This window comes from Trichomycterus rosablanca, chromosome 4, assembly GCF_030014385.1.
Source record: "Trichomycterus rosablanca isolate fTriRos1 chromosome 4, fTriRos1.hap1, whole genome shotgun sequence".
Classification (NCBI taxonomy): domain Eukaryota; kingdom Metazoa; phylum Chordata; class Actinopteri; order Siluriformes; family Trichomycteridae; genus Trichomycterus; species Trichomycterus rosablanca.
The window spans coordinates 52,857,930-52,930,018 of NC_085991.1; the positions used below are offsets into that span (position 1 = coordinate 52,857,930).

At 40.9% G+C, this 72,089-nt stretch overlaps 2 protein-coding genes across 3 annotated transcripts in view; both read right to left on the reverse strand.

Moving 5' to 3' along the window:
- Window positions 1–5,343: 5,343 nt before the first annotated feature.
- Window positions 5,344–37,530, reverse strand: dnajb6b (DnaJ heat shock protein family (Hsp40) member B6b). 2 transcript variants are annotated; one of them, XM_062993428.1, is made up of 10 exons: window positions 37,340–37,530; window positions 33,100–33,203; window positions 30,264–30,373; window positions 25,822–25,881; window positions 25,620–25,724; window positions 22,932–23,069; window positions 21,503–21,659; window positions 19,860–19,930; window positions 6,263–6,367; window positions 5,344–5,834 (listed from the first exon to the last, which is right to left on the reverse strand). In XM_062993428.1, the coding sequence occupies exons 2-10, from the start codon at window positions 33,162–33,164 to the stop codon at window positions 5,734–5,736; spliced, it is 912 nt and encodes a 303-aa protein (XP_062849498.1). In that variant the 5' UTR covers window positions 33,165–33,203; window positions 37,340–37,530; the 3' UTR covers window positions 5,344–5,733. The 2 variants fall into 2 exon arrangements, with proteins under 2 accessions (XP_062849498.1, XP_062849499.1); XM_062993429.1 differs by lacking the exons at window positions 5,344–5,834; window positions 6,263–6,367 and having other exon boundaries at window positions 18,101–19,930.
- A 32,279-nt stretch (window positions 37,531–69,809) lies between these two features.
- Window positions 69,810–72,089, reverse strand: part of LOC134311767 (E3 ubiquitin-protein ligase TRIM39-like) — a 9,424-nt gene continuing 7,144 nt past the window's right edge. The window contains exon 6 of the mRNA XM_062993430.1: window positions 69,810–70,360. Coding sequence (XP_062849500.1) covers window positions 69,810–70,360 — 551 coding nt within the window. The remainder of the gene's footprint in view (window positions 70,361–72,089) is intronic.

Genomic DNA, 72,089 nt, shown 5'->3' on the forward strand with positions numbered 1-72,089 from the left:
GTCAATGATCTGAAGGGAGCTTGGAGCACAGTCACCAAGAAAACCATTAGTAACACACTTCGCCGTAATGGATTGAGATCCTGCAGTGCCCGCAAAGTCCCTCTGCTCAAGAAGGCTCATGTACAGGCCCATCTGAAGTTTGCCAACGAACACCTAAATGATTCCGAGAAAGCTTGGGAGAATGTGATATGGTCAGATGAGACCAAAATTGAGCTCTTTGGCATCAACTCCACTCGCCGTGTTTGGAGGCAGAGAAATGCCCAGTGGGGATGGTGTTCTTGGGGTCATATCCAGCATTTCTCTGCTCCCAGCTCCCTTGAGATCATTGACAAGCTCCTCCCGTGTAATTCTGGACTGACCTCACCTTTCTCAGAATCATTCTTACCCCACCAGGTGAGATCTTGCATGGAGCTCCAGAGTGAGGGTGATTGACTGTGATCTTGTATTTCTTCCAATTTTGAATGATCGTGCCAACAGTGGTCTCTTTCTCACCAAGCTTCTTGCTGATGGTCTTGTAGCCCATTCCAGCCTTGTGCAGGTCTACAATCTTGTCCCTGACGTCCTTTGATAGCTCTTTGGTCTTGCCCATGGTGGTGGAGAGATTTGAACGGAAGAAACTGATTCTGTGACAGGAGTCTTTTATACAGGGACAGGACTAATTTGTAGCCTCATGGGCACATAACCGGTCTGTGGGGGTCAGAATTCTTGCTGGTTGGTAGGGGATCAAATACTTATTTCCCTTAATTAAATACAAATTAATTTATAACTTTTATTTAATGTTTTTTTTCTGGACTTTTTGTTGATATTCTGTCTCTCTCTGTTAAAATAAACCTTCCATAAAAATTATAGACTGTAAGGGGGTAAACTTACAAAATCAGCAGGGGATCAAATACTTATTTTCCCCACTGTATCAGAAATACCTACATCTGGTTCACACAGTTGCTGACTATTTTACAAGCTACACCTGCCATATGGATGAGGTTCTGAGTATACAATCACTGACTGAAGATTGTCTGTATCTCTTTACACTGACCAGGTGATGTCTGGATAGTGGATAGTTCCATGTGTTGCTCTGATTCGAGTGTATCAGGTGCAGCAGTGTTGTTGGGATTCTGAAATCCTCTAGTGTCGATACTAGGAGCCACCAGCGTTCTGTGATAAAAGATCAGCAGAAGATGAACAGCTCAAAATCCTCCACACGTTCTCTATTGGAGACAGGTCAGGACTGCAGGCAGGCCAGTCCAGTACCTGTACCCTCTTCTTCCGCAGCCACGCCTTTGTAATGTTTGCAGCAGGTGGTTTTGCATCGTCTTGTTGAAAAATGCTGGACGTCCCTGGAAAAGACAACGTCTTGAAGGCAGCACATGTTGCTCTAAGATCTCAATGTACTTTACTGCATTAATGCTGCATCACAGAAGTGTTAATGACCTTTACCAAGGGCACTGACATGCCCCCATACCATGACAGACCCTGGCACTGACACACCCCCATACCATGACAGACCCTGGTACTGACACACCCCATACCATGACAGACCCTGGTACTGACACACCCCATACCATGACAGACCCTGGTACTGACACACCCCCATACCATGACAGACCCTGGTACTGACACACCCCATACCATGACAGACCCTGGTACTGACACACCCCCATACCATGACAGACCCTGTCTTTTGGACTTGTTGCTGATAACAGTCTGGATGGTCCTTTTCGTCTAGACCTGGAATGCTGATTCATCTGACCATAATACACGTTTCCACTGTGTGATGGTCCATCCTAGATGCCTCTGAGCCCAGATAAGTCGACGCCGCTTCTGGACATGGTTAACATGAGGCTTCTTTTTTGCACAGTAAAGTGTTAAGTATCATTTGTGCAGTAACTCTGTATTGTAGAGCTTGATATAGGTTTGATAAACTAATCCCTCACCCATGTCCACACCGCCTTTAATAAACACAAACACGATTTAATATTTAGCAGAACAGAATCAGAGTGAACACTGAACAGTATCTGGTGAACGTTACTCTTTACTGCTGAGCAGATTTGATCTTCCTGCTTCAGCTGCCCACGTTCTCTCAGCCTCTATAATAAAACAGTATCAGACTAAAAGGTTCCTAAAAGGTTCCTCGTTGCTCATTTAAACTAAGTCTATATAAATCGTGTTCTGTTGTATAATGTAATCATGCCTCACATTAAGCTCATGGACAGATGACCTTACATTCTCCTCTGAAAACTCCACATCATCACACATTAGACTTGATTCTGCAACTGCCCAACATGACAAATTCTTTTCTACACTATATGGCCAAAAGTATTCATACACTTGAGTATGAGCTTGCTGGACGGCCCAAATAGTGACCTTTCATCTAGAACAACAACTGCTCTACTGAGAAGCTTCTCACAAGACCTTCAAGTGTGTCTGTGTATGGGAATTTGTGCAATGTTTGCAAAGAAGCAGCTGCATATCATAATGCTCCCACCATCATACTACACTGTGAGGTTTGTGTTCCTGGAATCGTACACACACGCCTTCTCTATCTAAACACCACAAGCTGAATTATTGCTGAACAGTTGTGATTTTGTTTCATATAAACAGACACGGGAAGAACATGCAAACTCCACACAGAAAGGACCCGGACCGCTCCACCTGGGAATCGAACCCAGGTGGTTCGGATAGCAACAGCCCTGCACTGTACATTCAGAGAGCTTTTTATTTACTTTATTGGTGAACTGGACTATAGTGATATAAAAACATGCTGTTATTGGTTTATAAAAAATATTTGGGTTCAGTTTGGAAGTATAATTGTATTGGTGGTGTTAGAATCACATTATAAATATTATAAAGTTATTAATATTATGTGATTAATATTATGTGACAAAAAGTTAAGTTTAAATAAAATAATATAGAATAATTATAATTCCATTACTAATATTTTAAAACAGTTAAATGTAAATAAAAGAGATCAACGATTTTTATTAAGGATTAAAAATGTGGGTTGCAATAGTTAAATACAGAACTACAGGGATAAACACTGACCTGTATTTATTATCACTACGTTATTAAATAAAAAAAAAATAAAAAAAACCTAAACAACAGCGCCACCTAGTGTTTAACTTTAACATGACAATCTCCACCTTTCACTGCTGCGTTTACAGGGAAAAACTGATAATAATAATAATGATAATGATAATAATAACAAAAATAATATTGTTAATACTTATAATAATAATAATATTAATAATTATAATAATGATGATTTTAATAATAATAATATCAATTATGCTAATAATAATATTAATATTAATGTTATTATTATTAATAATAACAATAGTAATAATAATAATAATAATAATAATAATTATTATTATTATTATTATTATTATTATTATTATCATAATGGGGATATTAATAATATTAATATTGATAATAAAAATAATAATAATACTAGTAATAATAATAATTATAATTATAATACTAATGATAATGATTGTAAAAATAATAATATAAATCTTTAATAATATAATAAAAGTAATAATGTTAATACTACTACTACTACTACTACTACTACTAATAATAATAATAATAATAATTATTATTATTATTATTATTATTTTCCTCATATTGAGGATAATCATAATATTAATATTGATAAAAAAATTAATAATAATAATAAAATAATAATACATTTATAAAACACCTTTCTTAGACCGAGGGTCACTTTAAAAAATTTTCATGTAAATGTAGCCATTATTTCAACAAGTGCAAAAAGAACCTTTGAAATTATTTGATGTCCAGTTAAATACATTTGAATTTACACAGAATAATTAATAAGAAATAGAATTTCTCACTATTCAAAACACTAAACACTACTTTGCTGTAGGTGTATTATATATATGTTTATTCATATATACACATATACACTGTACTGATCTTTCCCAACCTAAGAAACCACACGGCATTCATCATTAAAAAATATCTACAAGTAAAAGTTGATATTATAAATGAAGTATATAGAGGGATGTTACAGAAATGTACATTTATTTTTATGATTGATCATGTGAAACAGATGCTAAACATACTCGGCTCATTTATTTACCCCCCTTCTGCCCAGGTAATTTTTCAGGACTTGGCCTGAATTGATCCTGAATAAATCAGAAATACTACAGTAGCTAGTAGCTACTACAGTAACAATCAAAATGATTCAACCTCCTTTATTATTATTAGCAAGAAAACTAATTAAACAAGAACAATTTAAATAGTTCAACACCACTATTATAACAAAACAGCACTCAGAATTATTCAACCCCCTTAAGAGAATCATCACTGGACCTTCCAGGACAGAACAGCATACCTCAAAATCCACCAAGACTCGATTTCCTGGAAGATTCCAGAATGATCTGCCGTGGCCGCCACAGTCGCCTGACTTGAACCCCGTAGAAAAACCTTTGGTGGGATTTGAAGAAGGCGGTCGCCGCACTCAACCCAAGAACACTGAACTGGACCGAACTGGACACCAGTGGCCATGAGGAATGAGTGATCCTGGTGTTTGGCTGTGCATCACTTTTAAAGCCATAAAGGTCATAACGGCTAGAGGTCGCTCTACTAAGTGCTAAAGATGCTCGTCGTGATGGTGTTGAATAATGGTGGTGCTATCTCCGAGAGACAAGGATCCCGGGTTTGAATCTCAGCTGTGCTATCGGCCAGTCAGACGTCTGCACAGACATGAGTGGGTAAAACAGCCTAATCAGTGGAAGGTGCACTTGTCCAGACGCTCACAGTGCAGGTTTCAAGCCAGGATAGAAATAGAATGGTTGCGTCAGACAGACAGATAGATAGACCGACAGACAGACAGATAGATACAATCAGACAGACAGATAGATAGACAGACAGATAGACATACAGACAGACAGACAGACAGACAGACAGACAGACAGACAGACAGACAGACAGACAGATAGATAGATAGATAGATAGATAGATAGATAGACAGACAGATAGATTTACAGAGAGACAGATAGACAGACAGATAGACAGAGACAGAAAGATTGTTAGCTAGATAGATAGATAGATAGATAGATAGATAGATAGATAGATAGATAGATAGATAGATAGATAGATAGATAGACAGACAGACAGACAGACAGACAGACAGACAGACAGACAGACAGACAGACAGGCAGGCAGGCAGGCAGGCGGATAGACAGAATGCCAACCTGTAAGCAATGTGTCAGACCAAAACACCTGAGGTCAGGACGTCTACATACTTTTGGTCATGAAGTACAAAAAAGCAAAAAAAAACACCAGATTATATTTGATTTTAGTTTTATTGACTGTTTCACCAATCACGTCCTGCTATGGGTGGGAAACGGATATGTCAAACTCCCCCGATCATAAAGTGCTTATAAAAATCCCCACAGTAACAAAACGAATCAGAGGAATAAATATACACTGCATGTCCAAAAGTTTGTGGACACCTGATCATGAGCAGCCGCTCTTCTAAGAAGCTACATCTGTGTATGGGAATTTGTGCCCGTCCAGTCGTACGGCATCTGTTGAGCGAGAGAGCCCCCGTCGTCGTTCCAGTTCATTCCAAAGCTGTTCGGTGAGGCCGAGGTCGTGCTGGATCTAAACTGTTTGCGATTGTTGTGTTTAGAAGGGGTGTCCCAATACTTTTGTCCACACTTTCTTGTGGAAACATCATTGAAGGAGCTGAAGTGCAGGAGTGAGAGATTAAAACCAGGAGCCCATGTGAGGCACCAGACGAGGGATCAGCTTCCTCGTGCTGTCTGGATCCGGCAAGCAGAACTTTTGGTGTCTGTCCTCGAAAAAACCTGCACACAGACAAAAGAGGTTCAACCATAAACCATAAACAAAAAACACAACTATTAACTATGATAATATATGGCCAAAAGTATTGGGACGCCCCTTCTAATGACTGAATTCATGTCTTTCAAAGCCTGTGAGAAGCTTCTCAGTTGAGCGGCTGCTGTTCTAGCTGAAGAGATCACACAGAGGTCACTCTGTTTTAAAGACACTCTAAACTATACTCAAGGCAGCAGGAGCAACAGCTGAATAAGAGGGAAGCCTCGACTTCCGATCAATAATCCAGGCACAAGGGCTGTTCTGATTGGCTGGTGCAGCAAGGGGTTAAAATGTTCCACACCGTCGACTTTTGGGTTTCGTCTGTGGAACCAAATTCAGACCAAACAAAAAAGTCGCGGACGCTTCTCATCATCAATTCCTCATCATCAATACAAACCTCTGGTGAGTCTGACGCCTCTCTCTGCAGCATCCTCTTCCGCTGTGTTACTAAGGTAACGGATGTGAGAGGCAGGACCGGCGAGGATGCTCGGAGTGATGAAATCTGTAAGGATGAGACGAGACAGATGAGTATCAGTGATATAACCTGTAATAAATCCACACCAGCGTTGCATAACTCTTTTTTCACCCAATCCAGTCGTGTCCAGTCAGAGCTTATCTCTCTTTCATCGCTGCCGTCCCACTCGAGGAGGGCCGAGGCCGTCCCGCTCACCTCTGGGGGCGGAGTCTCGTGAATAATAATGGATCCCGGAAATAATCCACTAAGATGACCTCCAAACATACTTCCAACTTTGCAGGTTTAGCTAAGTGCAATACACTCCACTGCTCTCCATTATTTATGTATTATATATGATCTCCTCAACCGATTTGGGTATGAATCCATACACGCTGATTATCTTCCCTGGACTGGATGGGATCCTCCAGTGAGACGATGCGACACATCACATTGGTTGGAAGAGCATGACCAAGACTTCCAAGTACCACCCTGACCCCCTAATTCCCCAGACTTGGAGCACCTTGATGGTGGTGTTGGCTCTGTGGATCCTCACCCACGCCTCCTCCAGCAGCTGTGGGGTGCACTGCAGTCAGCATGGCTCCAGATAGCTGTGATGACCTACCAGGACCATACTGAGTGTGTGTGTGTTTGTGTGTGTGTGTGTGTGTGTGTGTGTGTAGGTGTGTGTGTATATGAGGATGCAGGTGAATGTCAGGTATCTTTGGTTGTTGTGTGTGTAGGTCTGTGTATAAATGTGTGTGTGTGTAGATGTGTGCATGTGTGTGTATGAGGATGCAGGTGAATGTCAGGTATCTTTGGTTAGTGTGTGTGTGTGTGTGTGTGTGTGTAGATGTGTGCATGTGTGTGTATGAGGATGCAGGTGAATGTCAGGTATCTTTGGTTAGTGTGTGTGTGTGTGTGTGTGTGTGTGTGTGTGTGTGTGTAGATGTGTGCATGTGTGTGTATGAGGATGCAGGTGAATGTCAGGTATCTTTGGTTAGTTTGTGTGTGTGTGTGTGTGTGTGTGCGTGTGTGTGTATGAGGATGCAGGTGAATGTCAGGTATCTTTGGTTAGTGTGTGTAGATGTGTGTGTATGTGTGTGTGAGTGTGTGTGTGTGTATGAGGATGCAGGTGAATGTCTAGATGTGTGTGTGTAAATGTGTGTTTAGGTCTGTGTTTATAGATGTGTGAGTGTGTGTAAATGTGTGTGTGTGTGTAGGTCTGTGTGTATAGATGTGTGTGTATAGATGTGTGTGTGTGTTTGTGTGTGTGTAAATGAGGATGCAGACGAATCTTTGGTTTGTATGTGTGTGTAGATGTGTGTAGGTGTGTGTATGAGGATACAGGTGAATGTTAGGTATCTTTGGTGTGTGTGTGTGTGTGTGTGTGTGTGTATAGATGTGTGTGTGTGTGTGTGTGTGTGTGTGTGTGTGTGTGTGTAATATCGGAGCTGATGGAATCTCAGGTTCCTCGTCTCCGGATATTTCTCCCTCTCGCTTTAATCACTTTGATCTTTTATTACAGAGGGGCGTGGAGGTACCTGCAGCTCCCATCCAAGATGAGAGCAAAACAAGCTAGTGTATCAAAAGTATACGGACACCCTGTCTAATCATCAGGTTCAGCTGTTTTCACCCAGCTGCCAGATCCAGGGAGTCTTGTGCTGTCTCACCCTGCTCTGTTCTGTAGAGGCTTTGCTCAATATTTTGAAGTGTGTCTGAAGGAATTTGTGCCCACACAAACCTTGCTTTGTACATGGGGCGCAGTCATACGGGAAGGTCCTTCCCTAAACCGTTGCCACAAAGCTGAAAGCATAAAATACATCTTATATCTAAAGGAGTTTGACTGAACCACCTGAACTCAATAATTAGAAGGTTTGTCCACAAACTTCTGACCATATAGTGTATATATGCTGTTAAGTTTGAGGTAACAGTTTGGGGAAGGCCCATGAAAACATGGCTTGACAAGCTCAGTGTTGAGGAACTCCAGCGTCCCACACAGATCCCTGACCTCAACCCCAATTACCAGCTTTGGGATGAATCGGAACATCAGCGTTGCACCCTGCAGGAAGTCCAGCCTGGATCGTGCTGCTGCTTCCTGAAGGCTGTATTCGAGGGTGTGGGTGGTGCGCTGGGAGGTCTGACCTTTACTAAACATTCAGAGCGAGCCGGAGCACGACGGGGGGTCGCCGTGTTTCCTCTAAAGCTCGGGTAAAAGAAGGGGGTGACGCGGCGTGCACTTTAAACACCCAGCCCTTCATCCATAATGCACCAGGCGCGGCGTTTAATGAAGAGGGCGGCGGCGAGACCTGGGGACGTGAACTTTCGGTTCCAGCGCTTATGAAGCGGCGCTGTGTGAGGGCGGGACTTTAAATAGAGCTGGTATTTCAGGAACGCTGTGGGGCATCAGCTGGCGCGGCAGTAAGACCTGGTATTCAGGGTTTGATTCTGAGTGGTTATTCGGAGGTGCGCCTGTCGGTGCGCTCTCGGTGCCTGTCCCAGGCCCGGATAACATAAGTAGGGTCACGTACGGAAGGGCATCCGGCAGCTATAAGCTCTCCTGGTGCCTACACAGACACATGACTGGCTGTGTGTTCGTAGGGGGAGGAGACAACGTCTGAAACAGGGTTTATCATCGAAGAGTATAGAAGAATGTTCTCATGCTAACCGCTCTCGGTTTTACTAGACAAGACGTGAGCATGATTGAGTTAAAATCATGGTGAAGGCACTAAAGCTCTCAAAAAGGCGACGATGATGAATGATACAAAGCGACATTCCTGTGTGTATAAATGCTCCATCACAGAGACCGACGTAGCTTTAAAATGATTCTCCAAGACAGAGGGGCAAAAGTTGAGCCACAATGCTGCAAAGGCTCCTTTACTTCCTACTGGGTGATGACAGAGATCTTTGTTTATGCTTCTGTACTGGTGTGTGGATGGATGGATGAATAAATGAGTGATTAATGGATGGATGAAATAAAATGAATGATTAATGGATGGATGGATGAATGTATATATAGATGGATATATGGATGAATGAATGAATGTATAAATGGATGGATAGATGAATGTATATATATGGATGAATGTATATATGGATGGATGAATGAATGTATAAATGGATGGATGGATGAATGTATATATATGGATGAATGTATATATGGATGAATGAATGAATGTATAAATGGATGGATGGATGAATGTATATATATGGATGAATGTATATATGGATGAATGAATGAATGTATAAATGGATGGATAGATGAATGTATATATATGGATGAATGTATATATGGATGGATGAATGAATGTATAAATGGATGGATGGATGAATGTATATATATGGATGAATGTATATATGGATGAATGAATGAATGTATAAATGGATGGATAGATGAATGTATATATATGGATGAATGTACAGTGTATCACAAAAGTGAGTACACCCCTCACATTTCTGCAAATATTTCATTATATCTTTTCATGGGACAACACTATAGACATCAAACTTGGATATAACTTAGAGTAGTCAGTGTACAGCTTGTATAGCAGTGCAGATTTACTGTCTTCTGAAAATAACTCAGCACACAGCCATTAATGTCTAAATAGCTGGCAACATAAGTGAGTACACCCCACAGTGAACATGTCCAAATTGTGCCCAAATGTGTCGTTGTCCCTCCCTGGTGTCATGTGTCAAGGTCCCAGGTGTAAATGGGGAGCAGGGCTGTTCAATTTGGTGTTTTGGGTACAATTCTCTCATACTGGCCACTGGATATTCAACATGGCACCTCATGGCAAAGAACTCTCTGAGGATGTGAGAAATAGAATTGTTGCTCTCCACAAAGATGGCCTGGGCTATAAGAAGATTGCTAACACCCTGAAACTTAGCTACAGCATGGTGGCCAAGGTCATACAGCGGTTTTCCAGGACAGGTTCCACTCGGAACAGGCTTCGCCAGGGTCGACCAAAGAAGTTGAGTCCACGTGTTCGGCGTCATATCCAGAGGTTGGCTTTAAAAAATAGGCACATGAGTGCTGCCAGCATTGCTGCAGAGGTTGAAGACGTGGGAGGTCAGCCTGTCAGTGCTCAGACCATAGGCCGCACACTGCATCAACTCGGTCTGCATGGTCGTCATCCCAGAAGGAAGCTGACGCACAAGAAAGCCAGCAAACAGTTTGCTGAAAACAAGCAGTCCAAGAACATGGATTACTGGAATGCCCTGTGGTCTGACGAGACCAAGATAAACTTGTTTGGCTCAGATGGTGTCCAGCATGTGTGGCGGCGCCCTGGTGAGAAGTACCAAGACAACTGTATCTTGCCTACAGTCAAGCATGGTGGTGGTAGCATCATGGTCTTGGGCTGCATGAGTGTTGCTGGCACTGGGGAGCTGCAGTTCATTGAGGGAAACATGAATTCCAACATGTACTGTGACATTCTGAAACAGAGCATGATCCCCTCCCTTCGAAAACTGGGCCTCATGGCAGTTTTCCAACAGGATAACGACCCCAAACACAACCTCCAAGATGACAACTGCCTTGCTGAGGAAGCTGAAGGTAAAGGTGATGGACTAAACCCAATTGAGCACCTGTGGGGCATCCTCAAGTGGAAGGTGGAGGAGTTCAAGGTGTCTAACATCCACCAGCTCCGTGATGTCATCATGGAGGAGTGGAAGAGGATTCCAGTAGCAACCTGTGCAGCTCTGGTGAATTCCATGCCCAGGAGGGTTAAGGCAGTGCTGGATAATAATGGTGGTCACACAAAATATTGACACTTTGGGCACAATTTGGACATGTTCACTGTGGGGTGTACTCACTTATGTTGCCAGCCATTTAGACATTAATGGCTGTGTGTTGATTTATTTTCAGAAGACAGTAAATCTACACTGCTATACAAGCTGTACACTGACTACTCTAAGTTATATCCAAGTTTTATTTCTATAGTGTTGTCCCATGAAAAGATATAATGAAATATTTGCAGAAATGTGAGGGGTGTACTCACTTTTGTGATACACTGTATATATGGATGGATATATGGATGAATGAATGAATGAATGTATATATGAATGGATGGATATATGGATAAATGAATGAATGAATGTATATATGGATGTATGGATGTATATATGGATGGATGGATGTATATATGAATGAATGAATGTATATATAGATGGATGGATGGATATATGGATGGATGAATGAATGAATGTATATATTAATGGATGGATGGATATATGGATGAATGTATATATGGATGAATGAATGAATTAATGTATATATATGGATGAATGAATGAATGTATATATGGATGGATGGATGTATACAGTATATAGATGGATGGATGGATGAATATATGATTGGATGGATGTATATATGGATGGATGGATGAATATATGATTGGATGGATGTATATATGGATGGATGGATGAATATATGATTGGATGGATGTATATATGGATGGATGGATGTATATATGAATGGATGGATGAATATATGATTGGATGGATGTATATATGGATGGATGGATGGATGGATGAATATATGATTGGATGGATGTATATATGGATGGATGGATGTATATATGGATGGATGGATGAATATATGATTGGATGGATGTATATATGGATGGATGGATGAATATATGATTGGATGGATGTATATATGGATGGATGGATGAATATATGATTGGATGGATGTATATATGGATGGATGGATGAATATATGATTGGATGGATGTATATATGGATGGATGGATGAATATATGATTGGATGGATGTATATATGGATGGATGGATGTATATATGAATGGATGGATGAATATATGATTGGATGGATGTATATATGGATGGATGGATGGATGGATGAATATATGATTGGATGGATGTATATATGGATGGATGGATGTATATATGGATGGATGGATGAATATATGATTGGATGGATGTATATATGGATGGATGGATGTATATATGGATGGATGGATGAATATATGATTGGATGGATGTATATATGGATGGATGATGGATGAATGTAAAGATGAATGAATGAATGAATGATTAATGGATGGAATAAATGAATAATGGATGGATGGATAAGTGAGTGGATGGATGGATGGATGATGGATGGATGGATAAGTGAGTGGATGGATGGATAAGTGAGTGGATGGATGGATAAGTGAGTGGATGGATGGATAAGTGAGTGGATGGATGGATAAGTGAGTGGATGGATGGATAAGTGAGTGGATGGATGGATGGATGGACGGATGGATGATGGATGGATGGATAAGTGAGTGGATGGATGGATAAGTGAGTGGATGGATGGATGGATGGACGGATGGATGGATGGATAAGTGAGTGGATGGATGGATAAGTGAATGGATGGATGGATGGATGGATAAGTGAGTGGATGGATGGATGGATGGATGGATGGACGGATGGATGATGGATGGATGGATAAGTGAGTGGATGGATGGATAAGTGAGTGGATGGATGGATGGATGGATAAGTGAGTGGATGGATGGATGGACGGACGGATGATGGATGGATGGATAAGTGAGTGGATGGATGGATAAGTGAGTGGATGGATGGATGGATGGATAAGTGAGTGGATGGATGGATGGACGGACGGATGATGGATGGATGGATAAGTGAGTGGATGGATGGATGGATGGGTGGATGGATGGATGGATGGACAGATGGATGATGGATGGATGGATAAGTGAGTGGATGGATGGATGGACGGACGGATGATGGATGGATGGATAAGTGAGTGGATGGATGGATGGACGGACGGATGATGGATGGATGGATAAGTGAGTGGATGGATGGATGGACGGATGGATGAATGGATGGATGGATGATGGATGGATGGATAGACGAATGGATGGATGGATAAGTGAGTGGATGGATGGATGGATGGACGGATGGATGATGGATGGATGGATAAGTGAGTGGATGGATGGATGGACAGACGGATGATGGATGGATGGATAAGTGAGTGGATGGATGGATGGATGGACGGATGGATGGATGATGGATGGATGGATAGATGAATGGATGGATGGATAAGTGAGTGGATGGATGGATGGATGGATGATGGATGGATGGACATCAACTACTTGCATTCCAAACAGTGAAATGTTTGTGAACCTTATATTTAATTACTAGTAAAAATCGCTTTTAACTCCAGTAATATTTTCCATCGCTGTTAATCAGACTTGCACAATTCTGCTAGAGATTTCTAGATCTGGAATTTTCCACATGAGCAGCTCAAACTATACCAGCTGAACGGTGTAGATTAAAACTAATATCACACGGGGATTGTTTTGATCCCAGACTTTACCGAATAATTAAAAGTATTTACACGTTTCTTCTGATTTATAAACGTTTCCTGTAACTGCAAATCAAAACCCTTAAGTCAAAACAAACCGCAGACAGAATGTGGGTGTTTAACGTCTCTAACCGACAGGTGGCGCCAAACTACAAGTTATAACCGCATTGTAAACGCGAGGTGTGTTACTGTGTATTTATTTATTTATTTATTTATATATTTAAATTAATAGTTTTAATAGCCTGGTCAGTAGCACACCGTCGACAGGGCATCGATCAATTACATAAAATTACATTTTATGTAACACATCAATTACATAAAATATAAATTATGTTATCACACACACACACATACGTGTTAAAACTTATATGTTTATACAAACATGCGTCTGTGTGTACTTACACACATTGGCATCTTATTTGCATTCAGTACAGACACATTTCTTAGCCTATATAACCTGTATAACCTCTTCATCCGGTTAAACACAAATCAAACACTCGCATACGAGCATACAATACAAGACAGGACGTTCAATGGACAAACCTGCTGTGTTGTGACGTCATTATGTCGTTTACCGCAAGTGTTTGTATAGCGTTCTTCAGTATGGATGGTGTAAAGGGCCAGAAAGGACTGTGGAATAGTGGGCTGGCTACATAGTGCCCGTCCTTCAGCTTAACAGGGCGAGCGACTTAAAAATCACACTGACCTTATTTATTCTAATGATCTGTACTGAATGGTGTCGGTCAGGTTTATGTAGTCTGGACAGGAGTCGCTGATACTGATTCTCAAGCAGCTTCCAAGTGTTCATTAGTAGGGGTGGAGCGATATTTGGACTTCATTATTTTAATGTTGAAAAAGGCTGATTCACACAAGTAGGTCGATCCAAAAAATGCTGTCAAATATGCGGCACAATTTCTTACGTTTGGATGTTTTTCCTCAACCAGCGAGTTCCAAAATTGACAATGGTCACGCCCTCATCTTCACAATCAGTGCAGGTTACAGAAGGAAAAATGCAAAATTGGCGTAAACTGGCTACTGATATATGAAAACTTTATAGATTAGCGATGCTTTAGGCGGGCTGACGCATAGCTCTGGTAACAAACCGCAAAATAAAGAAACAGTGGCGGCATTTCATGTCAATCAAGTTGACCATGACCACACTGAACGTTCCGGGTGTCTCCCAAAACACTAATTGACATCATGGACCGACTATCCAAAGCTCTACTACTAGCCATAACGACTGAACAAGGTATAGAGAAGATCTGCCCCTCTTCACCCCACCCTACATTACTTGCCCGTTCACTTCTGGAATACCAGAGCTTCCAACATTTTTCCTCAGAACCAACTACAAGGAAATAAAAGCTAAAAATACATCAGTGATGTCGCCACGCCCAACAGTCAATGCACCAGTGACTAGAAAGTCTGCAGTTTACCAGTGTAAAAAAAGTCTGGAGGTAAAACACACACCATTTAGTCCAGTCACCATGGACGGTTGCTTCAACTGACTTCCCAAGGCAGCCCAGGGGTCTCGGTCCTTTCAAGGTTGTTTGTATCTTCAAAGTTGCCATCACGCTAGGCTGCTCATTACAGATTTTGGTCCTGTTTTATGCTACTTTTAGCTGGCCAAAAGTATATGGACACCCCTTGTAATTACTGTGTTCCAGTGTCACCTAATACTTTAACATCTTTGGCATTTTTTAACTTGCACAACCCAAGCAACTGAGATCTAGAGTCTCGTAGAAAGGCCAAGCAGTTGCAACTTGGCGTGGAGAGGTTTGAACAAGCAACTTTCTTTATTAGTCCAGTGTGTCAAGTGTGACTGGATACAGTCCAAGGGCCCAACAGTGGCAACCTGGTAGTGGTGGAGCTTGAACGAGTCCAAACCTCAGCTTCATCCTGCATCTTGGGATGAATTAGAATGCCGACTACCAGCCAGGCCTTATGATCCGACCCGAGTGCCTGCTGACCTCACGGCTGAAACCAAAATATAGTGACAGGGCTTCTGGGGGAAAAGAAGATCACAGGAACTACCTGTCAGGATGTTGGAGCACAACTCCATAATACAGGTCCATGGTTTTGAACGTGATGTTTTGAACGTGAAGTTTAACGTCGACCCCTCTGAATGGTCTTTCTAAGTGAGTGGATGGATGGATGGATGGATGGATGATGGATGGATGGATAAGTGAGTGGATGGATGGATGGATGGACGGATGGATGGATGGATGGATGGATGGATAAGTGAGTGGATGGATGGACGGATGGATGAATGGATGGATGGATGATGGATGGATGGATAGACGAATGGATAAGTGAGTGGATGGATGGATGATGGATGGATGATGGATGGATGATACGAATGGATGGATGGATAAGTGAGTGGATGGATGGATGATGGATGGATGGATGATGGATGGATGGACATCAACTACTTGCATTCCAAACAGTGAAATGTTTGTGAACCTTATATTTAATTACTAGTAAAAATCGCTTTTAACTCGCTGTTAATCAGACTTGCACAATTCTGCTAGAGATTTCTAGATCTGGAATTTTCCACATGAGCAGCTCAAACTATACCAGCTGAACGGTGTAGATTAAAACTAATATCACACGGGGATTGTTTTGATCCCAGACTTTACCGAATAATTAAAAGTATTTACACGTTTCTTCTGATTTATAAACGTTTCCTGTAACTGCAAATCAAAACCCTTAAGTCAAAACAAACCGCAGATAGAATGTGGGTGTTTAACGTCTCTAACCGACAGGTGGCGCCAAACTACAAGTTATAACCGCATTGTAAACGCGAGGTGTGTTACTGTGTATTTATTTATTTATTTATATATTTAAATTAATAGTTTTAATAGCCTGGTCAGTAGCACACCGTCGACAGGGCATCGATCAATTACATAAAATTACATTTTATGTAACACATCAATTACATAAAATATAAATTATGTTATCACACACACACACATACGTGTTAAAACTTATATGTTTATACAAACATGCGTCTGTGTGTACTTACACACATTGGCATCTTATTTGCATTCAGTACAGACACATTTCTTAGCCTATATAACCTGTATAACCTCTTCATCCGGTTAAACACAAATCAAACACTCGCATACGAGCATACAATACAAGACAGGACGTTCAATGGACAAACCTGCGGTGTTGTGACGTCATTATGTCGTTTACCGCAAGTGTTTGTATAGCGTTCTTCAGTATGGATGGTGTAAAGGGCCAAAAAGGACTGTGGAATAGTGGGCTGGCTACATAGTGCCCGTCCTTCAGCTTAACAGGGCGAGCGACTTAAAAATCTCTTTTGATCTATGAGTTCGGTGTGAAAGAACCTCCGCGAGCCTTGAACTCAACCCAAACCCAAAAACACCTCATCAAAGCACGATTATGAGACGAATCTGCGTTTGTGTGGAATAAGCGTCAGATCCAGTGTTACAGCTCCACGTGTTTCTGTGTTTATCTGGATTTTCCTCCGTTTCACTTTTAAACTTGTGTTACAGCTCGAGCTTCTGAGTCCCAGAGTCTAAAACGCTTCTGGTTAAAAATAAAGCTTAATGTGTTTTAATGTAGTAAAAGAAGGAGACAGGAGCACTAAACTTCTCTTCATTATTACTGCTCATAAGTTCCTTCACTAATCAAATTCCTCACTCGCTGTAGCTTCTACTTATTCTTTCATTTAATTTATGAGTGTAATTTAATGACTGGTGTGAAACTAAGCACTTTTCTTTAAAAATCGGTCAAATCTGCTGCTTGAACTATTTCTAGGTTCAATACTGGACACCATGCCCTTCTGTGCACTCATTTATCTACCTCTGTAAATATATATGAACAATGTTTAACTCCACAGGCCACTTTTTTATATACACAGTATATATATATATATTAGTGTGATATATATACTTTTATTTTTTTAATTATGTGCTGTCACATATATCATATACTTTTTAATTTAAATCTGTGCTGCTGTACATTTCATTACATATATTTTTATATCCTAAATTCTGTGCTACCGTGTATCAATGCGTTCTTCACCTACTTTTTAAATTCCATGCCAGCTAGTTGCAACAAAATTTCCTTCTGCGTACACTTGTGTATAATAAATGACAATAAAGTTTGTCTAAGTCTAAAATCTGTGAGACAAAGACAATGATCTACGAGTTCGATGTGAAAGAACCTCCAACCTTGAACTCAACCCAAAACCCACCAATCGTGGTCTAAATCTCATGCCAGAAACATGAAACGAGCATTTTGATGCAGTGATTTTAAAACAGCAAACAAAACAAGAGGCGTCTACATACTTTTGTGTCCAGCAAGTGTGATTAGTGGATTAAACGTGGCGAGTGCAGCTAATGAAGCGGCGTGAACACAAGCGCAGATCGAGTGGGTTTTAATATCTGTGAGGCTTCATTAGAAAGAAAATCAGCACACGGAGAAACGGTGAGTGCAGCATCACGTGATTTTATTCATCATGAAACTTTATTCCACAGTGTTTATAACACACATAAATAAGATGAATATGCATGTTTAATCAAGTAGTCATGAACAGTCTCAGGTTCGAGCTGGCGGCAAATCATGCAGGAGTGAGAGAAGATAAACGGCTAAACAGGAAGCGGTTGTGGATATGAATTGAAGCTGGATTAATGGAATGTAAACGATCACCAGTGAAACCAGTTGGAATTCAGTAGGAAGGGTTACATGGAGACTGAGGAGGGGTTAATCAGTGGCGCTCTGGTACCCTTTTCATACCAGCTGGAAACTGGTACTGGTGCTCTTTCAGGAACTCTGGAATGCTTATCAGGAACTGGTCGGCCAATCCACCGGTGAGACGTCCTGATCACACTGACCCAAACATCTGGACTTCAATATTATTATTAGTATTAATACTTATATATAGTGACAGTGGACCAGAGATGGGCACTCGTTTCAAATGACTCTGACTCGACTGATGACTCGCGAGAAAATGACTCATGAACAACAAGAGTCGCTAGCATCAGCATGTGTTAACATTAGTTACGTGTGACAATTCTATGTATATATATTTAATTATTATTATTATAAATATTTAGCTCTCTAATAATAATAACGCTCCGGCCTTTTTAACCCGGAACGCACGCAATGAGTAAATGTTCCAGCCAGCTTCCGGCGTAGTGATGAAGTGTCGCTCCCTACTCCCTACTTTGGATTGGAATCTCACTTAAAATGGTGGAATACCCTACGTAGTGCACTTCACAGGAACAACTGGGGTGAATGGAACGCTCCTACAGAATCGGCACTAATGATTTTAAGAACCGCTTTCTGAACCAATCAGAGCTTCTGATTGTAATTGTTAGTAAGAAATGCTGTTTTTCACATTTATTCAGTTTGCGTCACACAGATGACGTGGTAATGAAACGCTCGATCGGCTTTCTAACGACTTCCTGTTTTACTTCACGACCGGGAAAAGTTTGGAGGTTTTTAATTATAAGCACATTTACAAAATAACGAATTCTATTCCTAATGGGACACACGCTTATAAATGTAATAGCATCTGGAAGAACAGAAGCTCAGGTAAGCAGCGGTTATGATTTTCTTTTTGCTGTGTTTTGGATCTTGGCCGCTGTGCCGTGATTTATCGTGCTTTTTATCGTGCTTTTTATAAAAACAAAACGCTACATTGGAGGAGCTTTGAAAAGGTCAGCGAACAGCAAACTGGGTCAAAGTTCAGCGAAGTAAAGTAGTGAAGTAAACTGGTTGGCCACCACTAGTGGCTTCTGTATTATTTCTACATTTTTGGACCCCTTTGCAGTCTTGCAGTGTTTAATTCCCAACCAAATCTGCTCTGTCTGTTTTAATGTTGATCAGAAGTCGATAAATTTGTGGACGTGGAAGTAAAAAGGCTGTGAGTTCCTGGTGTCACTTGAGTCTAGTGGAAAACATGCCCCATGTCGGAGATGAAGGGCCCTGGCACTGAGTTAAAGAGTGAGATAAAGAGTAGAAGGAATGTAGTTGCCCATAAACTAACACCTGTTGGTCCCATAATAATAATAATAACAATAATAAAGAAATCTTGTGCCTAATGCCAGCTACAGTGCACCCCGGCTACTCGGGTGTTTGACGTGACCCATCATAGGCTGGAATGATTCTGGTTGTACTGGAGGTCAACGTTTCCATCTCCACGACTTTTAGCTGTCGGTCATTAGTTGTTGATTTTCTGCTCCTTACCGTTCACCGTAACGGACTTCAGCACGCCGTCCTCAAACACCTCCACCTGCTCCTGACCGTTCCCCACGGTGCTAAACCCACACAGAAAATAGAACAGCTTCACCACGGGCACACTCATACGTTTCATATATATATATATATTACAGCTCTAGTCAAGCTGTAATTTATTAATACAATTTTATGTACTGAAGCAGGGCTGGGCGATATATCGAAATTTAAAGAAATATCGATATATTTTCATACGAGATATAAGATAAGACAATATGGTTTATATCGATATAGAGTATGTTGCGTTTGAAAAACAAGAAAACGGGTCGTCTTCATTTCAAAACCCAATATTGAAAAACGGGAAAACGGAAATAAACATACAAGCGCTGACATGCACGTATTTACTTTATATATAAACAGTGTAAACCATGCACAAGTGTTATAAACAGTAATAATAACGTAACGGTGCGACTCCTGTTGTTCTGACTTTTGTGTTTGTATATCTGACGTACATATATTTGCTCTATCTGCATAAAACAAACATTATGGGGAGTGATTTCTGTACTGGATGTTGTACGTGGTCGTGTTAGTTTATACTGGATGATCGCCCGACGTCTGAGACTCATTTATTTATTTATCTTGTATTACAGTATTTCTTGTTCTCGGCCAATAAACATCCAAAGATTAACAAAATTGCATGAACTAACTCTGCAGTAAACAAGGAGCAAACAGCAATTAAACAACAAATAAAGCTGTTAAATAATAATAAAGTGCACGAAGCAGAACGCTGATTAAAATGCATTAAATGTTGTAATAGTTACACGGTGACGCGTACGATTAATTCTGCCTGTATTCCAGAATTAAGTTCTATACGGTAAAAGAAAATATTAATGTAAATGTTAATGTTGTGGCAACGATGATGTAAAATAATGTATAAAGTCCAAACATGTGAGGGGGGGTTTAACGAGAACGCTACTTTTAATGTCAAACAAGCTCAGTGCAAAACAACAGAAGAACATAAGCACAGCCGGAAACGATCAATTCAATCTTCCCTACACACTCGCTCCCTGTGCCCTATAGTGCGCTTAACATTCTTAAAGGGCCAGACAATATATTTGTAATTCACATTACACGACACGTGATACGTTAGAAAACAGCAATTTTTTTCCTAGAACAGCTCTTTTTTTAGGAAAAATAGTTCTTGTGTGAAGCTTCCCCAGCATAAATGTTAATAAAAGTGCCTGTAAAAAAGTTAGAACATGTAGCTTTGTCTCAGAAGTGTCTTTTTGTTATTACCTTATGGGATGAAAAAATATCGAGATACTGTATATATCGTATATCGCCGTTCAGCTAAAAATATAGAGATATTATTTTTGATCCATATCGCCCAGCCCTATACTGAAGTGAACATGGGGAACAAAATAAGGGCCGTCGTGGGCACCCACGTCTCACAAAAAGCCCTGACCTCAACCACACTTAACCCCTTTTGGAAGGGAGGTCTGGCTCATAACCCAAACTTAAGCGTGGACTAAAGTTCATGACGGACACAGTTTTACCTGCAAACAGGCTCACAATCAGGTGTCCAAATACTTATGACCTATAGTAGAGTACTAGAAGTAGGATGTGGGATGTGGGAGGTGTGAAGTGTACGCTACCTTTTGGTGGTGATCTTTTTGCCGTTGACGATATTGGTGGACGTGGAGACGGAGTTGAAGTTTCCCATGCCACCGTCGCCACCGAACGAGGAAGAGGAGAACGATGTGAAGTTGCCTCCGCCCATCGGCGGGGGCCCGGGCCCGAAGGATGGGCACCCTGCACGGAAATATCAAGGTCAGTTTTTTATCTGCAGTCATCTAACGCGTCCAAGAACTTACCGAACTCTAACGATGAAGGTTTGTGTTCCACACACCCGGCTTAGATCTTCCTCCAGACCAATCAGTGAGGAGTCCCTAGTGTCTGCTTCCTCTGAAGACCTGAGTTATAATAACAAGTACGCCACAGGTACTGGGTGGTGCAGGGTCTATTATTCAAACAATCCAGGTTCGAATCTCAGCACCGCTATCAGCCAGCTGGACGACTGCACAGACACGATTGGCTACGTCTACGCTTGATGAGAATTTAGTCGACCTGTTGGCCAATACTCTGGCATACTCTCCGTGATCAGGTGAGGAGTTCAGCGTTACGGGAGGAGCTCGAAGTAGAACTGCTCCATCAGAGGTATACCAGGCATCAAAGTGGACCCAGGACCCGCTGAGGGGGTTATATCTCCTGACTGGCCTGGAAACGCCTAGGAATCCTACTCCTGAAGGTGGAGCCATAACATTAAAACCACCTCCTTGTTTCTACACTCACTGTCCATTTTATCAGCTCCACTTACCATATAGAAGCACTTTGTAGTTCTACAATTACTGACTGTAGTCCATCTGTTTCTCTGCATGCTTTGTTAGCCCCCTTTCACCCTGTTCTTCAATGGTCAGGACCCCCACAGGACCACCACAGAGCAGGTATTATTTAGGTGGTTGATCATTCTCAGCACTGCAGTGACACTGACATGGTGGTGGTGTGTTAGTGTGTGTTGTGCTGGTATGAGTGGATCAGACACAGCAGCGCTGCTGGAGTTTTTAAACACCAGCCAGCAGCGCCCCGTGGGCAGCGTCCTGTGACCACTGATGAAGGTCTAGAAGATGACCGATTCAAACAGCAGCGATAGATGAGCGATCGTCTCTGACTTTACATCTACAAGGTGGACCGACTAGGTAGGAGTGTCTAATAGAGTGGACACGATGTTTCAAAACTCCAGCAGCGCTGCTGTGTCTGATCCACTCATACCAGCACAACACACACTAACACACCACCACCATGTCAGTGTCACTGCAGTGCTGAGAATCATCCACCACCTAAATAATACCTGCTCTGTGGTGGTCCTGTGGGGGTCCTGACCATTGAAGAACAGGGTGAAAGGGGGCTAATAAAGCATGCAGAGAAACAGATGGACTACAGTCAGTAATTGTAGAACTACACAGTGGACAGTAAGTGTAGAAACAAGGAGGTGCTACAATACAACGATTGAGCAGGCATACAAACCTGGGTTAAAGCCGGGCATTTCACCTCCAAAAGGCGGGAATCCACCGAACCCTTGGAAGAACGCGCCCCTGTTCTGACTCATCGGACCCCTTTGTCCTCGGCCACCGCCAACCCCAAATGGGTCAAACGGGTCATCTCCTGAAACATCAAACACAGAACGATGAAGATAACATTTTTGTTCATGACAGGAGGGCAGTTTATTAAATGTCAAGGTTAGTCGGTTCAAAATAAAGAAAAATAATAATAGAGGGTAAGGAACTGGACTAGTAATCGAAAGGCCGCTGGTTCAAGCCTCACCACTGCCAGGTTGCCACTGTTGGGCCCTTGAGCAAGGCCCTTAACCCTCAATCGCTTAGACTCTATACTGTCCCAGTACCGTGAGTCGCTTCGGATAAAATCGTCTCCTAAATGGCGTGAGTGTAAAATTTAAACAGGCAAATAAACACGAAACGAACGTGTACAAGAGCGCCCCCTTGTGGAGACTCTCTCTGCTCTGTACAATCTGGTCCCACTGTGGTTTACAAGATGTAAGAAGTGTTTGTGTTGCCTGGGTCGCGTGGTACATGACTAGTAATCAGAAGGTCGCTGGTTCAAGTCCAACCATGGCCAGGTTGCTGCTGTTGGGCCCCTAGGCTACAACTGCACTCGTTACACTTTAGTAATCACACCCCCTCCTTCCTTATGACCATCACAATGCTTAAGGGCCTTGCTCAGGGGCCCCAGTAGTGGCAACCTGTCAGTGGTGGGGCTTGAACCAGCGACCTTTTGATTACTAGTCCAGTACCTTAACCACTAGGCTACAACTGCACTTGTTACACACAAGTAAACGCAGCCCCTCCTTCCTTATGACCAAGGGCCTTGCTCAGGGGCCCCAATAGGGGCAACCTGGCAGTGGTGGGGCTTGAACCAGCGACCTTTTGATTACTAGTCCAGTACCTTAATCACTAAGCTACAACTGCACTTGTTACACTTTAGTAATCACACTCCCTCCTTCCTTATGACCATTACAATGCTTAAGGGCCTTGCTCAGGGGCCCCAATGGTGCAGCCTGACACTGGAACAGACCAGTTCCTTACCAGCTTGAGCCACCAGTGCTACAATAAACCCATTCATTTCATTATTTACCGCTGCATAAAAGTGTTAATGCGTATTTAAACAGAACACATACCAGCCATTCCTGCACCACCCCGCCCGCCCCGCCCCGCCCCACGCTCCCGCTTTCCAGTGAAGCTATTTAAGAACGCATTCCTGCACCATGACGCCGACTCTCTTTCAGCCCCGGCGTGAGAGCCGTTGCCATATTTAGCGCGTCTGGCCGGGCTGCACGATCCAGCCACTGTTCGTCCTGGCAGGCGCAACACAAGAGGTCGAAGTTAAACGTTAAAAATAACGTCGGATGATTAACTACACACTGGGCAGTGGTGGCTCAGTGGTTAAGGTACTGGACTAGTAATCAGAAGGTTGCCAGTTCAAGCCCCACCACCACCCAGTTGCCACTGTTGGGCCAATGAGCAAAGCTCTCAACCCACACTTTGAATAAAAGCGTCGGCTAAATGCCAAAAATGCTAATCTAAGACCGTAAGAGTATGTTTACATTTCTCAAAATGGTCGAGTATAGGTTTGCAATCAATGCATGGTTTGAGTAAATGGACTCAAATCCCCAAGATCATGTTCCGAAATCTTGTAGAAAGCCTTCTCAGAAGTCTAACGGTGATTATGGGCACAAAGTGACAGAGGAGGCAACCTCATGTTAATGCTCATGGTCAGGCGTCCACATACTTTTGGCCATGACGTGAACCGTTACAATAGTGTGAAACGAATCTGCTCACATATATCAGTGGTAAGGTACTGGACTGATATACAGAAGGTTGCCAGTTTAAGCCCCAACACCAGGTTACCACTGTTGGGCCCCTGAGCAAGGCCCTTAAACCTCAATCTGGACCAACATGGGCACAAATTCCCATACTTTTGGCCATGACGTGAGCCGTTACAACAGTGTGAAACGTATCTGCTCATGTAAAGCAGTGATAGTTCAGCAGTTAAGGAGCTGGACCGATATACAGAAGGTTGCCGGTTTAAGCCCCAACACCAAGCTGCTTTTGTTGGGCCCCTGAGCAAGGCCCTTAACCCTCAATTGCTCAAACTGTATTAAGTATTTGGTCACAGTTGTAGGTTGTGAGGTTCTGAACAGTCTTGGGATGAACTGGAACATCAATTACGGCTTTCTTGACAAACATGGGCACAAATTCCCACATAATAAGAGACATTTTGAGTCTTGTGATGTCACAGTTTGCTTTTGAAATGGGACGTCCAGCAAGCTCACGGTCAGGCGTCCACATACTTTTGGCCATGACGTGAGCCGTTACAATAGTGTGAAACGTATCTGCTCATGTAAAGCAGTGATAGTTCAGCAGTTAAGGAGCTGGACCGATATACAGAAGGTTGCTGGTTCAAGCCCCAACACCAAGCTGCCACAGTTGGGCCCCTGAGCAAGGTCCTTAACCCTTAATTGCTCAAACTGTATTAAGTATATGGCCACAATTGTAGGTTGCCAGACTGTGAGGACCTGAACAGCCTTGGGATGAACTGGAACATCGATTGAGGCTTTCTTGACCAACATGGGCACAAATTCCCACACACTGTCGGGCGTCCACATACTTTTAGACACTCATACATATATACACTTACCCAAAAAGTCAGCAAACGGGTCTTTGCCTCCAAAGAACTCCTTGAAGACCTCCTCAGGGTCACGGAATGTGAACCCGCCACCGAAGTGCTCGTCATTACGTCCTGCTGAAGAACCAAAAATAAAATGGACGGATTTTTTTAGTATTTCGGTACAAAATAAAATAAATAAAAACACTTGTAGAAATAGGACAGCTGATCTTACGTCCTGCTCCTGCTCTGACGCCGTCTTTACCGAATCTGTCGTACTGGCTGCGCTTCTTCTCTGTAGAAGACCAGAAGAGAGACGTTTATAATCAGAGGTGCTACTGTAGTTTTTTTAGGTATCTGTACTTTACTTGAGTATTTCTGTCACTTAATACTTTTTACTTTTACTCACTATAATTCAAAAGAAAAATCTGTACTTTTTACTCCCTATATTTTCAAAACAGGCTCGTTACTTTAGTTGTAACTAAATAAATGTATTTATTGGTTTATTTTATCTCTTTATCTATTTATTAATGTATTTTTTTTAATCAGGCAGTTCTGTTCAGGCACCTAATGAAGTGCAAATTAAGATCCTACTGGATGTGAAGCGGGGGAGGAGGGGCACGAGTGCCTGCACAGGGGGCGTGGCATTACCAGATTTTTTTTACTTCTAAAACTAAAGCGATTCACCCACAGGAGACATACGGTATCTGATTAGTCTTGCTGACCACACCCACACACACCCATGTTTACTGTTATCCAGTTCAGTCTGAGAAAAACCTTAATAATAGGGCTAACAGTGAAGATAAATTGGTGACTGCTGTTATAGGACGTGTGTGTGTCTTTAAGAGAGGTGTATAGCAGAGATGGGGACTCAAGTCCGAGTCGCACGTAAGTCGCACACACAGCGACTTCAGACTCGGACTCGTTTCAAATGACTCGGACTCGACTCGTGACTTGCAAAAAATGACTCGTAAACAACAAAAGTCAGCGACATTGGTTACGTGTGACAAAACCGCAACGCATGCAATGAGTAAATGTTCCAGCCAGCTTCCGGCGTAGTGATGAAGCGTCGCTCCCTACTCCCTCCTTTGTATTGGAATCTCACTTAAAATGGTGGAATACCCTACGTAGTGCACTTCACAGTAACAGATAATGTGAATGGAACGCTCCTACAGAAGCGGCGCTAATGGTTGTAAGTACCGCTTTCTGAACCAATCAGAGCTTCTGACTGTAATTGTTAGTAAGAAATGCTGTTATTTGCATTTATTCAGTTTGCGTCACACAGATGACGCGGTAATGAAACGCTCGATCGGCTTTCTAACGACTTCCTGTTTTACTTCACGACCGGGAAAAGTTTGGAGGTTTTTAATTATAAGCACATTTACAAAATAACGCATTCTATTCCTAATGGGACACGCGGTTATAAATTTAAAAGCATCTGGAAGAACATAAGCTAGGCTAAGCAGTATTATGGATTTTTTGCGGTGTTTGGGATTTTTGCCGCTGTGCCGTGATTTGCAATGAAAACAAAACGTATCAGTTGAAGCTTTTAACTGGAACCTCCTTGTTACAGAAATTACATTCATTTACACAATGAGGAGGAAAGTAAAGACACGAAGTAAAACGGCTAAATACACTCGCTAATCTGTTGTTGTTTTTTTATCTGAACTTACAGATTACTTCTTTATTTCTACGCTCGTAAAAATTTCAAGACTCGTGACTCAACTCGTATTTTGTGACTTGTGAACATCTCTGGTGTATAGTGGGAGATGCTCTGTTCACGGTATCGATATAAGTGAGTCAGGAGTCGATTCATATAAAGTAAAGCGTAAGTTTCTTTTCTCAGTTATCTCTCTGTGTTTACTGTTATTATCAATGTTGTGGTTTTAAATAAACACCAGATACTGGAACATTCTGTGTGACTCTCTTACCTTAAAAAGCTCAGGCTTAATTAAACTGCTGTTACCACAGAGCCGTAACCAAGTCAGACTCGTTCTGTCTGTGGAGCTAAAAGTCAGTCGAAGCAGACGATCCTGAACTAGTGAACTTAGTAACTGATGTACTTTTGCCTCTGCTCGGCTCTGTGAAGTAACGTTTTCTGCTCTAATCTTCGTCAAAAGCAAGAACCGCTTACGATTTACGAAAGTGAACCACAAATGTATTTTTAATTTGATTGATTTATTTATTTTAAAAGCACGCTTGGATTCACTTTGAGAAGCAGCTACTTCTGAAACTAAATAAGAGATTCTGGGTCTCTTCGTAGATGTTGTTTGACTGATTATACTAAAGTGTAAAAAGTGTAAACTTTTAAACTGTGTAAAACCTGAGCTGATTTTGTGTGATGGTGCTTGTGAACCTCCAACTTAAAAAAAAAGATCCTGTTCACAAAACTAAATTTAAAATGATTTTTTCTAAACTTACTTTCACTTTTTTACTTGAAGTAAAAAAAAATGCATACTTCAACTTTTACTTGAGTAATTATTCTACCAGATTACTAGTACTTTTACTTAGGTAGGGAACTTGTGTGCTTCTGCCACCTCTGTTTATAGTACAAGTGACCTCTCACCACTGAATTCCTGCTCGTCAGGCTCTAAAGGGTCTACACACGACCCGAAAGACATTTGGGATGAATCGGAACGCCGACTGTGAGCCGAGCCTTCTCTCCCATCTGACGAATGCTTTGATCTTTAACTGGACGGCCACAAATTTCCCCAGAAAGATCTTGTGGAAGCCCCTATGCTCACGCCTATGATTAAGATAAGATACCCTTTATTTGTCATATTTACATGTACAGATGTACAGTACAATGAAATTCTTTCTTCGCATATCCCAGCTTGTTGTTCAGAGCACAGGGTCAGCCATCGTAGGGCGCCCCTGAAGCAGACAGAGTTAAGGGCCTTGCTCAAGGACCCAACAGTTGCCGCATAGCAGAGCCTGGATTTGAACTGCCAATCTTCCGGTTGATCGCCCCAAGCTCTACCCACTAGGCTACCACTGTCCCTAAGCTTCACACAGAAAGGACCCGGACCGTCCCACCTGGGGATCGAACCCAGGACCTTCTTGTTGTGAGGCGACATTGCTACCCATTGAGCCACCATGCCCAGGTTGAGTGTCCATATACTTTCGGCTATATAGTGCGATCTTCATTGAGATGTTTAATGGTCTTGTTCCGTCTGTCAGATTGTGCTGCTGATTGGACGATCACCTGGACGTCCAGGTATACAAGCGTGCCTAATAAAATGGTCAGTGAGTCTACATGATTGGTTGTGGAGTAAGAGCAGCTGTTCACCCGTCTGCCACCAGAGGGCAGCGCTGGCAATAAGAATTCACGACATTTACATTTACAGCACTTAGCGGACGCTTTTATCCAAAGTGACTTACAGTATTGTGACAGTATACTGTCTAAGCAATTGATGGTTAAGGGCCTTGCTCAAGGGCCCAACAGTGACAACCTGGCAGTAATGGGGCTTGAACCAGCAACCTTTGGATTACTAGTCCAGAACCGTAACCACTTTTTGGCATAGACATTTAGAAAGAATGTGTCGCTCGAGTAGCAGTGTGAGGACCTGAACAGCCTTGGGATGAACTGGAACATCGATTGAGGCTTTCTTGACCGACGTGGGCACAAATTCCCACACAAAAAGAGACATTTAAAGTCTTGTGATGTCACTCTGTTCTAATACAGTTTGATTTTGAAATGAGACGTCCAACAAGAGATGTCCAACCAGCGTCCACATACTTTTGGCCATGACGTGAGCCGTTACAATAGTGTGAAACGTATCTGCTCATGTAAAGAAGTGATAGTTCAGCATTTCAGTAAAAATACTGGACTGATATACAGAAGGTTGCTGGTTCAAGCCCCAACACAAGGATGCCACTGTTGGGCCCCTGAGCAAGGCCCTTAACCCTAAATTGCTCAAACTGTAAGTATATGGCCACAATTGTAGGTTGTAAGGCTGTAAGGACCTGAACAGCCTTGGATTGACTGGAACATCAGTTGAGGCTTTTTTGACCAACATGGGCACAAATTCCAACACAAAAAGAGACATTTAGAGTCTTGTGAGCAGCTTCTCATAAATGGGACATTTAACAAGCTCAAATTGTTCAAGCTTGTCGCTCGAATTGTTCAAACCGGAAGCGTCATCATCGCCTGGAAAACTGACTGCTTTCTTGGGCACAAATTCCAACACACAGATACACTTCAAGTGTCTAGTGAGAAGCTTCTCAGAAGAGCGACCGTTGTTCTAGCTGAAACCATCACACAGAGGTCAGTCCGTTTTAAAAGCATGTTTTTTTAAATAGGATGTCGGACAAGCTCATGCTCAGGTGTCTAAATACTTTTGGCCGTATAGTGTATTGAGATTTGAAGTAATGTAATGGACGGAAGCACGGCGTGTCTTTCGGCTCCGGGTGCTAACGGATCACACCATCCCGCCGTTAGTTATTTTCCTATGAGCGCCGCCCGGGCCTGAGGCGCATCAGTGTTCAGACGGAGACCTGCGGCGTTTAGTAATCGGGTTACCGTGCAACACCCACACCTCTGATCAAACTCAACAACCAAACCCATAAACAAGGACACAAAGGGCCACCGGTGTGCCATCAATCCCTGCAAACTAATTCTCATGTACTGCGTGTTACTGGTGCATATACTGGGAGACGATGGATATGGAACGTTACCGTCTGACAGGATCTCGTACGCTTTCGAGATCTCCTTAAACCTCCTCTCCGCCTCCACTTTGTTGTTGGGGTTTTTGTCCGGATGCCATTTTAATGCCTGTTTTCTGTACCTGTAAACGAAACACACACAGCTGAACATCTGTAGAAAGTCCATAGTGTTATGCAAACAACAACAAAACATCCAGTGAACGGCAGTTCGGCAGATGAAAAATGGCATGGTGAGAAGGATATAGTATCAGATCGAACACCAGACAGACCACAAAACAGCAGAAGACCACACTGGTTCCACTCCCAAGGTTCCACTCTTGGGGTTCCACTCCCGAGGTTCCACTCCCGGGGTTCTACTTCCAGGGATCTACTCCTGTGGTTACACTTCTGGGGTACCACTCCTGTGGTTACACTTCAGGGTTCTACTCATGGGGTTTCACTCCTGTGGTTCCACTCCTGAGGTTCCACTCTCGGGGTTCCACTCCAGAGGTTCCACCTCCTGGGTTCTACTCCTGAGGTTCCACTCCCAGGGTTCCATCCCCTGGGTTCTTTTTTTGGGGTTCCACTCCCGTGGTTCCACTCCTGAGCTTCCACCCCTGAGGTTTTACTCCTAGAGTTTCACTCCAAGGGTTCTACACCTGAGGTTCCACTCCTCTGGTTCCACTCCTGAGATTCCACTCTTAAAGTTCTACTGTTGAGGTTTCACTCCCAGGGTTCCACTCCTGTGTTTCCACCCCTCGGATTCCACTCCTTAGGTTTCACTCCTAAGGTTACGCTTCCAGGGTTCTACTCCTGGGGTTTCACTCCTAAGGTTCCGCTTCCAGGGTTCTACTCTTGAGATTTCACTCCCAAAGTTCTACTCTTGAGGTTCCACTCCCAGGATTCTACTCCTGTGTTTCCACCCCTTGGATTCCACTCCTAAGGTTCCACTCCTAAGGTTCCGCTCCCAGGGTTCTACTCCTGGGGTTTCACTTCCAGGGTTCTACTCCTGAGATTTCACTCCTAAAGTTTTAGTCCTGAGGTTCCACTCCCAGGATTCTACTCCCATGTTTCCACCCCTTGGATTCCACTCCTGAAGTTCCACTCCTAAGGTTTCGCTCTCTGGGTTCGATTCCTGTGGTTCCACTCCTGGGTTCTACTCCCGGGATTTCACCCCCTGGGTTCTACTCCTGAGGTTCCACTCCCAGAGTTCTACTCCCGAGATTCCACTCCCAGGGTTCTACTCTTTAGGTTCCACTCCTGTAGTTCCACTCCCAGGGTTCCACTCCCTGGGTTCTACTACTAGGATTCCACTCCAGGGTTCTACTCCTAAAGTAGAAGAGAAGAGCAGCCAGCTCAGAGTTCCAGCTGAAAAGGTCCCATAGAGATAACTGTTTGTTTTTGAAATTGGACGTCAGAGCAGGTTTATGGACTTGGGTTAGATCCCACTGACCTTCATGAAAGGAACATATGAGAATAGGAGTACAGATTCGGGTAACCAGGAGTTACCCCTAAAACTAGGTCTGGTGGTGGTTCACCTCATGTCGTAGTCTGACCCCCTGAAAGGTAACGGTTGGGGGGGGGGGGGTAGGTTGTGGTTAAACTCAACACACGTCTGTTTCAACCCAGCATTGAGTCTCCAGGTGGATTCAGCAACTTCTGTGTATAGAACCAGCACAGTCAGCAGTGCTAATCCAGCACCACAACAGACCACGCTCGCCCAAAAAGAAAAGAGGGGATTAACATCTAGGTGAAGAATAGAGCTTCGATGGACACGAACTGCTCACCAGAACACAAAAGTAACAAAAGAAAAGCACACGGAACAAATCCATTCATCAGGAGAAAGGAAGCTGAGGGACGCCAACGTGAAGTTCTTCAACGCTGCACTTATGTAAATAAATAATGTAAACTCAAGCCTTTAACTGGGAAATGTGGGCACCTAGAGACCTGGATTCAGACCTTCCTCATCCAGAAGAGTCACAAAAACACGACTGCAAGAAAACTGGGACTAAAAGCTGGTCTACTAGGCAAGTAAACATGTCCAATGTGCTCGGCTGGACCCATTTAATGGTTGCCAAACTACATTGTCCTCCCCAATGTAGTCATACCCAGATCCTCCAGACTGTAACCTTTCACCTGCACTTGCAGCCCCCACCCCTGATCAGGGAGGTCCTGGCGACTGTCACCGACCCCTCTGACCGCTTCTTTTCACCTGCCAGAGAAGCAATATCAAGTATGGAGAGCCACTTCTGCTAATGCCTTAACTGGCCAGCAGAGGTCGTAACTGCAGCAGCAATGAGGAACCCCTGCTCTGCTGACTCCAGCCAGCCGATAGCACAGCTGAGATTTGATCTCGGAACCTACGTGAACCCAGCCATTGTGGGGACACTCATCGGTGCGCTCGCAGTGCCGGTTCCATGGTAAATGGAACCGGGTAAATAAACAGGTAAGTAAAAAAAAAAAACGGGTAAATAAAAGGTTTGCTTTGGATAGGACACCCAATGTAAAACTGTGCTGAATCAAGTATTCTGACGAATGATCCGCCATGGTGACACCTCAATACAGGAAAAGCTGAAAGGAATGTTTTGGGTCTCCTCATCTTCATCCCAGCTTATATTCCATTTAGTCTGAAGATCTGAAACCACAACGTGTGACCAATACACAAGAAGTAGAAGCAATCAGGAGACCGGCAAATACTTCTGCTCCTGAGGTCTGGTTTTTTTAACCTGGTGAGTCTTGTGTAAAGGACGTTTGGTGCTCCAGCTCGAGCGGAAACGTCGCTCTAGATCATCCTGAGATGTAAATCATCACTCGAGCATCCACAAGCTGTCAAAACAATCAGACATGGAAATAAACACAAGATACTCACGCTTTCTTTATGTCGTCCGGAGTGGCGTTTCTGGGTACGCCCAGGATGTGGTAAAACTCCATCATGGAGCTTCTGGTCGAGAACGTCCTTCACACAGAGTGAACCTGAGATACAGGAGATAGAGACGTTTGTTTCTTTACATCAACTGCTCAAAAAAATACAAATCAAATACTTTAAGAAATACAACAACTTTTTAGGTCAGTGCATAATTCCACACTATGTATTTTAGAGCTATTATGTCTTACGCCCTTTACCTCTTTAACCACATTTCAAGAAAAGTTGGGCCATTATGTAAAATGCAATAAAATTAAAAAGAAACGTTAACTGATAAATGCAGAAAAAAAAAATTAGTCTCATATTTTCACTGATCATTTCATTGTAGTTTGTGACTACAACACATTTAGAATTTGATGCCTACCTGCCAACACACCCAAAAAATTGGGACGGGGTGTGTTTACCCCTGTGTTCCATCAACGTTCCTCCTAATTCCACTGTTTAATGCTTTGGGAACTGAGAGCACTAACTGTTTTGTCCGTTTTTGCTCGATACTAGACTTCAGCTGCTCAACAGTCCGTGGTCGCCGTCGGCTGATGCTCGTCTTTTTCAGTAGGACCAGATCTGGACCGCAGGCAGGCCACTCAAGCACACACACTCCGTGTTTATGCAGCCACGCTGATACAGTGACTTGCTGGACCTGCTGAAATGATCATGAACTTCCCGGAAAATGAGGTCACCTTGATGGCAGCATGTGTCTCTAAAATGCCAACATACTGTACACCTCCACGTCTATGGTACCTTCACACATGTGTAGGTCACCCATGCTGTAGGCACTGATCCCACGCATCACAATACCATTTTCTTTGCACCTTTCACTGATAACAGTCTGGATGGTCCTTAACATCTTCGGCACGGAGAACTCGACGTCTGTCCATGGAACAGAAAACAAGGCTGCATTTCTGTTTAGAATTGATGTACAAACATTTTCTGATGTAGTGGCGGACTATGTTAAGTAACAACAGTTTTCTGAAGTACTCCCGAGCCCATGTGGCTATTTTTATCACAGTCATGATGGTTTCTTATGCAATATCATCTGAGGGTTTGAAGGTCAGACCTGACAGGCGAGACCTGTCTTGATTCCCTGAATCTTTTCACAATATTATGTACGGTAGATAGTGAAAGACCTCAATTATGTGCAGCCTTGCATTGAGAAATGTTCTTTTTGAACTGATTGGAAGTTCTCTTCTAAAATTTGGAACACATTGGTGCTCCGAGACCCATCACTGGTTGCACGGACTGATACTGTGATGAATCATTTAATACCCAGTCATAATTCCTTCACCTGCTTATTGTGGGACGTTTCAGAACACTGGAACATAAATATTCTATAAAATGTTCGCTAATATTGCCCCGTCTTAACATCTTGTGGCTTTTTTAAGTTGTTTTTGTACTTTTACCAGTAATAAAAAGGTTCAAGGGAATTAACAAATCATTCTTGTTTTTAATACATTTTGCAAAATGTCCCAATCTTACCAGTAATGGGATTTGTACTAAAGAAAAACTAGGCGTCTTCAAACTTTTGACTGATGCTTTATACACCGATCAGCCATAACATTAAAACCACCGCCTTCTTTCTACACTCACTGTCCATTTTATCACTTTTATATACTTACAATATAGAAGCACTTTGTAGTTCTACAATTACTGACTGTAGTCCATCTGTTTCTCTACATGCTTTGTTACCCCCTTTCATGCTGTTCTTCAATGCTCAGGACCCCCACAGGACCCCCAAAGAGCAGCTATTATTTAGGTGGTGGATCATTCTCAGCACTGCAGTGACACTGACATGGTGGTGGTGTGTTAGTGTGTGTTGTGCTGGTATGAGTGGATCAGACACAGCAGCGCTGCTGGAGTTTTTAAATAGTGGAGCTGATAAAATGGACAGTGTGTGTAGAAACAAGGAGGTGGTTTTAATGTTATGGCTGATCAGTGTAGTAGCTATAAAAACAAATCCAGGCTACAGAACGGGTTTGGTTACGACCTTGAATGAACAAACCCGTCACAACAATTACACAGTAGTACGTTTATCAATGATCTGATCAGATTAGGGTTTAATATACACTGACCACTTTATTAGGAACACCAGACTTACACTGGGCAGCACTTCTTCACTCTTAGACCAGTCTCAAATCTTCACAGCATGGATTCAACAAAGGCATGAGGGCATGAAAGCATCGGCCGTGCTGCGAATATCCTGTTCTACCACATACCACGAGTGATCTGCGCCCTATTCACTTTCAATGTCAACCATCCGTGAAACACACAAACAGATCGTTCCGATGTTTTTTTGCACATATCAGACGAATACTGACGTTCTCCTCGACCGTCAGATGTTTCCTTCCATGATCCTGAACATGGATCTGACTGGAGAGTTTCCATCGTGTCCCAGTATGAAGGTCAAACTCTGTTTATCGTCTTATAATAACCACGCTGACATTATCAGGGCGAGCTTTGATACACAGACTGCATCACAAGTCACACCACCCTGAGAACGTCTGATCTCGTCCGATCTCAGGAGCTAAGCAAGGTCGGGCTCGGTCTTGCTTTAAGCTCTTCTCAAAAATTTTGGGAAGCAGTTGGGAGAGCGTTAGACTGAAGACCTAAAGATCCCAAGTTTCAGCAGTACAAGGGCTGTTTTAAAACATCCCTTATTTATGCTGCGCGTTAGGCATAACATTATGACCACAAAGTTCCATCATGCAAATGAGCTTCGGCCTGAAGGCTCAGCACCGTGTGAGAAACCCTCCAGCTGAACAGATGCGGCTGGGTTTAAACTCTTGATCTGCACGCTGGGGTTTGACTAGTCACACCATAAACTGAGTAAATAACAAGATACGCCTTTATAATGAGAACTAATTTTATTGTATTATTAAAGTAATAATGCAAATCAATGAGAACATTCAAAGATACTAAAAAAAAGCTCCCACACTCGATCCGGGTTCGAATGCCAGCAATGCTACCGGCCAGCTGGGCTACACAGACATGACTGGCTATGTTGGGCATGACGGGCAGAGGTAGCCCAGTGGTTAAGGTACTGAACAACTGATTGTAAGATTGACGGTTCAAGCCCCACCAGCACCAAGTCACCACTGTTCAGTAACAATTGCAAGGTAATCGTATCTGAAGATACGCATCGCCAAGCTGCCACTGTCGTGCCCCTGAGCAAGGCCCCTCGGTGTAGGTGTAACAGTAGATTTATTTGTTAGGTTAATTGGAGACACTGAATTTCCCTACAGGTGAATGGGTGTGTGTGTGTGTGTGTGTGTATGGTGTGTCTGCCCTGTAATGGACTGGTGCCCCGTCCAGGGTGTTACTGTGTGCCTTGCGCCCATTGAAAAGCTGGGATAGGCTCCAGCAATGTTTATATAATAAACATTATTTAGGTATAACAATAACGTAACAAGTATCAGTATTAACGTTATATGTTATATATAATAAACAGTAATATGTAGGTATAACAGTAAAGTAACACCTGTCAGTATTAACACTAATAAATACTATATAGGTGTAGATATAACAGTAGAATAACAAGTGTCAGTGTTATTATTATGTTATATATAATAAACAGTATTATGAAGGTGTAGCAGTTACAGGAGAGCAACACGTGTCAGTATTAACGTTATATGTTCTACATAATACACAGTATTATGAAGGTATAACAGTAAAGAACAAGTGTTAGTATTAGCATTGTATGTTATATACAATAGTATTATGTAGATGTGTAAGTAACAGTAGAGAAAAACGTATCAGTATAAACATTAATTGTTATATATAATAAACTAACACTTGTGTATGTGTAACAGTAGAGAAACACATATCAGTGTTATAATTACATGTTCTATAAAATAAACACGAACTCCTGTGTATAACAGTAGAGAAACACATATCAGTATTATTATTACATGTTGTATATCATAAACAGTAACACGTGTGTAGGTGTAGGTGTATAATATAATAAAGTTACACCTGTGTATGTATAACAGTAGAGAAACACATATCAGTATTATTATTACATGTTATATATAATAAACAGTAACACGTGTGTAGGTGTAGGTGTATAATATAATAAACAGTTACACCTGTGTATGTATAACAGTAGACAAACACATATCAGTGTTATTATTACATGTTATATATAATAAACAGTAACACAGGTGTAGGTGTAGGTGTTGCTCTGACTAACCTGTTCAGTTCAGTTCTTCTATCTGAACTCCTCTTGTTAGTTCCAGCACTGGTGTTCAGCTCTCAGTGTCTCAGTGTTGTGTAGTGATGAGACTCGGTTTCTGATGATGTTCAGTAATTATTCAGTGAGTTACTGTGTTCAGAGGAATGAGGTGAGCAGTATTTAGTGTACAGGAGCTCTCTGTGCGCTCCAGAAACTTCTCGCAGTAACAACTTTCTCCTCCGGTGGAGTTTTTATGCTACTGCGGAGGCGCTGCTGGGGGAAACTCAGGTATACTTACTGCGCATGCGCTCTGCTTGTTTACAGTAAACGCAGCGTTGCCAGGTTTGGAGGTGCCAAAACGCTTTAACTACAAACAATTAAACAAAATAAAAACGAATATTCACTCAATATTTGCACACTTTTATATCCCACGCTGCTAACTGTATATCAGAATATGTTTTTTACCTCACTTATTTACTCAGTACCATGTACTGGCCAACAATACTCTTGTCTCTGGTCTTCACTTTCTCAATTACTTAAGATTAGAAAAGTCTCTTGTATTTATTGTACTGTTGTTTATCTGCACTGTGTATTGTATTGCCGTGCATACATCGTTTCAATATGTACTTGTACAGAGCTGAAATGACAATCACGCCTCTCTAGAACTCTTGAACTTTGTGCCAGTACTGATTTTTGGAACCATTTATTCAATTTCCTTCACATTGATTAAGCCTCAGTTCCAACTGAAGAAAAGCAGACACAATTAGGGTGTCTATATATCTGGGTTTAGGGCAAACAGACCGAGTCAACAAGCTTTTGACCCAACTTTGGTTTAACTTCACTAATAAAATATGGACTATGCAATTTGTGACCACTCTAGTCAATCAATCAATGTAGTCAATGTATTAAACTCATTCTGTCCACCATCTGTAAAGCACCAGCATGAGTCCATTAACCCTCTCTATCCGCATGTCTAACTATCAAGCTGGTAGTGGTGCTACGGTGTGGGAATAATTCCCTGGCACAAACTGGCATTTTAAACAATACTTGATTAATATCAGACATCCCAAGTTGCAAAAACTCATTTCAGGGAGGTACCCCCGGACCCAGACCCCACAGCAGCCTTCCCTTGGCTTTGCCTCTCTAACATGCTGTGTGGTCCCTAAAAGACATAAGATATAATTTCCTTGCTTTGTCTCTTATTTATTTTCTCTATTCAGCAAATTACTAAATTTACCATCTCTGTAAACTCTGTCTTTTTATATTCCATTGCAACTTTAAACAAGTCCAAGGAGTTTGCTCTTTTCATGTTGGCCATCAGCGCATACTTGGCAACTAGCCAACTAATTGAGAAGGCTAAAATGTATATTTGTCACATGAACTCACCTCAACATGCCTTTTACAATCCTGCCGTGGGCAATGCTGAAATCACTATGGCAAACAGTACAGCGGGCAACAATTGTTTTTCACTTTTATCAAACATGGGTAAACCTTCGAGTAGTCAGAGGTGAAATGAGTTTTGTATGTTCTCTTTTTGGAAGGCCCTGCCTCTGCCATGGCTCCTTCTCTCACTCTCCGAACGCGTGCCGTCCAAGAGAAAAAAAAAAACAACACTGCCCGCCCACACTAAAAACTGATTGGCTGATTGACAGACTCTTTGCAGAGAACAGGCCAATCAGAACCCTCCCTGTTTTGCATGCGCTTCATTAATATGCACAAGAGGTGAGCTCATTACCACAAAGTAGGCTACCACAGCAAGTTCGTATATAGTATACGCCTGCGTGCGCATTTGTGTCGCTCTTGGCCACTCGTTCTAGATTCCCGGGAGATTTTATCTGACTTGCGGGCATCAGGGAGCCGTTATGTATATGCGCGAGACTTGGGATGTTTGTAATATTAAGGTGCCCAGCGTGTCAGAGTATTGCAGCTAACCCATTACGAGAATGCCCTTGTTTGTCATTTATACATCTACAGACGTACAGCACAACGAAATTCTCTCTTCGTGTATCCCAGTTCGTTTTGGAAGCCAGGGTCAGAGCGCAGGGTCAGCCAGTGTACGGTGCCCCTAAAGCCGAGAGGGTTAAGGACCTTGCTCAAGAGCTGGGATTCAAACTCTCCAGCTTTCAGTTAATAGCCCAGCTCTACCTACTAGGCTACTACTTTATACATTTACATTCTTAGCATTTAGCAGATGCTTTTATCCAAAGCGACTTACAGTACAGACAGTATACTGTCTAAGCAATTGAGGCTTAAGGGCCCAACAGTGGCAACCTGACAGAGGCGGGGCTTAAACCAGAAACCTTTGGATTACTAGTCCAGTACCTTAACCACTAGGCTACAACTGTCTAGTTATAAATAGAATACAGCATGGTGATGCACAGTGTCTCAAAGCACAAGTCAGCCCAAACTGGTTCCATTTATACAAATATACAAGTCCCTCCCAGTCACCAGATCTGAGTTAGGACTGCAGCATTGTTAGTTGGACATTTTTACAGAAGTTATGTAACATAAAATAAGTTTGCTGGGAGCATTTCTTTAGGATTTTACTCCATGTTCACATAAATATGCCTCATAGGGTCAATCTGACCCTAAAATTTAACAGACCTTGTTTAAATTAATAACTAAGTCATCATGATTGTAATTTCTCCGCTGCTTGCATCTTATAAGCAAAAGTAATGCATGAAAAACATACACAAACTATTCTGACATTGAAGTGCATAATAAAAACAACTCTTTTATTAATCTTATTGTTTAAAACTACCCAACAAGTGATGAAGCATCAGCACAGCCGCTCCTGGTGCTCCAACTGGTTCAGCAGCTCCCCCTTGTGGAAAAACCTCCAACAGCTGACAATGAATGAATGTGTTAATACTGTAGACTAGTATATTATTTAATGGCAAACATGTTAAGGTAATTCTGTATTTGATTTGTTTTCTGCTATTGTGCACTCTAGGTTGATATTGGATGCATTAAAGCCCATTTTATTCGGAGGGTGGTATTTTTCTTAAGTGTGCAGTACAGCAGCACCGACAAAGTCTAATTTTATTTGATTTTATTTGTATTGTTATTTTTGTTTTATTGCCTAATATTCAACATTCTGTTATTCTACATTGGTAAATCAGATGTATATCTTGAGATAATGCTAATAGGTGTGAGCATAATTGTTTATATAAATTGTCGGTTCAATTTGTGATGTTTAATTTAAGAAAATGACACTACAAGTAAATTCTATGTGATAAAATAAGCTGAAGTATCTAATAAACAATCTGTAAATGTAACTTAATGCATACAAATTGAGTTGTTTTCACTTAAAAAATAAGTTTGACTAAATCCAAATAATTGTATTAAGTCTAATAAACATGATTAAATTGAGTTAAAATTACACTTGAAGTAAATTCAACAAAATATTATTAAGCTGAAGTAGCTAATAAATATTGAGTAAATGTAATTTCAAATGCATAAACATTGTGTTGATTTTACTCAAATCACTCATGTGTTTGTGCCAACATTTACATAATTGAATTAAGTTTGATGGGCCTGATTAAACTGAGTTAAATTAAGTAAATACAGCAAAATATAATTAGGCTGAAATTGCGAGCCGTAGCCTAGTGGTTAAGGTACTGGACTAGTAACCAGAAGGTCGCTGGTTTAAGCCCCACCACTTCCAGCTTGCTGCTGTTGGGCCCTTGAGCAAGGCCCTTAACCCTTAATTGCTCAGACTGTATTCTGTAACTGTAATGTAAGTCGCTTTGGATAAAGGCGTCTGCTAAATGCTACTCAAGTTTTATATCTAAATGTAGATCATTTAAGTTTATGCAACCATTTAAGTAAGCAAATTCAAAGAGTCATTTTTTTTTTGAGTGTAGAACAGTAAAAACATAAACTGAATATTGAACTGGTTCAGCTCACTGGTCATTCCAAGCGCTACCTAAACACAGTAATCATAATAATCGTAATTTAAGTTTAGGTGATAATTTGTTTTAATATAGACTGCTATGAGATAACTGGGTACTAAGTACCTTTTTTTTTTTAGAAAATTTAAATAAAAAATTAAAACAGTATAAATATAAATTACATGTTGACGTAATGAGTGCATTTACAATTAATAATCACTCAACAGACCTACACTTAACTAAATCCACTGGTGCTGTACTGGTTGTGTGACCACACCCTTATTTATATTTATTAATAGTAAATTAACATAATTAGAGCAAAGTATAAATTATTTCATTAATTTTTGAATAATATTAAAAATACATATTTTTTAATTCGTGAACTTTTGTTCAGACCATATTTTAAAAAAATCTAATATTAATAACAAATAAATAAGATGATCTGTAATTTTTTTGCTGAAATTCTGCCATCTGGTGGCCAGAATCTGTAAATGCGCTTTAATTAAAACCACCGAACAGTAGGAGCGTCTTTATGACGTCACACAGGAGAAACGAAACTTGAACAATAATCCTATATGCAGCTAAAAGCACTGCAGGTAAATACAGTGATAGTGGGAGATTAATGGGTAGGGCTTTGGCTATCAACCGAAAAGCTGAGCCCTTAACCCTGTCTGCTCCAGGGTCTGACCCTGTGCTCTGACCCCAGCTTCCAAACTTCCTTGTTTCTACACTCACTGTCCATTTTATCAGCTCCACTTACCATATAGAAGCACTTTGTAGTTCTACAATTACTGCATGCTTTGTTACCCCCTTTCACCCTGTTCTTCACTGGTCAGGACCACCACAGAGCAGGTATTATTTAGGTGGTGGATCATTCTCAGCACTGCAGTGACACTGACATGGTGCTGGTGTGTTAGTGTGTGTTGAGCTGGTATGAGTGGATCAGACACAGCAGCACTGCTGCAGTTTTTAACACCTCACTGTCACTGACTGAGAATAGTCCACCAACCAAAGATATCCAGCCAACAGCGCCCCGTGGGCAGCGTCCTGTGACCACTGATGAAGGTCTAGAAGATGAGCGACTCAAACAGCAGCAATAGATGAGCGATCATCTCTGACTTTACATCTACAAGGTGGAACAACTAGGTAGGAGTGTCTAATAGAGTGGACGGTGAGTGGACACGGTGTTTAAAAACTCCAGCAGCGCTGCTGTGTCTGATCCACTCATACCAGCACAACACACACTAACACACCACCACCATGTCAGTGTCACTGCAGTGCTGAGAATGATCCACCACCTAAATAATACCTGCTCTGTGGGGGTCCTGACCACTGAAGAACAGCATGAAAAGAGGCTAACAAAGTATGTAGAGAAACAGATGGACTACAGTCAGTAATTGTAAAACTACAAAGTGCTTCCATATGGTAATTGGAGCTGATAAAATGGACAGTGAGTGTAGAAACAAGGAGGTGGTTTTAATGTGTGGTGACAGTGTATGTGTTTCTGTTAGACCGGTTTCATTCCGTCTGTAATAGGGGAGCTGTGTTCTGGACTGTAGATTTTATTTGCCTGTCTGAAGAGCATCATTTCCATGCTGTGTGCTCCTCTAATTCGTCCAGCTTCAACACTCTGCATAATGTTACTCTGCTTTTACTTCACCCTATTTACATATCAAAATTTCAAACTTTTACTTTTTAAATATGGTGATTTATCCTGCACTCTTGTTCTTCTAGAGTTCTGTCATGAATGTAACAGAAGTGTGTAAAACACGACGTTAACATCATAACAAAAAATTGAGGCTGTATTTAAATTATTAGAGTTCATTTAGTCATTGTCATTTGTACCATTGCTTTTCCTGATCAAGTGCCCACATTTAGGGCAGATTTTAGAAGCTACAACTGGCCTGACTGCACATCTTGTGGGCAGAAACCCACATGGACACAGGAAGAACATGCAAAATCCACAGAGAAAGGACTCTTGCTACCCAGTGTGTGTGTGTGTGTGTGTGTCAGAGTCCATCATGTACTGTATGTATGTGTGTGTGTGTGTATGTGTGTCAGAGTCCATCATGTATGTATGTGTGTGTGTGTATGTGTGTCAGAGTCCAGAGTACACCCCTCACATTTCTGCAGATATTTAAATATATCTTTTCATGAGACAACACTGACAAAATGACACTTTGACACAATGAAAAGTAGTCTGTGTGCAGCTTATATAACAGTGTAAATTTATTCTTCCCTCAAAATAACTCAATATACAGCCATTAATGTCTAAACCACCGGCAACAAAAGTGAGTACACCCCTTAGTGAAAGTTCCTGAAGTGTCAATATTTTGTGTGGCCACCATTATTTCCCAGAACTGCCTTAACTCTCCTGGGCATGGAGTTTACCAGAACTTCACAGGTTGCCACTGGAATGCTTTTCCACTCCTCCATGACGACATCACGGAGATGGCGGATATTCGAGACTTTGCGCTCCTCCACCTTCCGCTTGAGGATGCCCCAAAGATGTTCTATTGGGTTTAGGTCTGGAGACATGCTTGGCCAGTCCATCACCTTTACCCTCAGCCTCTTCAATAAAGCAGTGGTCATCTTAGAGGTGTGTTTGGGGTCATTATCATGCTGGAACACTGCCCTGCGACCCAGTTTCCGGAGGGAGGGGATCATGCTCTGCTTCAGTATTTCACAGTACATATTGGAGTTCATGTGTCCCTCAATGAAATGTAACTCCCCAACACCTGCTGCACTCATGCAGCCCCAGACCATGGCATTCCCACCACCATGCTTGACTGTATGCATGACACACTTATCTTTGTACTCCTCACCTGATTGTCGCCACACATGCTTGAGACCATCTGAACCAAACAAATGAATCTTGGTCTCATCAGACCATAGGACATGGTTCCAGTAATCCATGTCCTTTGTTGACATGTCTTCAGCAAACTGTTTGCGGGCTTTCTTGTGTAGAGACTTCAGAAGAGGCTTCCTTCTGGGGTGACAGCCATGCAGACCAATTTGATGTAGTGTGCGGCGTATGGTCTGAGCACTGACAGGCTAACCCCCCACCTTTTCAATCTCTGCAGCAATGCTGACAGCACTCCTGCGCCTATCTTTCAAAGACAGCAGTTGGATGTGACGCTGAGCACGTGCACTCAGCTTCTTTGGACGACCAACGCGAGGTCTGTTCTGAGTGGAACCTGCTCTTTTAAAACGCTGGATGATCTTGGCCACTGTGCTGCAGCTCAGTTTCAGGGTGTTGGCAATCTTCTTGTAGCCTTGGCAATCTTCTTGTAGCGCAACAATTCATCTTTTAAGATCCTCAGAGAGTTCTTTGCCATGAGGTGCCATGTTGGAACTTTCAGTGACCAGTATGAGAGAGTGTGAGAGCTGTACTACTAAATTGAACACACCTGCTCCCTATGCACACCTGAGACCTAGTAACACTAACGAGTCACATGACATTTTGGAGGGAAAATGACAAGCAGTGCTCAATTTGGACATTTAGGGGTGTAGTCTCTTAGGGGTGTACTCACTTTTGTTGCCGATGGTTTAGACATTAATGACTGTATATTGAGTTATTTTGAGGGAAGAATAAGTTTACACTGTTATATAAGCTGCACACAGACTACTTTTCATTGTGTCAAAGTGTCATTTTGTCAGTGTTGTCCCATGAAAAGATATACTTAAATATCTGCAGAAATGTGAGGGGTGTACTCACTTTTGTGATACACTGTATGTATGAACGTGTGTGTGTGTGTCGGAGTCCATCATGTATGTACAGTGTATCACAAAAGTGAGTACACCCCTCACATTTCTGCAAATATTTCATTATATCTTTTCATGGGACAACACTATAGAAATAAAACTTGGATATAACTTAGAGTAGTCAGTGTACAGCTTGTATAGCAGTGTAGATTTACTGTCTTCTGAAAATAACTCAACACACAGCCATTAATGTCTAAATGGCTGGCAACATAAGTGAGTACACCCCACAGTGAACATGTCCAAATTGTGCTCAAAGTGTCAATATTTTGTGGGACCACCATTATTATCCAGCACTGCCTTAACCCTCCTGGGCATGGAATTAACCAGAGCTGCACAGGTTGCTACTGGAATCCTTTTCCACTCCTCCATGATGACATCACGGAGCTGGTGGATGTTAGACACCTTGAACTCCTCCACCTTCCACTTGAGGATGCGCCACAGGTGCTCAATTGGGTTTAGTCCATCACCTTTACCTTCAGCTTCCTCAGCAAGGCAGTTGTCATCTTGGAGGTTGTGTTTGGGGTCGTTATCCTGTTGGAAAACTGCCGTGAAGCCCAGTTTTCGAAGGGAGGGGATCATGCTCTGTTTCAGAATGTCACAGTACATGTTGGAATTCATGTTTCCCTCAATGAACTGCAGCTCCCCAGTGCCAGCAACACTCATGCAGCCCAAGACCATGATGCTACCACCACCATGCTTGACTGTAGGCAAGATACAGTTGTCTTGGTACTTCTCACCAGAGCGCCGCCACACATGCTGGACACCATCTGAGCCAAACAAGTTTATCTTGGTCTCGTCAGACCACAGGGCATTCCAGTAATCCATGTTCTTGGACTGCTTGTTTTCAGCAAACTGTTTGCTGGCTTTCTTGTGCGTCAGCTTCCTTCTGGGATGACGACCATGCAGACCGAGTTGATGCAGTGTGCGGCGTATGGTCTGAGCACTGACAGGCTGACCTCCCACGTCTTCAACCTCTGCAGCAATGCTGACAGCACTCATGTGTCTATTTTTTAAAGCCAACCTCTGGATATGACGCCGAACACGTGGACTCAACTTCTTTGGTCGACCCTGGCGAAGCCTGTTCCGAGTGGAACCTGTCCTGGAAAACCGCTGTATGACCTTGGCCACCATGCTGTAGCTCAGTTTCAGGGTGTTAGCAATCTTCTTAAAGCCCAGGCCATCTTTGTGGAGAGCAACAATTCTATTTCTCACATCCTCAGAGAGTTCTTTGCCATGAGGTGCCATGTTGAATATCCAGTGGCCAGTATGAGAGAATTGTACCCAAAACACCAAATTTAACAGCCCTGCTCCCCATTTACACCTGGGACCTTGACACATGACACCAGGGAGGGACAACGACACATTTGGGCACAATTTGGACATGTTCACTGTGGGGTGTACTCACTTATGCTGCCAGCTATTTAGACATTAATGGCTGTGTGTTGAGTTATTTTCAGAAGACAGTAAATCTACACTGCTATACAAGCTGTACACTGACTACTCTAAGTTATATCCAAGTTTCATGTCTATAGTGTTGTCCCATGAAAAGATATGAAATATTTGCAGAAATGTGAGGGGTGTACTCACTTTTGTGATACACTGTATGTGTGTGTGTGTGTGTCAGAGTTCATTTTGTATGTATGTATGTATGTGTGTCGGAGTCCATCATGTATGTATGTATGTGTGTGTGTGCAGGTCTACAATCTTGTCCCTGACGTCCTTTGATAGCTCTTTGGTCTTGCCCATGGTTTTTTTCTGGATTTTTTGTTGATATTCTGTCTCTCTCTGTTAAAATAAACTTTCCATAAAAATTATAGACTGTTCAAGTCTTTGTAAGGGGGTAAACTTACAAAATCAGCAGGGGATCAAATACTTATTTTCCTCACTGTATACATATACACTTACCAAGGCATAACATTATGATCCCTGACAGGTGAAGTGAATAACACTGATTATCTCTTCATCACGGCACCTGTTGGGGTATATTAGGCAGCACGTGAACATTTTATCCTCAAAGTTGATGTTACAAGCAGGAAAAATGTGCGAGCGTGAGAATCTGAGCGAGTTTGACGAGGGCCAAATTGTGATGGCTAGACGACCGAGTCAGGGCATCTCCAAAACTGCAGCTCTTGTGGGGTGTGTCCCGGTCTGCAATGGTCAGTATTTGTTAAAAGTGGTCAACCGGCGACAGGGTCATGGACAGCCAAGGCTCATTGATGTACAACAGACGAGCTACTGTATCTCAAACTGCTGAAGAAGTTCAAGCTGGTTCTGATAGAAAGGTGTCAGAATACACAGAGCATCACAGTTGCAGGGCTGTTTTGGCAGCAAAAGGAGGACCAACACAATATTAGCACACCAGAGCTGACATTTTGGTGAAAGGTGAAGGTGACATGAAGGTCAGCTCTGCCAGCCGACTGAGCTGGGCGCCTATATGAACAACGATGAGAGGGACCTCTCATAACTGAACGAATTACGACCTCTGCTGGCTGATTGATGGCGTCTGCACAGAGTCGAGGAATAATGAGAATTAGGGTGTGGCTCTCCGCATATGAACTCGCTTTGTGCAGGTGAAAAAATGCAGTCGGTACTGCACACGTGTTGGAGGGGGCGTGTGTCAGTCTCGCTCTCCTCAATCGGGGCAGGGGCCAGTACCAGTAGAGAGGAAGAAATTGGGTAGAAATTGGACGCACTGAAAATGGCTAAAAAGAATGATCTTTACTAAAGCCAGTATTAGGTGGCTGTTGGTTGTTTATTCTTTACTCTGTATCTGTTGTTCTTGCTTTCTTTAGGTCATCCTGCAACTCTCTGTGGCTTTTCTCTTCCTATTCTTATCAATAGTCTAAGATCATGCTGTAAAACCCTGTGTAGCGCACCTGTCCTGTCCAGAATCAACAGTTTTATAAACTTTTCTTTTTTAAATTATCAAACCAATTGGACTGACAGGGGTGTGTTTAAAGTATTTACAGTAGACCCTTGACTTACGAACTTAATTGGTTCCGAAGGGCTGTTCTTAAGTCAAAGTGTTCGTTAGTTAAACCTGTTTTTTCCATAAGAAAATGTAAATAGAATTAATCCGTGCCAGACCTCCCGCCCCCCTTACCTAACCTCTCTTATGTTTTAAATGCTCTTTTTTGTTATAAATACAAGTATATTTTCCCTTAAATCTTAAATCACAGAATAGACATTCCTATAATAAACAATAATAAACAACAATACACAGTAGTACTGTACATAATAAAACACATCACATTTCAGTACAGTACGTGTGCTGTACCATACACCATAATACATTTCCTTCTTTTTATATAAAATGTATCTACCAGAAACAACAATAACTCTCATATTTCTCTATTATTTCCTTCTTTATTTCAGTAGTGTTGTATTTTGTAGGTGTAATTGCACGAAAGAAAGAATAATTTACTCAGCCGACTTCCTTCTTCTCTCTCACTCACTGCCCCCTCTGTCTGATACACAATGACACCTACTGGCAGGAGTAATTATACAACACAACAACGCTTTCTCTGCAGCTTCTTTTTGGCCATTTTAACATAGAATTTTACAAAATATAAAGTAAACACTGAAAAAAACATTGTCCGCTGTCCAAATGTTCGCTCACTGTATATATATATATATATATATATATATATATATATATATATATATATATATATATATATATATATATATATATATATATATATAGAGAGAGAGAGAGAGAGAGAGAGAGAGAGAGAGAGAGAGAGAGAGAGAGAGAGAGAGAGAGATTTTTAGATTTTAAAAAGACCTTTATTACAATATTTACTATAACAAATCTTTTACAATCTCAGAGTACATACATGTTGCAAAGCATAGACATTAGCATAACTAGAATGTAAAATGCAGTTCATGTTCAATCAATTTGCATAGGGCTTCTCTACAACACCATATTCTTTCAAAGCTATCAAGATCATGCATTAATTTATAATAGTGGAAATCAACTAATATTCTAGATTTTATCAATTTAACAAAGAGTAAAACTGCATTTTGCCCAGACTGTTTGTCTACTTTATTTTTTCTACTAATATAAATTGCCATCTTAGCTTGACCTAAGATAAAGTTAATCAATTTACACATGTTTTGTTTTTTTTGACTATACTTAAAACCCAGGATAAAAATTTCCATTGTAAAGTCTTTATACAAATTCCTGAAAATACGCTGTAGGATTAAAAACAAAGGTTTCAGTCTGAAACACTGCATAAAAGCATGAAAGATAGTCTCTCTTTGTTCGCAGAATGGACATTTTTGATCAATTCCTGGTTTCAAGACCGATATAAACGCATTGACAGCCACAGCTCCATGTAGAATTCTCCACTGTAGGTCACCTGTTTTTTTAATTACAGGTGGTTTATATATTGTTCTCCATTCTGGTTTTATCTTTTCGTTGAGTTTAAGAACAGTGCGCCAGGGTGTGTCGATCTTGTTCTCCAATGTTTTTTTGTTAAAAACTTTCACACAAGCTTGGTAAAGTTGTTTCCCAGTGGTTGCACTTAAAAGCATTGGTTCTACCTTATCAAGGTTCAAGAACTGACCAGTAGCTCCATCTAGTTTGGGTGTGAGTACTAGATTGGGAAAACTATCCTTCTCGTCCGGAGCTGTCTTTCCTGTGAAGTAGTCATTAATTATTTTGTTTTCATCATCCGTTAGAACATTTCGCCACTTATCTAAAATTTTAGCAGTCACTCGACCAGACTTCATACCCAGGGCTTCAGCTGTTTCTTCAGTCTTCCTGAAATCTGGTCCAGCTATGCCACATATGTCTTTTAAAATCACAGTTTTTGATTTAAAAAGTATGTCCTTGAGTGCAGGAAAAACACAGGAACTGATGTCTAGGCGTGCTCCGCCGATCAAAGGTTCTCGTAATATCCAGTGTAAGGAGATTTTGGATTTTCCCCTTTGCACATTAAAAAGACCCCAAACTCTAAAAAGATTTTGATAGAATCGGGGTAATAGTGAAGTGTTCATTTCCTGTGGTGACATTAAAAAAAAGATTTTTATCTAGTCCCATTCCACACAGTGTTTTCAAAATTCGGCAGCTTACGTCTCTCCAAGAAGTGTTCACAGGTCCAGTCAAGAGTTTTTTCACAAACTGAATTCTGAAAGCCACAGTCCTGCTTTGTAAGTGGATGAGACCTTGTCCTCCTTCTTCTCTGGGTAAAAATAAAACTGATTGCGGTGTCGTGTAATTTGTCCCAGAAGAAATTAACCAGCATAGGTTGTATTTTGTTCAATAGATCTGATGGTGGGTCCATGCAAATCAGTCGATGCCATAAAGAGGATGCCACCAAGTTATTGATAATAAGGACACGCCCTCTATATGACATCTTTGGAAGTAACCATTTCCACTGTTCCAGTTGACTCTTGATTTTTTCAACTGTTTCTTCCCAATTTTTTTGGGTAAACGTATCAGTCCCTAAAAAAACACCCAAATATTTCAGTCCATCTTTTTTCCATTGCAGCCTGCCGGGGAGATTTGGTTCTCCCTCTGGCCACTGCCCAATAACTAGAGCCTTACTTTTGAACCAATTCACTTTTGCTGAGGATATAGTTTCAAAATCTTTTAGAGTCTTTGATATTGTTTTGATGTTTTCTTTTCCACTAATAAAAACTACAATATCATCCGCGTAGGCCGATACACAGAAAGAAGATAAACAATCAGGGATAGATAGACCATTTAATGTTGACCTTAACTTACATAAAAGAGGTTCTATTGCAATTGAGTACAGCATCCCGGACAAAGAGCATCCCTGTCTTACACCTCTATTTATTTTGAATGGAGCGCTCAAAACACAATTGATTTTTAGCATGCTTTCTACATCATTGTACAGAACCCTGATCTTATTGATAAAACCTTCGCTAAAACCAAACGCTGCTAAAGTGTTCCATAGGTATGTGTGTTCGACTCTGTCAAATGCTTTTTCTTGATCTAGTGAGATCAAACCCACGTTAAGTCCTAAAAGTTTTGAAACTTCTATGACATCACGAACCAGTGAAATGTTATCAAATATTGATCTGTTGGGAATGCAGTAAGTCTGGTCCGAATGGATGATACTTCCCATTACTTTATTTAGCCTGTTTGCTAATATTTTGGACAAAAGTTTATAGTCACTGCACAAAAGTGATACTGGTCTCCAGCTCTTTATGTCTGTCAAGTCCCCTTTTTTGGGGAGAAGAGTTAATACTGCTCTACGGCAGCTCATTGGCAGACATCTTGCAGTTAGACTGTTATTGAGTACTGTCAAAAGATCTTCTCTTACCTCTGACCAAAAAGCTTTATAAAATTCCACTGGGAGGCCGTCTAGCCCTGGGGCCTTACCACCTTCTGTACTCTGTAGGGCTTTCTCCAGCTCTTCCATGGTCAGCTCGGCATCCAGCTCGGCTAACAGTTCACTAGGTACTTGAGGCATATTTTCTAAAAAGACATCATGTAAGAGCTGTTCATTAACCAGTTCACTTTTATAAAGATCACTATAGAACTGAACTGCTCGGTCTCTGATTTCATCAGGATCTGTTAATAAAACCATAGCCTCAGAGCGCAGTGAATGTATAAACTTTTTTTGTCCATTTTTTTTCTCTAGACTAAAAAAGAATTTTGAAGGTACATCCATTTGGTCCATACTTTGAAAGCGGGAACGAACTAAGGCACCTTGTGCTTTTGTTTCCAGGAGCTCATGTAAAATATCTCTCTTTTTTTTCCGCATCTCAATATAATCAACATTTCCAGTATTATACGCCATTTTCTCAATTTCTAATAATTCCTTTTCAAGTAGTGTTATTGATTGAGTTCTGTCTCTCGTGATACTTTGAGTGTATTGTTTGCATAACTGTTGTATTTGTATTTTGCCTATATCCCACCATTGTTGTACTGATTTAAAAGTTTCTCTTGTGTTCTTAAAATTGTTCCAAAAGAATTTAAAAATATCTTTAAATTCCCTGTCTTGAGTCAGTGTTATATTAAAATGCCAGTATGCGCTCTTTGGTTTTACACAGTTTAAAAAAATAAGACACTGTACTAGACTATGGTCTGAAAAAGCTACAGGAATGATAAAACATTTTTTAAAAATATTGAGTTGATGCTTAAAACTGTAAAATCTGTCAAGTCTTGCTAGAGAGATTATATTTTCCCGTGTATGTGCCCATGTATATTGTCTTACTTCTTTGTGACAATTCCTCCAAATGTCACTAAGATCGTGTGTTTTTATACACTGGGACAGTTTTTTCCGGGAAGGCATATGGCGTTCGATATGATTCCTGTCTAAGTTATCTAACGTACAATTGAAATCTCCTCCTAGAAGCAAGATTTCATCATTATTACAGTTTTGTAATGTATTAGAAAGTGTGTCTATAAAAGCTAACCTTTCTGTTGTTTTTGTTGGAGCATAGACACAAATTATTACAAATATACTGTTTTCAAAGACAGCTCTGACTTTTAACATTCGACCATTTATTATCTCTTCACATTCGTATGATATGGGAATAAAATTCTTAGAAAATAGAATTGCAACACCTCCACTAATTGTATTGTTGTGGCTTAAAATAGAAAGTCCATTCCATTCTATAGCCCAATCAGTAGCGTTCTCTGCATCACTATGTGTTTCTTGCAACAACATTATATTAATGCCCTTAATTTTTAATAACTCATAAAGTTCTGCTCTCTTTACCTTATCTCTTGCCCCATTTAGGTTTAAAGAAGCAATGCGTATCTCACCCATAAATATGAGCAAGGAAAAAAATGTGCAGATCCCCATTATTCTGTTATTTAACTCGAATATTAAACATTACAATCGATTTCTCTTTTATCTTTTTGTTTCAGTTTTCTTTTTGCTAATGTTAAAACTTTTTTAAGTCTAAACACTTCAGTGTTTTCAAAGATACCCTTGGTCATAAACCACTTAGCTTTCTCAACAAATTGTTCCAAATCTGGGAAGTGCTCTTCAATTTTTACGCCTCTCATATTTTTTGTTGACTTCAGAAATAGTTTAATGTCTTCTACATCATAAGTCCTATATTTACTCTCACTTTGAGAGTTTTCCATAGCACTTGAGTCTGACAAGTCATCTTCACTACTGATATCTATGTCTCTGTCTATTTTTTTAGCCTGGTTCTTTTCAATATGACTTGCTCTCCTCTTAATTGGTGTTTTAAACACAATATCTTCATTTTCCATTAAATCTTCAAGTTTTTCTTTTTCATTGTTTTTGGCAGAATTCTTTTGTATGGATTCTGTGTTTTCACCGTTCTCACTTTTATCAGAAACTCCTGGGTTTTCAGAACTTAATTCGGTTCTGTTTACTGGATTTGATTCGGTTTCAACTGGGTTTATTATTTCTGTTTCTACATTTACACTGGCAGTAATGTTAAGATCCTCTACATTATTTACTTCCCCAATTAAATCGTTTTTTGATACCCGTGTGTCTTTTTGGACCTCAGTACTATTTGTTTGGTTATCTTTGCTATTAGCATTATCAGACTCACTTACTGAATTTTTTTTAAGTGGGCATGCTCTAATGAGGTGTCCTGGTCCGCCACAACCAAGACATTTCATTGTTTCTGTAGTGGCAAAGACTGTGTAATCATAACTGTCAATATGGAAATTAAAAGATAAATCTAATTCTGTGTTGTTTTCATTTAAAACCATGTACACAGAGCGTCTGAATGATACAACATGTTTTAGAAGAGGCGACTTGCTGGCGATTGAAATTTTTTTGATAGGGGAAACTATTTTACCATATCTGGCTAGAATTTCAACTATCTGGTCATCTTTTATAAAAGGTGGGACATTTGAAATGGTTATTCTTTTGGCAGGTGTAGAGAGAGGAAACACTTTGATATAACTGCCTCCTATGTTTACCCCATTTACAATTAGTTCGTTTACTTTTTCAACAGTACTTAAAAAGATTACAATAGCACTGTTCATTCTTGAAGCAGATAAAATAGCTTCGTGACTAACAACATTCCCAACCGCTAAACTGCACTCTTCTATGTTTACTGCTGACGCGATTTTAACTGCATGACGCCGCGTGAGAAATTCTAAACTTCCTCCGTCAGCAGCCATGGTTTGTACTTGGCAAGAGACCAATCGGTCTCCTCCACTAAAGAAAAAACAATTCTAACTAAAAATTCTAAGTCAAACTATTTACAAAACAAATAAATAATTACTTACAAAGGTAGAAAGAAGATAGAAAAAGAATTAAATGCACAAACACAGCACAGAAGCCACAGCTCACACACGCTCACGTTCACACTCCGCCCACTCACTCCCAGCATGCACTCACAGAGAGAGAGAGAGAGAGAGAGAGATTTGAGATTTGAACATACCTTTATTGGGACTTTCAAAGGTTAAAACACAATTAACAAAATTAGTTTTCAAAGAGAACTTCTGGCTCAGGTTAAAAATTCAGCAAAATTTAGTTCTTCATGATCATCAACCCAGCACAAAATATCCATAAAACACCACATGTTCTCAAAACTATCGAGATCGTTCATGATAGAATAGTATTTAAAATCAGTTAAAATACGGGTTCTTACCAACCTTTTGAAAATACTCACAGTGTCATTGTCCCTGACTCCCTCAATTAAACTTTTTCGGCTAACCCAGACCGCCATCTTAGCCGCTCCCAGGATAAAATTTAACAGTTGGCACTGTGTTTTGCATTTCTGTGAGTACTTAAAACCAAAAATAAAAACTGGCTTTGTAAAAATTGTACCAAAACCATCAAAAACACGCTCTAAAAGACAAAACAAAGGAGCCAGTCTCTGACATTCCATAAAACAATGAAAAACTGTTTCCTTTTTCCCACAACATAAACAGTATTGGGTTACAGCTGGGTTTAAAAAAGAGATAAAAGCATTCACAGCCATAATGCAATGTACAACCCTCCACTGTAGATCACCATAGGTTTTAGTTAACGGTGGTTTGTAAAAAGATTTCTATGCTGGTTTAAAATCAGCATCTTAAACCAGTTTTGCACGCCAAGGTGTGTCAGCTCTTGAATTGAGTTTAGTTTTGTTTAAAACCTTGACACATGTTTTGTAAAAAACCTTCCCAGTCGTCTCATTTAAAAACAAGGACCCAGTGTTCGCAGATTGCAATAGTGGACCCTCACACTCCCCGAAGTCCGGTGTGAGGGTCAGTTCTGGGGGAACATCCTCTCCACCCCTCTGATTACGGTTTGTGTGTAGTAGGGCACGCTCATCTTCTGTTAGTGCTGCTTTCCACCTGTCTAGTAACTGTGCTACAAAACGGGTGGACCTGATGTTCAGGCGCTCAGCTACTGGGCCCACTTTGTCCATGTCGGGACCCGCTAGGCCCACCAGGTCCCCTAATGTCCTTTAGCACACAAAGTTCTGTCCAAGGAAGGGTGGGCAGCACTCGTCACATCCAGGCGTGCCCCTTTGATCAGTGGCTCTCTCAAGAGCCAGTGTAGAGAGGTTGTGTTCTCTCGTTGTTGTGTTTTAAAAAAACTGAGTACTTTAAAAAGTCCACGGTAAAAAGAAGGCAGGTCCTGCAAAAACAGTCTCTTTGGGTCCATTAAAAACAAGGGTAGGTCTATGTCCAGATCCCCCAGTCTCCGCAGTAGAGCGCAGGCCAATGACCTCCATCCCAGGTTGCTTGGACCGGAGAAGAGTTTCTGTAGGAATTCGAGGCGGAAGGCTGCAACTCTGCTCGCCAGGTGGATCAGGCCTTGTCCTCCTTCATCCTTGGGCAGGAACAGCACACTCTGTGGGATCCAGTGAAGTTTGTCCCAGAACATCGTCACCAGAGTTGCTTGGATGTTGGACAGGAGACCTGGAGGGGGATCTAGACAGACCAGTCTGTGCCACAGTGAAGACGCAGCAAGATTGTTACAAATTAAAACACGTCTTCTGTAGGACATCTGGGGAAGCAGCCAAGTCCATCTGTTAAGGCGGCCTTTTATTTTTTCAAGGAGTCCTTCCCAGTTTTTCATTACAGTCTGCTCATCTCCTAAAAACACACCCAGATATTTAAAACCTTTCCTCCTCCAGCTCATTCCCTGTGGCAGTCTAAGTGTGCCATTCACCCATTTTCCCACCAGCAGTGCTTCACTTTTTGTCCAGTTCACTTTAGCTGATGATATCTTACCAAACTCATTAATTATATTAATTAAATTTTCAATATCAGTTTGACGGTTCAAAATCACAACAACATCAGCATAGGCAGACAATAAAAACTTAAAATGACAAGTGGGTATGTTAAAACCAGAGAGGGTCCGTCTTAGTCTGTGTAAAAGAGGTTCTATGGCCAGGGCATACAGCATACCAGACAGGCAGCAGCCCTGCCTGATCCCTCTCTGGGCTTTAAAAGGAGCACTTAAACCACCGTTAACCTTCAGTATACTTTCAGCGTCACAGTACAAACCCTTGATCATGGCTATAAGACCAGGGGGGAAACCAAAGGCTGTTAGAACCTTCCAAAGATACTCGTGTTCAACCCTGTCAAATGCCTTTTCCTGATCTAATGAAGTCAGACCAGTATCCAAACCCAATAGTTTTGAGACGTCCAAAATATCACGAATTAAAGATATATTGTCAAAAATGGACCTGTTTGGAATGCAGTAGGTCTGGTCAGGATGGACAATCTGATCCATGACCTCCCTCAGTCTGGTTGCCAAGATCTTTGAAAGCAGTTTGTAATCACAGCAGAGCAGTGAGACCGGACGCCAGTTTTTAATGTCTTTAATGCCTTTTTGGGGAGCAGGGTCAGTACCGCCCTCCTACAGCTAAAAGGTAGCCTTCCTTTAGATAGGCTGTCATTGAGGGCTTCCAGCAAGTCTCCACCAGTCACTGGCCAGAATGATTTGTAGAATTCTACTGGAAGTCCATCCAGGCCTGGCGCTTTACCAGGCTCCATGCTTCTCAGAGCTTCACTGAGCTCTCCCAAAGTCAATGGTCTCTCAAGTCCTAGGGCATAGGTGTCTGCAAGTTGTGGTAGACCTTCGAGGAAAACCTCTTCCAGTTCAGGTTGCTTACGGTACTCACTGCTGTACAGTTCGGTGTAAAACTGAACTGCACGCTGGCGAATCCCTGCAGGGTCTAACAGTAGCTGGCCTGATTCAGACCGCAGGGCGTGCATGCACCGGCTCTGACCATTCTTACGTTCCAGGCCAAAAAAAAATCTGGATGGAGCATCCATCTGCGCTACAGACTGGAAACGTGACCTAACCAGAGCCCCCTGTGCTTTAACACCAATCAGGTCTGCTAGTGCAATTTTTTTTGTTTTGAGAGCCTTAATATGGTCTCGATTTCTTGTGGACTCTGCTAAACTCTGGAGTTCCACTATTTCAATCTCAAGACTTCTCATAGATCGGGTTATGTCTTTTGTAACGCTGTAAGTATACTGTTGACAAAATTGTTTGATTTGGACCTTGCCAAAATCCCACCAGTCTTGGAGGGTATGAAAAGATGCCTTGGTCGCTCTAAACTCAGCCCAGAAGAATTAAAAATGTTCACTAAAATGTACATCATCTAATAGGGTGGTGTTAAAATGCCAGTAGGCGCTGGTTGGTTTAATATTATTAAAACCGACCGTACATTGAACCAGATTGTGATCAGAAAAAGCAACTGGTGAGATTTGGCATTTCCTTAAAACGTTAAGATGATGTTTAAAACAATAAAAACGGTCAAGACGTGCTAATGATAATAAGCTGTCTCTAGCATGTGTCCATGTGTACTGAGTCTGTCCATTATTTAAAAGTTTCCAGACATCACAAAGTTCATGTTTGTGCAGAAGCTGTACTAGCCTTCTGCGTGATGCAGGATGTGGCTCAGGATGGTTCCTGTCTGTGTTAAACTCAGTACAGTTAAAATCACCTGCTAAAAACAAATAATCATCTGCATTGCACTTGTCTAGCATTTCACAGAGAGTATTTAAAAACAGCATCCTCTCTACCCCCCGAACAGGTGCATACACACATAAAAAAATAAAAGCACAGTGCTTGAAAATGGCACGGACTTTCAAAAGTCTCCCTCCTACCACCTCTTCTACCTCAACGGACTGAGGAGTCCAACTCTTAGAGAGGAGTACAGCTACACCAGCACTGACTAAACTTCCATGGGAGAAGAAAACCTGACCTCCAAACTCCTTTAACCAGTCTGTATAGTTCTGTTTGTCACTGTGTGTTTCTTGGATAAAAGCCACATCAATATGTTTGAGTTTTAACAGTTCCAACAGCTGAGCTCTCTTATAAGAATCTCTGGCTCCATTAATATTTAAAGTGGCCAGGTTGAAAGTACTCATATTAAAAATAAGGAATAAGAACAATACAACTAGTAAACTGAACAGAAGTCTGCAGAAGTGTTCAGGCCATCTCACTGCTGTCATCAGTAGTCTGGTGATGGAGTTTGGCCAGTATCTTTTTTAGTCTAAAAATTTCCTGATCAGTAAAACCCTCTTCTCGCGAGTTGTTCCTTAAAAACTGGACAGATTGGATAAAACTTTTAAGATCAGGAAAATGTTCTTCCACTTGCACCCCTTTGACATTTTTTGTGTTTTCTAAAAAACTCCTGATCATTTTCAGGGTGTAAATGTTGTGGGAAACGCAGGGCTGAGGAATCATTCTCAGCATCAGCAGCTGCGTCATCCTCGGGTTTAGTTTCAGTATTTGCGCTTTTTTTAGCGCCACGCGTCTGATACTGAATGTGATGGGTTTTTTTTCTTTTAGTGACCGGGACTTTAAACACGGGGTTAACCGCATGGCTGAGTACAGCCTGCTCTCCTTTCAGCTCAGCTGCCTCAGCAGTGCCTTTCCCACTGTCATCAACCATCACCACACTCTGTTCAGTACTGTGTACAGTGTTTGATTCTGTTGCTGTTTCATCAACACTCATCTGTACAGTATCAGCCTTCCCAGCCCCACCGCTCTCCTTACCTCTATCCTCACGTTCACTTTCTGCGGCTCTCATTGCACCATCAGCCACGGTCGCGTTTGCCTCGGCGTGTTCCTCTCCAGCCTTAGCGTTCCCCGCACCGCTGGCCTCGGCGCTCGCTGTGCTGTTGCCCTCGGCGCTGCCCGTTGTGCCAGTTTTGGCGTGCGAAGGGGTAGCGGTTGCCTTTTCAGGGCATGCACGGACGAGGTGACCCACTTGTTTACACCCAAGACACTTCATATGTTCCGTAGTGGCGAAAACGGTGTAATCAAAGCCATCGATACGGAACATGAAGGCAACATTAATGTCTTCAGCGTTGTTTTTCAGAATCATGAACACGTTACGTCTAAAAGACACAACATGCTTTAATAGCGGAGATTTACTGCTGAGAGGAACTTTTTTGATGGGAGACATAATCTGCCCATACCGGGACAGTTCACGTGCTAAAACCTCGTCTTTAATAAAAGGAGGCACGTTGGACAGGGTGACTCGTTTAGCAGGGGTGACAAGTGGAAGAACATTATAAAAGCCACCGTTAATAACAACCCCCTGGTTAACAACTTCAGTGACTTTGTTAAGATCATTAATAAACAAGACTACAGCCTTATTCATTCTCGCGGCTGAGAGGATGTTTTCATGCCCCACAATTTCTCCTACAGCCAGGCTGCTTTCTTCCACTGACACGCTCGCATCTACCGACACCTTCACTGCGTGTCGGCGGCTCAACTGTTCCAACCCCACCTTCTCCTGGGCCGCCATGGCACCCAGCAAGGGAGACGCCAACCTCAAAACCCCTAAATCCCCCCAAATAATTCCCCCTAAACCCCCCTAAACACACTAAAAAACTGAAATAAACTGTCACAAACTGATAATTAAACTAAACAGCCAAAATAAAATTTTAAAAAGATGAAAATTAAAGAGAAAAAGGTACACACAGACCAAACGGTGTGCACGCGTTCTCACTCACACGCTCCGCCCACTCAGAGAGAGAGAGAGAGAGAGTGAGACGGTCGGAGTCAACTTGTTCGTGACGTCTCGTGTTTCATGAATTTCAGTTTGTAATCCGAAATTTTTTCGTACGTCAAGTTAAAAAAGATTGCTCGTAACCCAAAATGTTCATATGGTAAACCATTCGTAACTCAAGGCTCGACTGTATTTATTTATTTAACTGTTTAATAATTTTGGCCCCATTTGACACAGATTTTGTGCATAACGTTTGTTATATTAAGCTTTACTTTCAGCAGGAATCAATGTTTCTACCCAGGGTCAAGTCAAAATCCTTTACAATTTCTCTAGCAGGACAAGGACAGTACTTTTATTTTATTAACTTTTATTCTCTCATGCTTTTAGAATTACCCCTCCCTGTGTAAACTTCCGAACACCAAGGACTTGAGCCAGAATTTTCTTGACTCTAATCTGGGTGTGGAGACTATAAAGACCGCTCTGTTTCAGCTGAAAGATTCTATTTATAATGGAATGAAGAATTTAGTGGAGATTGGTAAGTATTTACTGATCAGTTCAACCAAGTGTGGTTAAACAATGTTTAACAAGGTGTTGTCGTTATTAAGCCAAAATTGCAGTAAATAACATTCTGCGTTGTTCTTTTCCAAACAGAACTAAAGCAGATTCAACAGTATGCAGGTATGTGGGGTCATACTGGGCAGATACTCTAATAAACAACAGTTGAAGTGCATGTTCTTAGTTCCTGATCATTAGTGGTGGGTGCTCATGGTTTTGGAGTTGGGTGTCCAACAAGCTGGTCAGGTGTCTATATACTTTTGAGCATAAAGTGTATGCTTAGTGAAGAAAAGGTGAGGTCATCAAAACCAAAAACACTGTACTTACTGTCAATCATGGAGGTGTTGCAATATTTGCTTTGAGCAGCTACTAGAGTTTCAGAAAGTGCCACAAACTCCTTAAACTTGGGTGTGAAACAGTTGGGTGTGACAGTTTTCTTAGCCTCCATTTTCCACCAAGGTGTGTTGCTGGGTTTGGAATATGACTATTGAGATTTAACTCCAGTTTGAGAAGTAGTAAGACCAGACTGTTAAAGGAAGTTGACATCATAGCTCTGAGTAACGTGTGGAGTAGAGTGTCATCTTGTGACAACCAGTTCTCCTTTATTTGCGACTGTCTCCTTTCTAGCCACAGTATCGTTCTACCTTGGTCAGGCAACATGCAATTGGGTTCATCTTCAGTTCCTGCAGGCGCAGGACTTCAGCTTGTGCTTCTGTAAGGGGGAACAGTCACTGGATGAATAATTTTGGCCCAGCATAGATTCAAATTTAAGCAGCTCGCCTGATTTTTGATCAACCCAAGCACAGCCACGTCATCACACTGCTCCGTTCTCTTCACCGGCGTCCTATCACTGCCCACTTTTAATTTTTTTACAATGTTGCTTGCCCATAAAGCAAACACTGACCAGCTGACTTTATGCCTAGTTCACACTACACGATTTTTACCCTGATTCGATCAGGTTGTGACTGTTGTGGATGCAAGATGCAAAGTGAGGGGAAACCCAGGGGAGGAGAATATAGTTTCTATCAGAATACATCAATGTTAAACACAAGCTTTACAGTATTTGTGACTTATCATCCACACCACACAATAATACCAACGTTGCATTGCAAAAAATATTTAACCTCCAACTCACTACAGAACAGAACAGACGCCCCCTGCTGGTCGCATAGCCAAATCCACTCTGATTTATTTATTTTTCCTACTTGCTTTTACGCTGCACATCAGCGAACAACTTTGATGTCTCGCTTATTGTTAAGGTGCATTTTTAGACATGGTATCATCAGGTAAACCCCTCGTCACTTTTCACGTGTGTTTTCGTGACTAAATGTAGTTTGGGGGACCGGACAGACTCGTCTGAGATTCCTCCTGGTGATAGATGGTGTAGTGTGTGACCCTCTATCACAGATCAGTTGTGTAGTGTGAAAACCACAACGATTTAAAATACTCCCGATTACAAGAGATCCAGGTGTGTAGTGTGAACTTTACAGCGACCCGACAACTTGGAAAAGTCGTGTAATGTGAACTTGGCATTAAGCAACTTATCAAACCCGTACTGTGGCTCATACCCTTAGAGCCACTAGTCTGATCCTGATCTACCAATCAGAACTAGTGAAAGCAGGTATTGGTCTCTTCTTTGGGTGTCAAATGCTCTTCACATAAACATAGTTGCAATTGTTAAACCTAGCACTGGTTCCAAATATCCAAACAAAGCAAAACAGCAGTTGTAAACTGTAAAACCATGTCTTTTCTTTTTTCTTTCAGTGGACGTGATTCTGGATCCTGACACAGCTCATCTGAACCTGATCCTGTCTGATGATGGAAAACAAGTTACACATGGAGACAAACAGCAGAATCTTCCTGATAATCCAGAGAGATTTAACAGCACCAACTGTGTGCTGGGAAAGGAGGGATTCTCCTCAGGGAGATTTTACTTTGAGGTGCAGGTCAGCAGGAAGACTGTGTGGGAGGTAGGGGTGGCAAGAGGTACAGCAAACAGGAAGTGGGAGGTTATGGTTTCCCCTGATGATGGATACTGGTGTGTGTGGCTGAAGATTAACACCAAGTATGAGGTTGGTGATTCCCCCTGTCTCACCCTCTGCTTGAAGCAGGCTCCTCAGACGGTGGGGGTGTTTGTGGATTATGAGGAGGGTTTGGTCTCCTTCTATGATGTTGAGATCAAGTCTCATATCTACTCTTTCACCGGTCAGTCTTTCACTGAGAAGCTCTATCCATTATTTAATCCTGGCAATTACAATGCAGGTAAAAATCAAGCACCAATGGTCATCTGTCCTGTTGGAAAGTGAAGGTTCCATCCTGCTGGGGCTGCCTTGATTTTACATCAGTTACATAAACATTAGATGAACAGATATTAATACAGACAGTAAACAGTAACAATCCCATCACTCCATAAAGTAAAGAACCTTGTGTGTTGAACAGAATGAGATGTCGGCCTTTATTAATATAACAACACAGCCAACCAGAGAACCAGACAAGGGGTTTTCTTGGAACACCAACAGTCTTTATGACACAATTTTTAAATAAATTTTTTGTTGTATGGCATTAGATTTTAGATATAAAAATGGCAAAACTCAAAAGCATGCCAAACAAATTCATTTGAATTTTCTCATTTGCACTCTGCCTCATGCTATTTGACTCACCAGTCCACACAAGCTGTCCCATTACTTTTGCCTTCTTAGCAAATTAATTAACAGATTTTATCAAGGCAGTTCCATCCAGCAGCCGTCAGATCTGGTGTGCTAGCGTGTGTTTATACCGCTGCGCCACCTGAGCGGCTAGCTTATTATTTAAATGTAAGATGTTTTCTTTCTTTTTTTTTTTTGTTCTTTTTAAAGAATTGTAATGTGGTGACATAATAAACAGATGCTTATTCATCTAGTAGCTGCTTCTTTACATTATTGTTTACATTTTTGTTTAAAAATTGAATTTTTTTTTCTATATAGGAACAAACACAGAACCTTTGTTACTTCAGTGATTTAAAGGATCGTTTAAAACAGCTCACCATCAGTCAAAATTTAACATTATAATTAATAAATCCGATTCTAGGGTGCTCAGGTGGTGCAGCGGGATATTCCGCTAGCACACCAGCGCCGAGATTCTGAACGCGAAACTCAGCGTTGCCACCGGTCGGCTGGCCGCCATCTAGCGAGCATAATTGGCAGTGCCTGCAGCAGACACGTTTCTGGATGACCGGACTATGTGGGCGGGGTCTTCAAATCCTGTGTAAGAATCCTGATTAGCAGATAGGGAGGCACCTGTGCAGAGTGCATGGGTGAAAAAGGGTTCCGCTAAGGGCTGTGTGTGGGTTGGAATAGGCGTGAGCAGCAATATACCCAACTCGACTGCAATCAGGGATCCACCAGCAGTGGAAGACAAATTGACTACGATAAATTGGGAAAAATATGCATCAATAAAAATGGGGGGGAAAAAATCTGATTCTGTGTGATGAAAATAATTCTATTAGTGCCTCTGTTACAGTAAACGTGGTGAGTTGCAGTCAATATCATGGCCGTTAAATGGTTATTTTCAGGTACTTTGGTAAAAAAACAATGGTTCCCGTTGTAATTGTAACTCATAGGTAGTTTAAAGTTGTGGATAAAAAAGTTTGGTAGTGGTAACATGCTTAGTTTAATGTTTGCATTATTAGTAGAGGATGTCAGCCTACTTCATCTTTTCAGAGCTACTGCAACTGCTAGTGTAAGAACAACCATGACCCTAATCTCATAAAGTGATTGATCAGGTGAATTATTGATGACTTTTTTTGTGAAGTAATATCACACTGGCCAGTTGGAAGGAATTGTATGTCTTTGATATTTAAACTTGTTTTTATTTTTTGTTAAAATCTAACTATTCTTAAAGCTATGTACAAATATAAACTTTGTGGTGAACTTTTTCCATTATCTGTAATGATTCTGAGATGAACTTTGTATGAATAAATGAGAAAGGGATTTAAATGAGATCTCCATGTCCTCATTTTGAGAATTGTTTGTCAGAGTAATTTAAATTAATAGAGCCTAAAAAGTTAAAACTTCTATTTAGACTGTTAGGTTTTTTAGATTTAACCCTTGGACGCTACGCACTAAACAAATATTGTGTGACGTTAAGACAGTTTTGTGCACTTTACTTTTTTTACTCACTGATCTATTTCAACCTTTAGCATTTAAAAAAATCATCTACTACTGCCACATCTAAAAACACTGTTTAAACACAATACAAATCCCTATAAATGATAAACCACTCACCTGAGATAAAGAAAACCTATCTTGTCCTGGGTTGGAGATCTCTCACATCCTCAACCATTAATCCATTAGTGTTATGAAATAAAATAAACTGCACCGTTTCCTGTTTAGCCACAGACGTCCTCCCTCAAAATTCAGTAGGGTATAATCATCTAACAACGTGACAGAACTTTAACGGAAAATCTCAACCAAACTCTGCGTAAATTCTAATTGGTCCATCGCTTTTGATTGACATCCACATCTTCCAATTGTAGACATTTTGGACGACACGCCGTAAAGCGAGACGTGTCACATGAACAACCAAAAATGCTGCTAAATGTTCTGTGTGTAAAAGTGAAAATATAAACAGCAGTTTTGTATAAGTGTGATGTTAACCATGGTGCAGTGAGACATGTGTTATTACTGCTTAGTTATTTGAGAGGAGAAATGATGGTATCAGATTGGTATCGATATCGGCAGATTCTCAATTTGCAGTATGATTTTGACATTTTTATGGTTTTGGATTTTATTAAATACATATATTATATACTAGATCATATGCTTACTTTTTTTTCTCCCCAAGACATGTAAGCATTTACAGCCAACAAAGTGATACCATGAAATTCTCAAGTTGCCAACATTAAAGAAAACCGAAAATAGAAATAAAGTACTAGTGATGTTTTGTCTCCAACTCCCTCCATTAACATCTTGTTTAGATCAGCTACTTTGCACTAGGTAATGAGGGCTGAGACTAACATGCACTCCCTACTAAACAAGCACAGTCGCAGGCCAGATATTTTTACCTGCCGGTGATGGAGTCTCACAGAGATCCACATTGCGTGTGGTCAGATATATTTGTGTACCGTACAAAAACCCTGAAAGACATGCTTTGTCCTCCAGATAATCCATCAAGTGCAGGCGCATCATTCAGACTGCAGCAACATGCTTGACCTTTCCCTCCCTCAGGCACAGCCAGTTGTGCCTGTATGGGCGTTCAGCCAGGTCGATGGTACCACCTGGGATTTGAACTTGTGAACCAGTGGTGGTGGGTTAGCGCCCTACAGTGGACTTGAAAACGGATTTTTATTAATCACAAAAGTATTTACACACATGCACACAACCACAATGACTAAAACAAACAGTCTAAACAAACAGTAACTGTGTGGCAGTGATGTTCCAAACTAAGATATATATTTTATCCTCCGTGTTGTTACGGGTGCTAAATAACAGCAGTTACTAGTAATCTCATGTCCTACCTACCAGCATTATTACGTTTAATGCTGTCATTAATAAAGCTTTCAAAAAAAAAATTATTTCCTATTTGTGCAGAATGTTTATGGTGCATTTCCATTATATCAAGGTGTGACAAGTTTTGAGTCGTTGTCTGATCCTGTAAGTGTTACCTGGGGTCGAAGCTGGACTGGCCTGGGCAGGGGAGATACCATGAGAGGGCACTCTCTTCTTATTTATTTTTTGTGGGACAGTGGTAGCCTAGTGGTTAGAGCTGTGAGTTATTAAATGGGCTATAAAATTACTTTTCCTTCTCTTATTTCTGTATATTGTTTACATTACACACTCTTTATATACTGTATATATACATTTTAATGAACTCTTCTACTGCCAAAACGTTTAGAAAAACGTGAGAACCTTTTAATAATCCCAAAAAAACGAATGTAATAAAGTTGTTTGTGTGTGTGTGTGTGTGTGATTTAGAGACGATTACATACCTGCATATACTCACAGTTTAGTGTTCAAAAGAAGTCGCGTTCTGTATCGCCCCCTATAGGCTGAATGAATGAATGAACAGACAAAAGCAGTGACACAGCAATTTGTTTGTCTTGTATTATACATCAACTGTGACCCCGTCCAGGATAAGGTGGTTAGTAATAATACATTTACATTTATGAATTGTATTTTACCCCAAATAACACATTAAGTTACAAAGACAATGTGTGTAATGTTGCTTTTTTGTGTAATGAAATTTGCAGGACCTCTCTGTGATACCTTTCCCACAGTCATAATAAAGTGCTGTGTAACATATTAGTTTATCTGTTATATTCAACACTTCTCTCATATTATTACAAACCCAAATCAATAGTCGTTCAGTACGTGATTACACAGAACTGTAAAAAAAACAAGAACATTTTATTTCGCATCATTTTATTAAACATTATTAGATTAGATTAGATTAAACTTTTCTATTGTCATTACACATGTACAAGTACAAGGCAACGTAATGCAGTTTAGCATCTAACCAGAAGTGCAATAAGCAGCAAGTGCAGGATAAACGGTATTTATGATATACATTATATACAGGATATGGGCAGTGGTATGAACAAGATATAAAGTTAAATATATTATTACATAATATACAGATTAAGGTGCAGATTGAGATTAAGGTTCTGTGCAGACTAAAGTGATACTGATTAAGGTGCTATGAACATAATAGAGGAATTTATATATAAAAAACATAGTAAACAGATGTATATGGTATAGATGGAAATTATGAACAAATGAGATATGTATTATGATTTAACATGGCAAATAATGTGTGGAAAACAAAACAAAACAAACAAACAAAAAGCAGAAATACATTTAAAATAGTCCAGAATGTTTTTAATGCCCAAAAAAAGGTTAAAAAAGAAATCACAATTTGTAAAAATAATATAATAAAGTGGGTAAATTATGTTAAAAATCAATTACATCACATGGATGGCTGGAACATTGACTCCTTTGTCAAAGGTCTTGCATAAACTTTTACAAAACCTTGAAAAAAGCATTAATTAGAGGTGAAAAGGGTTTTAAAACTTTTGTGTTTTAACTTTGGAACTCACTGTTCCATGTACTTTTTAATGACGTAGACAGACTACCCTTGGTTATACAGACACAGAGAAGTTACCATATACAACCCCTGGCAAAAATTATGGAATCACCACTCTTGGAAGATGTTCTGTCAATTGTTTAATTTTGTAGAAAAAAAATAAATCACAGACATGCCACAAAACTATCATTTTTCAAAATGTCAACCTTCTGGCATTAAGAAACAATAAAAAAAAGAAACAAATATAATAGTTGTGGTCAGTCACAATTGCTTTTTTTAGATCAAGTAGAGGAAAAAAATATGGAATCACTCAAATCTGAGGAAAAAATTATGGAATCACTCCATAATTTGCAGTTTAAAAACAAAACATCTGCAGCAGATTAGATTTGCTAATTATTCTTCAGTTTAAAAAGAGTGCTTACACCTCGGAGAGCTGTTGCACAAAGCAGATTGTCATGAATCATGGTTCCAACACAAGATATGTCAGTTGAAACAAATGAGAGGATTATTAAACTCCTTCAAGAAGATAAATCATTGTGGAATGTCGCAAAAGATGTTGGTTGTTCCCAGTAAGCTGTGTTTAAAATCTGGACCAAGTACAAACAAAATGGGAAGGTTGTAAAAGGGAAGCATACTGGTAGACCAAGTAAGACATCAAAGCATCAAGATAGAAAACTTAAAGCAATATGTCTTGAAAACAGAAAATGCACAACAAAACAAATGAGAAACAAGTGGCCGGAAAGTGGAGTCAATGTCTGTGACTGAACTGTAAGAAATCACCTAAAAGAAATGGGATTTACATACAGAAAAGCCAAACAAAAGCCATCATTAACACCTAAAAAGAAAAGAACAAGGTTAAAGTAGGCTAAAGAAAAGCAATCGTGGACTGTGGGTGACTGGATAAAAGTGATCTTCAGTGATGAATCGCGAATCTGCATTGGGCAAGGTGATGATGCTGGAACTTTTGTTTGGTGTCTGTCCAATGAAATTTATGAAGATAACTGCCTAAAGAAAACATGTTAATTTCCACAGTTGTTGATGATATGGGCCTGCATGTCGGGTAAAGGCACAGGGGAGATGGTCTTCAATAAATGCCAAAGTCCACATTTAAATTTTGGACGCTTTTCTTATTCCATCAGTTGAAAGGATGTTTGGTGATGATGACTTCATTTTTCAAGATGATAATGCATCTTGCCATAGGGCAAAGGACGTGAAAACTTTCCTTCAAGAAAACATATAATGTCAATGGCATGGCCTGCAAATAGTCCGGATCTCAATCCATTTGAAAATCTCTGGTGGAAATTGAAGAAAATGGTCAATGACAAGGTTCCAACCTGCAAAGCTGATCTGGCAACAGCAAGAGACAGTTGAAGGCAGATTGATGAAGAATACTGTTTGTCATTAGTTAACTCCATGCCTCAGAGAGTTTAAACCATTATAAAAGCCAGAGGTGGTGCAACAAAGTAATAATGGTGCAGTGTTTTCTAATGATTCCATAATTTTTTCCTCAGATTTGAGTGATTCCATATTTTTTTCCTCTACTTGATCTAAAAAAAAGCAATTGTGACTGACCACAACTATTATATTTGTTTCTTTTTTTATTGTTTCTTAATGCCAGAGGGTTGACAGTTTGAGAAATGATAGTTTTGTGGCATGTCTGTGATTTATTTTTTTTCTACAAAATTAAACAACTGAAAGAACATCTTCCAAGAGTGGTGATGCCATAATTTTTGCCAGGGGTTGTATATCAAATACAATAACTAATGCTTATAGGGCGGCATGGTGGCTAAGTGGGCAGCACTGTCGCCTCACAGCAAGAAGGTCCTGGGTTCGATCCTCAGGTGGGGTGGTCCGGGTCCTTTCTGTGTGGAGTTTGCATGTCCTGGTGCTCCGGTTCCCTCCCACAGTCCAAAGACGTGCAAGTGAGGTGAATTAGAGACACTAAATTGTCCATGACTTGAACTGATGAATCTTGTGTAATGAGTAACTACCGTTTCTGTCAAGAATGTCACCAAAGTGTACAACATGACAATAAAATCCCAATAAACAAATGAACAAATGCTAATAACCCCCAGGTTTCAATCTGTAGATCTAGAATCACAATAAACTTGTAAAAGAACTCAGATTTATGAACATTTTTAGACAAAGAAGTGTGAGTTCAAGTCCAAGAAAACAAATGATCAAGAATCCAATAAAATACATGTCTGCATATAATGTATGTAAACTTTTATCATGAACTGTACATCATTTATAGAATCAACCCACTTAATGGGTGATGCTAAAAATGTTGCTAATGCATGCACATAATTACTAAGCACCTTAACCAATTAGGTTTGAACTTGACTAACAGGGCGGATGATCAGTGGTGCTGAATCTTTAGCTTCAACATTGGGACAGGGACAGAAGTATGGATAGAGCTTCTCAGTGAAAGACTGACCAGTGAAAGAGTAGATATGAGATTCATTCTCAACATCATAGAAGGAGACCAAACCCTCCTCATAATCCACAAACACCCCCACCTTCTGAGGAGCCTGTTTCAAGGAGAGGGGGACAAAGGAAAAATCCAGAGCCCCATATTCAGTTTTATCTCTCAGCCACACAGACCAATATCCATGATCAGGACTGAGTATAATCTCCCCCTTCCTGTTACTGGACTCTCTGGTCACTCCTAAATCCCACTCAGTCTTTCCACTGACCTGAACCTCATAGTAAAATCTCCCTGAGGAGAATCCCTCCTTTCCCAGCACACAGTATTCATTATTAAATCTCTCTGGATTATCAGGAAGATTCTGTTCTGTGTCTCCACATGTAACTTGTTTTCCATCATCAGACAGGATGAGTTCAGGATTTGCTGTATCAGGATCTAGAATCACGTCCACTGAAAGAACAAACAATTTACAGTGTGTAAAAATAAAATTAAACAAACCATATTCAAAAACAGTTGGAATAGTAGGTAAAATATGAAAAAGGAAAAAAAACAGATTTTTTCAAATTATTTCTACCCATATCAAAATAAAAACAGTACAATATTTTTTTATGTTTTAAAACAACTATTCTTTTGTATAAATTTAGGTAAAATAGTATTTCTCAATTTCTTTTACTTTTGTATGTCACACTTTATTTTACAAATCATCAAACTACTTTCAGTGTTAGAAACACAAAATGCATTTTTAAAATGATGATTTGATTTACTGAGAAATAAATGTTGTTCAGTCCTTCTCGGCTCTAGGTCAATAAAATCTGACACTCAAGAAATGGTTACAAAATCATTGCTATGGCTTTGGGACTCCAGCAAAACATTAATAATTTTTCAGAATAATTGTTTATTTACAAAAAAAATCTGTGAAGTTAAAGTAAACCTTATTTGTCTCTTCTGGTCATAAGTCACTGCTTTCTGCATTTTGTCTAACAACTGACCCCATATTAAAGGTTAAAAATAAATGTCCAACAAACTTATTATCAGGCAAGGCAAGGTAAGTTTATTTGTATAGCACCTTTCATACACATTGGCAATTCAAAGTGCTTTACATAAGGAAAAAAAAAATTTAAAACATTCCTGAGATCTAGAACCTCAGAATAAACAAACATTTAGTTACAATTAAAAGAACATAAAATTAAAACGAGAGATAAGCAATTAAAAACATGAAAACTAAAAGAAAATGTAGTAAAATATAAATATAGTAAAATGAGGGTAATAGCAAAAATTTCAAGCTCAATCATAGGCACAAGAAAAAAGAAAAGTTTTTAATCTGGATTTAAAGATTTCTACATTTGCGGAACATCTAATATCTCCTGGCAGTCTGTTCCAGTTACATGCAGCCCAACAGCTAAATGCTGCTTCACCATGTTTAGTGTGGACTCTGGGCTCAACTAGTCCATGGATCTAAGAGATCTACTGGGTTTATATTCTCTAAACATTTCTGAGATGTATTCTGGGCCGAACCCATTCAGTGATTTATAGACCAGTAGCAGCACTTTAAATTCTATTCTGTAACTAACCGGAAGCCAGTGTAGAGATTTCAGAACTGGAGTTATGTGCTCAGCTCAACTCTAGCAGCAGCGTTCTGAATGAGCTGTAACTGTTTAATGGCCTTTTTGGGAAGTCCAGTTAAGAGACCATTACAATAGTCCACCCTACTGGAGATAAAAGCATGGATGAGCTTCTCTAGATCTTGTTGGGATACTAGACCCTTGATTTTTGATATATTTCTAAGATGGTAGAAGGCTGTTTTGGTGATGGTTTTAATATGGCTGGTGAATGTGAGACCTGAGTCTATTAGAACACCAAGATTTCGGACTTGGTCTTTGGTCTCTAGAGCCCGGGAACTGAGGTGTTCACTGACACTAGACCTCTTCTCTTTGCTGCCAAGAACAACAATCTCTGTTGTGTCCTTATTTAACTGTAGAAAATTCTGGCTCATCCAGTTGTTGATGTTCTCCAGAGTGAGTCTATTGGGCTGTAATCATCTGGTGAGACAGCCAGATATATCTGGGTGTCATCTGCATAACTATGGTAATCAATGTTGTTAGCCTGTATCATTTGGCCTAATGGCAGCATATAAAGATTAAACAGAAGAGGTCCAAGAAGTGATCCCTGGGGGATTCCA

Coding starts and splice junctions, on each gene's coding strand:
- dnajb6b (XM_062993428.1), bottom strand. CDS start 33,164: ATGATGGAGTTTTACCACATCCTGGGCGTACCCAGAAACGCCACTCCG. Junction 25,882..30,263: donor GTACGAGATCCTGTCAGACG/GTAACGTTCCAT, acceptor GGTCTTCTACAG/AGAAGAAGCGCAGCCAGTAC. Junction 5,835..6,262: donor AGGCGTCAGACTCACCAGAG/GTTTGTATTGAT, acceptor GTCTGTGTGCAG/GTTTTTTCGAGGACAGACAC.